The sequence below is a fragment of the Mytilus galloprovincialis genome, chromosome 8 (assembly GCF_965363235.1).
Source record: "Mytilus galloprovincialis chromosome 8, xbMytGall1.hap1.1, whole genome shotgun sequence".
In the NCBI taxonomy this organism is placed as follows: domain Eukaryota; kingdom Metazoa; phylum Mollusca; class Bivalvia; order Mytilida; family Mytilidae; genus Mytilus; species Mytilus galloprovincialis.
The window spans coordinates 54,193,154-54,265,242 of NC_134845.1; the positions used below are offsets into that span (position 1 = coordinate 54,193,154).

A 72,089-nucleotide genomic window follows, 5' to 3' on the forward strand; every position below is an offset into this window, starting at 1 on the left:
AGGGTTCCTGTTTGACTATGCAGTATGTATAAATACACAGTCTTATCACATTATTTCCTTCCTCATTTTTAAACAAACATGAATCAATCAATACAGGCATGTTTGGGTCTATGCTATATTTTTCTAAATCCCAACCAGTAGATGAATACAAATGATATAATTAAATGAACAATAGAAAACTTAAAATAATTGTAAATTTTAGTATAAAGCAACCATTTAATATTATATAGATAATAAGATCCAGACAAGGATATAGTGTATTGTTATGTACATGTAAGGGTGTGGGGACATTTTGTCAGGTAATTCGATGTTTTCTATTCCACTCTTCATTGCAAGGTACTTTATTTAAATATCACTGTACCAATCAGAACGAATTATTTTGTAGATGTGTTAACATGTTTAAGAAATGATTTTACTTTCTTGTCACGTGTATTTTTGAAACTTTAAAAAGAGACTTTTTCTGCATAAAATCAATACTTATGTAGACTTTGAAGCGGATACTTTCTTTTAGATGTAAGAAGATGTGGTATGGGGCCCAATGCGACAACACTCCTTTCAAGTCACACTATTATAAAAGTAAACCATTATAGGTCAAAGCCCGGTCTGCAACACGGAACATTGGCTCACACCGTACAATATAAAAGTAAACCATTATAGGTCAAAGCACGGTCTGCAACACGGCACCTTGGCACACACCGTACAACAAGCCTTAAAGATGCAAACAAAATATTCAAAAACTATACTAGTACAGACCGACATGCTTATGCATATTAAGCAAAAATACACGAGCGAATCGAACAAGTTGAGATATAGAAACACAATGAGATGTTGATAAGGGATCATTATCTTCTAAAAATGGATAATTAACAATAGAAAATGAAAAAAACATCTCTTTTATCATACATTTTTGTATTAAGGTTCCTTCTAAAGATATCTAAATCAAGATCGAGGAAAGGACATTTTTCATTGTTAGTACAAATGTACACAGATAAGCTTTATTTCAAGTTAGTTCAACAATATAAATCTCTTTATTTGGAGTTGATATATCATCCAAATATTTAATAGTAATATTCCATTTTTGTATCAGATAGTTTTTCGATGGTTTTCACTGATCTTAGTCATACATTGTAAAAATGGTGCACTGTTAGACCTAACTGTAACAGATAACTTGATGATGGCTGGATGCATAATGTAAAGTATTACTAACTTAATTATCTTCAAAATGGACACTGGACGAGTAAATGTTATGTTTTTTCAAATGAAACTAAAGGTAAGAATGTCTCTTCTTTTGTCTTCACAAAATATTATGTATACACAGTAGATACATTATTTTTAAAAGTCTATTGCAAAGAATAAAGTTAATGTCACAAATAAGACGTTAATATCATTTAACAAGTAATTTTGCGAAGATAATTACCGAAATACATTTTACGTACGGTTAAACAAGGTAAATATATTGTTTATCTCAACAACAACAAATTAATGTTCAAGTCTCATTAGAATATAATTGAGGAAATCTAAAAAGAGTTTTGAAAAGATGTAAAAAAAAGCCAAAATGTAAAACATTGCCATGACCTTTATTTGTTTTGTTTTTAACTTATTATCTCTCTATCACTAATGGTTTACCAAATACAAATGCATTTCTATTATAACAAATACAGCAGAGGCAATTATGCTCATATTGAGTCCCAAGAGCGCCTTCGTCAAAACATCTCGACATAATGAGCAATTTGAAAAAAATCAATGTTATTTTACGGTTGCGAAAGTGTAAAACATTGCCATGACCTTTATTTGTTTTGTTTTTAACTTATTATCTCTCTATCACTAATGGTTTACCAAATACAAATGCATTTCTATTATAACAAATACAGCAGAGGCAATTATGCTCATATTGAGTCCCAAGAGCGCCTTCGTCAAAACATCTCGACATAATGAGCAATTTGAAAAAAATCAATGTTATTTTACGGTTGCGAAAGTGTAGTGGCCGCAAAAAAAAAGTGGGAAGATAACTATGTAAAGAGCAAATGTTTGATTTCACAGAGTCAGCTTCTAAAGCAAATGAACTGTTCAATATTATATACACAATTTCAAGGCGACATATTAACATACAATAATACTAAGCAAAAACAAATTAATAATAATTAGAAATTTATACACCAAGCTTTACTGCGTGTTTTGATGATGTCTATTTGTTTATTCCACATTGGCTACAGGTATAGAGGAGGATTAAGATTGAACACAACATGTTTCTTGCTGACTTATATTTGTGCTTATTTATTAGTTATTGTTTGTGTAACATATTAGCTGTTTCACTTATCAACTTTATCAAAGATCTGCTATTTAACTGTAAACAACGGTTGTCGAGAATTTCATTCTAACTGCATCGGACTTTACACGTTTGACGTGTTTATCTTTAGACTCTGCACTGTTGAAACATTGTACCACTGCTTCAATCTAACATTAACAATGTTTCCTCAAATGAAGTAGATCATGTGAGGGCACATCTGTGCATTACAATACAATGGGGTCATAGTTTATGATAGGCTTGCAAAGTTCAATTATTATTTGTATTATGACATGTATGAAGGGACGGTAAAAGTCATTGCTTTTCAGATGAATAATATCAATAAAATAGTATTAATATCAATATTAATTCTCTTTTGTGGGATTTAATTAATTCAAACACTCGAGGAAATAGGAATATGAGGTCAAGTGAACATGCAAATTTGAAATTGAATGTGAACAGAGAAAAAAATCAAATGTGTATGTGTAGACGCGCGTCTGACGTATTAAATTATAATACTGGTACCTTTGATAACTATTTACACCACTGCGTTGAAGCCACAGCTGGTGGAGGTTTGTTCCCTAGTGTATCACCAGCCAAGTAGTCAGCACTTGGGTGGTGACATGCATATCAATTAAAATGTCATTTTTATCAATTTCCTGTTGACAAAACTTTGATTTTTTTCAAAAAACTAAGGATTTTCTTATCCCAGGAATAGATCACCGTAGCCGTATTTGCCTTAACTTTTTGGAATTTAGAGTCCTCAATGCTCTTCCTAAAATTGATGCAACAATTGTACATGTATGCTTAGTTATCAAAGGTACCAGCCATATAGTTTAATACGCTAGATGCGCGTTTTGTCTATATAAGACGCATCAGTGACGCTCATATCAATAGTTATAGAGCCAAACAAGTACAAATTGAAGAGCATAGTAGACCAAAATTCCATAAAGATGTTCCAAATACGCAAAGGTGATATATGAATTGGATACGAAAATCCTTAGTGTATCGAAAAATTCATACTTTAAGGTAGCTGGGGTGTCTAAATTATAATCCATAGATTTTTATAATAATTATCCAAAATGTCGTTTATATCATGCTTTTAACATGTTTTAAAAACAAATAATAAAAAGAATAAGTGACCGGGCTTATCTTCACGCTACACGGTGTTCAAAATTGACAGATTTTGTATAGATTATGCATGGAAAACCCAATTTTCTCCAATACAGCGTAAACTACACCATATCATTTTTAGATAACATATGAGAAGATAGCTGTAACAGAATGCTTACAGTTAAGAAAAAGAAAAAATAGGGTCACCGGACCCGTTTTCTTGCTGCATAATAAAATAGATAAAATACAACCATACATATGATAAGTCATGTCATTTTCTATAATGAAATGAAAGTTCTTACACATGAATTTCCTACTACTCTCAAAATTTGCACATTCTATTAAAGATCTAACCCTTGTTTACTGGTATTTCCAAATCCAAAAGATGAAGACACCCTATCTACCTAAATTTTTATACAGGAAATTTCTAAAAATGACCATATAATTTATCATCCTGTAAACCCGGCACGCTGATTGCTGGGCTGGTGATACCCTCGGGGACGAAAGTTCCACCAGCAGTGGCATCGACCCAGTGGTGTAAATAAGTATCAAAGGTACCAGGATCATAATTTAATACGCCAGACTCGAGATATTATTGAAAATGCAACTGTTATAATTGAAGCTTCATTCCTTTGGCATGTTGGGAACACCTTTATTGACGTAATTTCACACGAATAAAAGGTTTGATGCAACATACTGGCGATATTTTCCTGACAAGTGTAGTTTAAACAACAATTATCATTAAACGTTAGTTCGACCTATTTCAATTGATATAATCTAAAATTTTTATGTTTAAAAATATCTTACCTTTACAAGTTGTTTTTGTTAATAATACTTGATATAAAAACAAACTCGTATTGCACTATTAAGCTAATCACCCTTAGCGTTAAACTTATAGATTGCTTCTTTTCTCTTTTTATTTTATAAAATTAGGGCATTTACATATTTTTATCTGTAACTTATATGATCATGCATTGGTCTAATTGTGTGTATCGATGGTTTTGTCCGCCTTAATATCCACCAGAAGAAAATAAAAATGTTTATGCACTCTCATCTAAAAAAAAAATTTGTCTTCTAATTAATGTTAAAAACAAACAATTATCTTTGTGTGGAACATACATTTTCTGTACCAACCCAAACCAACACAAACACTTACTTTCCTATCCAATCAACATACACAATATAATACGGTTTGTTCCTAAGTTCAAAATTGAAGAAATATTATAAAGAACTAATTCTATATCAACGAAATGACATATTACATTTTATCCTAAATAGTAAAATATTTATAGAAATATATATTTAACGATCATAGCAGATCGATTATGTTATGACTGGCTGAAACCTAATATTTGTTTATCAAGGTCTACAATTAATTCAACATGTATTTCAAAACATATATTTCATTTGAATTTATGCACAATTTCGGTTTAAATGTCAAAGAAATATGATTATTGTATCGATCTGGTTGTACTTTCATGGTAGTCTATAAGTAGCAAATAACTAGTAGCTGCTGAATGATAACAAAATTATTTTTTAGATAATTTTATTGATATCATATTTTTTTTCGTCTAATTAGATGATAAAACTTAGAAACAACATTTAATATTTATCTATGAATATCTGAATAAGGTTGTATAAACCTATCATAACATGTTAGAAAATTGAGTCTTTACAAATATGAACCATTTCATCTTTTTATTGGGTTTGTGGCATACTAAAAATCACATACCTAGAGTATTTCAGACAAACTCCTGGAGTGGGAGTTGTTGCCCTGGTAGTAATGACGTCGGGAGTAGGGGTTATCGCGTGTGCAGTACCTAAAATAAAAACCACAGTCTTGACTAAAATCCATTCCATACTTTCATGAGAAAATTTTAAAAATGAAAACTCTTCTCAATGAAATAATACAAAGCAATTCTGATATTGTATGAGAATAAGGAAATATCTTTATAGAATATTTTTATTTTTAGGACCCAAATACTTCCTGTCATTAAACCTTTGTATTTTAGAGATATGACATTTTTAACAAATAAAAACTTAATGGAAATTCACTATTAATTCATGGATTATTTTTAGCAAAAAAACATATACAACTTTAGCGTGAATACTGGATGTAGTATACTGATATTTAACTGATAGTATCATATGCGTTTTGCATTAGGGTATTATCAAAGACCAATATGATTTCTGTTTAACAAAATGGTTATAATTTGTTCTTTTTAATATTCATTTGATTAATACAAGATTGTTCATTAGAGTTGTCCAATAACTACAACAAAATTGAAAAAAGGGCAAAAAGATACTAGAGGGACATTCAAACTTATAAATCGCAAACACAACATAAGCAAAGACTAAGCAACAAGCACCCCCCAAAAAACTACGGATGATTCAGAAGGGATATGCAGACCCTGCTTCAAATGTGGCATCCGTTGTGTGGCTCTTCTAGTACAAAGTATTAAGTCTAATAGTACTGCAACCAGAGTTCATTTTTTAAAACTTTAATGGTCCGGAAGAACACACACCTAAATTATATATCGATGGAAAGAGGAAAACGTGTATAATAAGAAAAGTTGGGTCGTAAAAATCCAGAGTGGTCACAATTTTGTGAAATTGAGGTCAAAGGTCAGACCTAAAAATATCAACATTTCAACCACAAGGACAAAAAGGAGGAATATTCTGATATTTATTCAATAGAATGCTACAAAAACGATTCAATCATAAGCATATGGTATAAACGATGTTAAAACGACAAATTTGACTACTTATATGAAAAGCTGCCATTAAAAAATGGCGTTGATTTGGAACCTTCTGATTTTTTTTCCATTTAAGACATAGCAAAAGAAGAAGTGGCCTTGACCTTTTCACATCCATAAACTTTCATATTGTGTATAGTATTTCACTAGAGTATATTACAGAATTATTTTCTAAAGTATAAAACACCAGTTTATCAAATTATTTCAATATTTTTTCTATCTTTGAAAAAAACAAAATTCAAGCGCTGAAACAGTGTTTTTAATTTTGTATCTTAAAGGTTGTGTATTTTGTGAAAATTAGTATCTAGTTATAGATAAATACATATTGTGTATTTGCAAAGTCTAGACAGAGCAGTTATAACACAAAATATACTATAGTCACACGAGGCGAATGCGAGGTTTAAAAAAAATGAGTGTAAAACAAAGTCAGTTTGGTGCATGAACATTTTTTTAGTGGGATAATCCTGGTAAAAAAGTTCACTCATTAATTTTTTAAGGGAAGGATGTAAAATTATACAATGCAATGCTAATTTTCTAATGTTGTAATTCAAAATCAGTCATGAATTTTTGTTATCTTTAGGGACAATATACGGTTCAGAAGCGCCTTTGTGTTATTTTTATCAATTAACTAACAAATGAACCTTTGAGCCTAGGCTCCGTGTTGAAGACCGGACCGTGACCTATAATAGTTTACTTTTATAAATTGTGACTTGGATGGAGTGTTGTATCGTTGGCACTCATACCACATCTTCCTATATCTATTAACAAGCTATGCATTTCCATAGAAATACTAAAACGAGGACATAGCTCATAAGAGCACTGGTGGCAGGATGAAGTAATTGTTCTTCTTTTAATGTATCCTTAATATTTTCAGACACACCTTGGTGTAATTCTGAAAGTCTTAACATAGACTTCAATTTTCCTGTAGCAGATATGGCATCCCCTAAATTGAGTTCAGAGCTAAACTCTTTAGTTCATATCCCTTGGCCCCACTGTGTCTGAATTGTAAGGTGTCACAATATCTAGTTTGTTCTGGAGTTTGGCAGTTTGGTAAGCATCAGAGACAATCTTGGGTAAAATTGATCTGTATATATGGAGGATGTGCTACATGAGAAAGGCTTTTTCTTATGGAAGAACAAATCACATAACTGTTTTACTTAATTGCACAGGTGTTGACTTCAATAAGTACTTGGTTATGCATGGATAAATGATTACTCACATTAATAAGCACAACTTAAAAGACTGTCAACACGTTTAGAGGACTCAGTTTTGCGTAGTTTTCTGGGTTTTTTTTTTTAAAGGTTTGTCTTTTACACAAAAACCCTGTTTTCATATCCAAACTACAAGGAAGAAACTGAGCGCGAGATCGTATAACAGTGTCAGGTTGTGAGGATACATGTATGTCGATCAGTTTGATCACATGTATGGATTTCTGTTGTTTCTAATTTAAAGGGTGACTGGGGAAACGAAATATGGTCACTTGGTCTTCTCCCGACCGGCAGTAAATCGAAGTGGGGCGTCCGTTTGGCTGTGCGGGATGTATCAAGTTCGCAGTCACGTCCGGTCAGAATGGGGACGTTAAGTCCAATGCCTCGTGTAAAGGGAGTGTCACGTTCTTTGCATGTTAAATCCCTTGCATCAACTATTTGAGGAGTCCGAAGGTGGCCTGTTGCAATGGAAAATTTCTGTCCCAATCCAATATACCATCATTTTCCAGTGGCAGTCTAAATTTTCCCGATCATCATCCCGAATGGCCTCTATTATGACAAAACCTACCTATTGTTTTTATTGTTAACTTGTTCTCGTCCTGAACATGCATGAAATATTTGTCACTGGACGTTAAGCAACCAACAATCAATCAATCAATCTAATTTAAAGACGCACCAATTTTGCCTTCTGGTGCAAGTCTCATAACATCACTGATGATTCGCCCACGGAAAGCAGAATATTAAGAGAAGTTGGTTTTAGCATCACCTTGTCACACACCAAATCTCTGCGAATCTTCAATAGTACTTTTCCCCCGACCACTTGCATGCATATTAATTGCTCTGAGGTTAAACATTGACATACAATGTATTTTCACACAATGTCAACTATAGTCATTATCCGGAAAAACCTCTTATCCGAAGGATTTGGTTAACTTTTATATAAAGTAAAAATTTTATTATCAAAAATATTACTTATTTACAGAAAATACACGAAAGAACTACTATATATATTCAAATCACTCAAAAATAAATTAACTTCTCCTAAAAAATCTTCATAATCACATCGAAACTATCAAATTGATGGTGAAGGAAAAAATAAATGGTGGAGCTGATTGACGGATAGGAAATTTCCGTAATTAAAAAAGGTACAAATGATGTTTTTATTTTTGAGTTTTTGACAAAATTGTTTGGAATTTGCCCAACAAAATTTGCATGCAGTATCGCGATAATATGTTTTGTCCTCTCAAATGTCAAATACTATTTTTGAATCATATGTTTTCTAGTTTTCAAAGAAAAACGCGTTAAATTTATACCTAAAAAAAAAGCTAACTTTAAGTTTGAAAGTTTTACTTGGAGATGGTATTATATTTATGTCTTCATCATTCCGATGATCCTTGATGATATGTGCATAGAAAATATTTACGAAAATAGCAGGAAATTTAACCAAAAATTTTTTTTGGGGATTTTAAGGTAACTACCCAAAACCGTAAATTGAGGGGTACCCCCATTTAAGGGATAAAATACAAAAATGTGACCATAGAAACTTTTTACGACCCGACGGAAATTAAAATATAGATATTATTCTGTCATTTAAAACAATTTGCAGCCGTGTGTTATTCCGGACCATTAAACTCGTTAACTAAGCGTCTTTTTCGATGTCAGTTGCAGTACTATAATGTGGTAGGTCACATTCGTGAAAAGGACACGGGATTGTAGTTACCACATAAGGAACATATCCACTATCAACTGTAAAACAGATATTCGATTATAGTCAACCAACTCGCGATGGCGTCCGTAAAATTTGCTAAGGGATGAGTTTTACTATACTATTTGGATCTCTTGGTTTACTAGCTTCTATGTGAGCAGAAATCTTTCAAGAAAATCATGGTACGAAAGACAAGCCCGAGAATATCGGATATATTTAGAGATATATACTCCGTATGCAGAGCTGCCGAAATGTTGCAACATATAAATTGAAACTTACAATTGGGAATTTAAAATCATCTTTTTTGTATATAAAATAAGTGTGGGATAAATCACACTTTTATAGTATAACAAAGACTCATCAGAACAATTGTATTTACAAGTCATACATGTTTCAGTGATCTCAATCCCTCAAAAAAATTACATTTGATTGGCACCATTAATATTGATTAAACTAATCATATACCTTTAAAGTTTTAGACATAGTAGATTGATTCCGTTCTGATGGTTGTAAGTAGACTGACCAGCCAAATAGTCGTGAACAAAAACATGAAAAATGTTACCAAATCAGTGGCTAATTTTGGAGCATGTATTTCTGCTTTATTCTTACATATGAATTTCTTATAATTGTTTAATGAATTTTTGAATTTAGACTTGATTAGGTATGATTATGATGTTTTTAGTTTCAATGATTGTTTTATGAACGTCTCTTGTCGATTAACAAAAACCTCTTTTTTTCTTAAACAAGTCAGCTTTGAATAAGTGAATTCAGCGATGTACAAACTGCATTACCGTAAAGAGGCGTTATTTGTCAATGTTTTTGATTGCGGCCTGTAACTTTGATTTCATTTTTTTTATTTTGTAAATCATGGTGTAGAAATGTAAAGTGATTGGCTGTGTGATTTTGTATAGACTGTTCATATTCAGTTATTTTTAAAATGAAAGTGATAAAACATAACTGATATGTCATACGAATGACTAAGTGAATGAGTTGAATCTTGTTATTAATGCTAAGGATAATTTTGTAATTTGAAAAAAAAATGTATGAGAAAAATACGTAAATAAATTTCACCAAACTTCATTATACTTTATTTCTATAAATTTGCATTAAACACACAAGACAAACACATAAAACAAAACAGTAAACATATATCAAAGTCAACAGACACACGGGAAGACAGGAATGAGGACGAACCCTAAACAGGAGGAGCAGACCCATATTTGTAGCCAGTTCAATATCGGCGTGCGCTTTTTGATTCTATTTTTTGCTCTCATTCAATTTCAGTTTATTTTATTATTGGATTTCTTGTGCGGTTTTCTTCCTGTTCGGTTTCACAGTTTCTTTAAAAGAATTGAATGTATAGTTTGCAATAAGCATGTCAGTGTAAGTAATTATTATACTTGATACGAACTGTATTGTCTGTATATGTCAAAGATAATCAGTTATTGCATATGTGAAAGTCTAAAGGAATTTCATATTTGATAGCTAAATGTTTTCCTCACAAGGTAATTAGTTTTCTTGATTGTTTATGGTGGTTTGCTTCCTCTAATTGAATGATTCTAGGAGACATCTTAACATTATTAATCTCAAAGGCAATCAAAATGTTCGTCCTTTCATAATAAAGATAATTATTGAACGTTGTAAGCCTTTAAAAACCTGCCAATTGATATTTTATTGTGTGTTTATCTATGTTGTGATGTTATGCTATTGTTTCAGAAAAAGGGAGAAGGTTTGGTACCATTAAAACGTTCAATCCCGCTGCAAATGTTTGCCCCTGTCCTTTGTCAGGAATCTGGTGTACAGTAGTTGTCGTTTATTTATGTAATTTATACGTGTTTCTCGTTTCTCGTTTTTTTTATATAGATTGGACCGTCGGTTTTCCCGTTTGAATGGTTTTACACTAGTAATTTTGGGCCCCTTTATAGCTTGTTGTTCGGTGTGAGCCAAGGCTCCGCGTTGAAGGCCGTAAATAGACCTATAAGGGTTTACTTTTTTAAATTGTTATTTGAATGGAGAGTTGTCTCATTGGCACTCACACCACATCTTTCTATATCTATTGAACCTATTTAAGTGCAATGTCTGTATGTTATTCCGTATGACTAATTTCGTTTAAAGAAACAAGTTTCATTTTATATTTAATCAATGGTACAATGTATCAACCGTGCAGTCGGCATATAAACACTTCAAGCGAGTAAAGTCCAATGCAGTTTAAATATGCAGTTTCTCGTAAATCGTATTTTACAGTCAAATAGCAGATCTTTGATAGAGTATTTAATGGAACGTCTAATGTGTCACAGAGAAAACAATCTACCACAAAGCAGAATACAATGTAAATCATTTATTGTCAAGGCACCGATACAAATCTGCATTTTTTATTCGAGTGTCAGTTGGCACCTAAATAAAAACGCTATACTAGTTAAATAAACGAAATTGGCGCCACAATAATTTCCAAAACAAAGACACATAGAAACTTAGTAAAATAGAAGAAAAAAATACACACACACACACAGAGGTCCTTTACTTTTGATATGCACACGTATTCGTCTGTGACTACGTATAGTGTTCGATATTAATCCTACTCTATTTCGTCAGTAGCATGCACACACAAGGTGTTATGATAAATCAGTTTAAATCCTATTAAAAAACCCTTAGAGTTAATCAAATTTGATGAAATAAACCCATGCAGCACCTGATTTGATACGATATATCCGTGCTTGCATTTCCTATCATGATTTTCTTGAAAGATGGTTGCTGCTCACAAGGAAGCTATTAAACCAAGAGTTCCAAATGGTGAAGTTAAAATCGCCCCTTCGTAAATTTTACGGACGTCGTCACGAGTTGGTTGCATATTGACCGTTATGAAATAGCCGTTTCACAAATAGTATCGGATATGTTCCTTACGTCGTAACTACAATCCCCTTCCCTTTCACGAATGTGACCTACCGAATTAGACTATTTATCGGATTTGTTATCACATAAGCAACACGACGGGTGCCACATGCGGAGCAAGATCTGCTTACCCTTCCGGAGCACCTGAGATCACCCCTAGATTTTGGTGGGGTTCGTGTTGTTTATTCTTTAGTTTTCTGTGTTGTGTCATGTGCACTATTGTTTGTCTGTTTGTCTTTTTCATTTTTAGCCATGGCGTTTTCAGTTTATTTTAGATTTATGAGTTTGGCTATTTCTTTGATATCTTTCGTTCCTTTTTTAAAGGAATAGACACAGTGTTGTGATTTAATCAATTTTCGAAAAATGATATCGGTAATTAACGTATATTTTAGCAGCCTCTTTACAAGTAGAACTGAAAATCATGAAAGTTCACACTACGTGTTGGCTTTCGATGCTGTACACAATATCTTGCAAACATAGATTATCATTTCATGTAAAATGTATTACTTGTATTTTTGTCCATGTGATGAGTTAAGCCTTTTTCAATTGATTTTTATAGTTCGTTCTTATGTTGTACTGCTAAACCCCTGTCTCAGGTTAGGGGGAGGGTTGGGATCCCGCTACATTATGTATGTATGTGTCTGTTCCAAGTCAGGAGCCTGTAATCCAGTGATTGTCGTTTGTTTGTACCTAAATAAGGCCGTCACGTTTCTCGTTTGAATTGAATTGAGTACTCTCTGATAAGCACTTAGTGTCCCTTTGTTGTCGGGCTATACAAGTACCCGGCCACGTTCACTCTGTGTAGTATTTGTATTTGTATCTATCTGATGAGTTAGGCCTTTTTCAAATGATTTTTATGGTTCGTTCTTATGTTGAACTGTTACACTATTGTCTCAGGTTAGGGAGAGGGTCATTAGTTTACTCGTTTGAATTGTTTTACATTGTCATGTTGGGGTTTTGTATAGCTGGCTATGCGGTATAAGCTTTGCTCATTGTTGAAGACCATGCGGTGACTTATAGTTGTTAAGTTCTGTGTCATTTGGTATCTTTTGAAGAGTTGTCTCATTCGCAATCATACAATGCACATCTTCATATCTTTATATTGGTACGTGGAATGCTTGTATTGTTAATTATGTCTTTGAAATTTTCCGTGGAAAGACCTTTTGTCTTTGTTCTAACTATTACTATACTAGTAATTGTCTTGTACTACTATTGTTTCAAAATAGGTCGTTCGCCTTCTCTAGCCAAATGTTACGAATATTTCCCTTTTTTGGAGGTCAGTATTTTTGTCATTTTACCTTTTCGTTAACCTTTGTTAGCAAAGTTGGATGTCTCTTGATATTGTGTATATGATATCAAACAGTTTATACAATTGTATAACTGACACTGCTTAACCAAACAAATTATCTTGTAAGTCTCCTCAAACACTGTTTTTCTTTTGGTCACTCACCTTTGCAATGGCTTAAAAAACTGACACATCTATTTTATCAAATTATGTATTATTTCCTCCGGATCTGGACTTAGATTTTGACCGAAGCGTTCCTGATACTCCCTATAAAAGTTATTTCTCCTGACGTATTTGTCACAAGTAATTTTCGTTTGCGTTTAATAAACCATAAGAGAAAAAGATCTAGCCCTAAGGATTTGCGGTCTGTTGTCCCAAAATGTTGGTCAAAAGGAGGGATAAAGGTCAAAGTGATGTTTTGATTGTCGATTCTGGTTTATTATAACTGCTATTTGAAAACCTATCAGATGAATACCAACAATTCAAATCAATTGAAAAATGCGGCATTAAAGCATGTAATAAAATGTACTTTTTGCAGCTCACATAAAATAAATTATATATACATTGTATATTGTTATGCAAGCAACATGTATATACCCTGCAATTAGTTTTGTAACTCATAACATGCAAATGTGAAAATGCAATGTACTTATTTCATGAAGATGAAACGTGGACAGCAAAACATTTGTAAGATATTTTTGCACTCTTCGACCATTACGAATTACCGTTTCTTTCTATTAGAATCGAAATCATCCTTTCAGGTCATGTTCTATGCTCCAATATATAGATAGGCATGACCTTTGACCATAGTTTGCACCTAACATATGGTTAGTGTAAAATATCGACAAATTAAATGCCTACTAATGTTGAAAAGAGCATAGGACATAACACAAACATTGTTTCTTAGTTATAATTCTGACTTATTAGATATATAATTAAATGAATTAGTAATTAAACCATTTTCAGTGTCGAAACATTCCGTCTCAAAGAAATTTTAAAACTAAAACAAAACCAGGTTCAACCCACCATTTTTTCCTTTAAAAATGCCCTGTACCAAGTCAGGAATATGGCCATTGCTATATTATAGTTCGTTTCTGTGTGTATTACATTATAACGTTGTGTCGTTTGTTTTCTCTTATATTTGAGTGTAAATTCACATTGCGATAAGACGTGTCACGGTACTTGTCTATCCCAAATTCATGTATTTGGTTTTGATGTTATATATATATATGTTATATTTTTTATTCTCGTGGGATTTTGTCTATGTGTGTTACATTTTAGTGTTATGTCGTTGTTCTCCTCTTATATTTAAGGCGTTTCCTCGGTTTTAGTTTGTTACCCCGATTTTGTTTTTTGTCCATGGATTTATGAGTTTTGAACAGCGGTATACTACTGTTGCCTTTATTTATTGACCTTTTCTATAGCACATTACAGTTTATATCCGAATTAGAATCCTGAAAGGAAGAAATTATAACACAATAGTCCATCTGTTAATGTTATTAACTGTGACACGTATAGTACAGCAAGCTCTTTAAAAAAGTTAATATTTATATGTTATGAATTATCAGTCGTTCAACACAGGTGAAATCATAATCAGACGATTGAACTTTAATCGATACACTCAGGTAAATACACCCCCAAAAGTAACCTTGTCAAAGATGCAACGTAGGTAAGGTTTTTTTTGTTATTATGTTTTTTGTATTATATGGTTTGCATTTAAGGTAATTCCTAAATTTGATGACAGTCAGAAACTAATTAAGTGCATGTTATAACCCGTTTCAATTTTGCCTATTATATATCGTATTTACCTGACGATATCTGGATATAGGTATTTAGTCGGATCTTTACATGTCCTTGTGATTTGTTAAAACTGGTATTGATAGAAATACACAAAACAATGTCGAAATGTTCAGGACTTTATTAAAACTAACTGTGTTTTGGTAGGTTGATGCAAGTATGCGATTTGTATTGCGTCTTACACTTTAAGAAGCAAATAATCTTTAACTACTTTAGTTATTAAAATATTGTGTTAAAACGTTAATTATGAGCTATGAAAGTCAAGTGGCTCGAAAAATTTCAAAGAAATATTGTTTACAGTGGTTATGCTTTCATTAGTCTTCACTATTCTATACATTAACAACTTTTGGTAATATTTATAATTTAGAATATTCATTGAAGTAGAAGCACGAATGCACAGTTAATTAATTAATTATATTGATGTGCCATTTGTATGCAAGAGTGACATTCCTTTGTATTTTGTGCGGATTCGAAAAAAGAGTTATGCGAGTATTGTCTCCCTTTAACAGATTCATTATTTTGTAATTGAGTTTAGGTTTCTGATTTATTTTTTGAATAATTGACATAATGTATCAATTCAATATGTTTTAGTTTTTATTATTAGTTTTATTAGTTTTTTGGTGTATCAAATACATTGATGTACGAATATAATTTCATAAATTTGAAACATTTAAAATGATTAAATACCAATATAAAGAACCGTCCATCATTTATGAAAAAAAAGACTTTAAATAAAAGACGAATTCTTTATCTCTCCTTCATGATAGATTGATTGGGTAATTAACCAGAGTTATATAATATTAATCACAGAGAGGGACTAGCAAACAATTATTTATTGTAGCTTATTTGAAGTTAAAACAATTGTCCACTATAAACGAATGTTACTTTATATAAATATAAGGACTTTGTTAGCTAAAGTTTAATTAAATATTATGAATTTTTATTACAATAGATCAACATGCATTATATCATAGATACGTAAAATATTCGATGGGTATAATGCAATAATAATCAAACTGCTTCTATTTTCCAAAAGTACAAATGATTTGATGAAAACTTATGAATTTTGATATTAAAATATTGTTTATACACAAATGATTGTTTTGTGTTAACGGAGAAGCTGAGAATGATTTTTTGAAATATATAGCTCGAGGAATGGAAAGTAAAATTAGTAACCGACATGATAATAAATAATGTAGTTGATGTGGTGTTGAGGTACAAGTAAAGAAAGTTTTCGAAACTACATGTCATATAAATAAGACACTGTCATGTACATATTGAAACAGGAAATTATTTATTATGTTTATCTGACATTTTTGAGAGGTTTCAAACGAATTGTTTTTCTCTTTTATCATGTTTATTTAGGTTATAGATTGTCTTAGATAACCTTTACATGCTAGAAATTATTACATGGGCAATATGTTTCAGTTTAACGACTCTTCAACTTTTCAGAACTGCATTTTTAATAAAAAGTACAGAAGTGAATTTATAAACCTTTGTAACGAATCTCAGTTGTAATTTAATTCAATATCAATTTTAAATCATCATCCCATATGCCTTGTATATTGTCGAATACTTACTTTAAAGACATACTACGCAGAAAAAATGCGATCTTTCATTGTGCTTTGTTGTTAAAGAGTTAATTAAGACAACACACATTACCATGATTACTATAAATCAGTATACGTTTCTAATAATATCATAGGTTAAAAGTAACCGCGTGGAGACCATGTATATTCCATATTAGGTAGGTAGACGGAGCTTATTCCAATGCATGGTTAGTAGTGGTGATGTGTTCCTTTATTCAAACAACACGGTGTTCAGGACATATCTTTAAGGTTTCAACCGACGATAAACCTAATAAGTTGTTATTATTGGCATTTATTTTAGTATACACCAATGCAAGAAAGTTCCTACTACTAACGGTATTGAAGACTTGTTAAGATAGTAGGTAAGACAAATTCGTTACAAAGTGTGCAAGTTACCTAGTACGGTATATATGGGGTTAATAAATTCAATAAAGGAATTCGAGCTTCGCTCTCACCCGTTATGGAATTTATTGACCCCACATATATCGTATTAGGTCACTAGCACTATGAAACTAGTTTTATCTTACCTCCTATACATTTCAAGGAATATGATTGTTGCAAAGCTTCCGCGTAGAAACCGTGCATATTCCAAATAAGATTAGTAGGGAGGCTTGACTTATTTCAATAATCGGTTAATAATGAAGTTTCTACTGTGGCAATATTTGATTATCTAAATGCATTGAAAGTTCTATTTACTATTGTTATATCAAGGTTGATAATATCAAATTGTTATTGTCGACATTAATATAAATTAAGAAGATGTGTGATGATTGCAAATAAGACAACTCATGTCTAAGTTCAACAAATGAAGATTGCCAGTAAGATAAATTCATTACATAGTAGGCTTATGATCCAATACGATATATACGGGGTCGGTAAATTCATTATGATGGTCAAGCTTCGCTCTCACTCCATATGGAATTTACTGACCCCATATATATCGCATTACATCTCTAACACACTATATAAGATGTATAACTTATGATGGTTTTTTTTTAGAACTGTGTCAAATGTATTCATTTGTATTTTTATATCCAAATAAATCATGATGGATAGAGGTAAACGAAAAAAGCAACGTTTACCAGAAGGGTATGTGTTTATGAGGTGCAACTTTTGTGTTAAATATCTATCTATTATTTTGTTCACATTTGATAAATATAAAAAAAAATATACGATTAGGTCAACAATTCACAAAGAACTTCGGCAAATTTTTAAAGTTCTCCAAATGGATCTTGTTTAAGTAAAACAGTGTCACTGTCATATTGGGTGTGCCGAAGATTATATATTGGTTGGAAGAACCAGACATATGGTAACCTCATCTATGCGATATATCAAAAATTAACTGTTTCAATTAATAAACCAATACGACTGTACAGTGAAATACGAACAAGGTCAGTTGTAAATCTTTTTAAAAAGCAAATTTTTGAAAACAATAAACATGTCTGGTGAAATGATTCAACATTAAGTTTGGGAATTTAGATATTCACCCTTTTACAAAAGTACACATTGGTAGATTGCACATCTTCCTATGAATGACAAATTAAATGAAATAAATCAAAAAGGTATTTATGTTTGTGACAAACAATGTGTTTTGTTGCAAAACGCAACTTAAGTGTTCAATAAATATTATATGTTTTGGATTGTAAGAGATCTTGTTCTGCATTTTAATAATCACGTGATTGACATAGGTATTGTCAATTTGTGATTACAAACTGTTTGAAGGTGTTCCAATCAATCTGTATTATACTTGGTTAATTGCATATTCAATGTGTTAAATGATCTTATAACTATTGGTTTTTGATATGTTTATTTCTTGAACAATTAATGAATGATTATTTTTCATAGCATTTATTTAACATTATTAACATCAAAAGCAACATATGTGTGTTGATGACTGAAGAGAAGTGATATTAAACAATGTTTAGTTGCTGCAAGATCCATAACAGTTCATAGCTTCACGCATTTTTTGCCGATTGGATTTTGTTACAACTAAGATCCAATGCATTACCACTATAAAATAAAAAGTAATGATGATAAACGCTTTGTATAATCACTGGGAACATAACATGAATTGCCACTCGTGTTTCAGTAGCTTTGTCAAATTATTCTTGTTTTATTTTTCCAGCATTCAGAATGATGTCGAAAAACTTTAATATGCATGTCAACAGGATTTTCCTTGTAAGTAGATATGAATATATGAATCTACAGCCTATACTATAAATTTCACTACTTACTATGTACATCAAAATTATTTTCTTTCTCCTTTTATATTGTATATACGCCACACTTCCGACACCTGTAAATGAAAAAACAAGTTTTATCTTGCACTTACCTTATATATTTATTGCTGATATTCTCCACACATGAACCAATATGTAGAGTAGTTTAATTGATATACGAGAAATATCTTGGTGTTTCTTATCGGAACTTTATACAGACAAAAGAAAAAGTATACTTAACCACAAAATTATTTTCATCTACATGTGTATACTTTTGATTTTTCAAATTGCGTGAAAAGATGTTCTTTTGAAATTGTTTATAATCCTGGTACCTTTGATAACTATTTACCATTTCACAGCGGTTTAATTCTTTCACTTTAATCATAAATCCCTTACTTTTATTAACTGTGTATTTACATTATAGCATAGATCAAATTATTAGTTAAGTATATGTTGATTATTGTTACTACGTCTTTTGATTGAGTTTAGCAATTCCAATTGATATTCTATAGCGTGTCTTTCTATTCTGTGATGTTACACTTTTGTTTCAGATTAGGGTGGATGTATGGTACCATTATAACGTTTAAATCAGCTGATATTGTTTTTATCTACTTAGTTACACATACTCACCTTTCACCTGATAATTGTTGTTAACCACGATAGAATTTGTGAATATAACATAATATATGCTTGATCCATCATTATTGAACGTTTAAACTGATAAAGTTATGTTATATCCTCATGACATTTAACAAATCCATCTATATATAAATATATTTATATACATGTGTATTATATTATGTATTGGAATACTGATAAAACATATTTTATTGTGAATTCGTTCACTGAAAATATCTTAACTGAAACGGAACTCAAATGCCCCGTTGCCAAGTATATATGCATGATTATTATGACTTATATAATCGAAAAACGTGTGAATATTGTTATGATCTATCCCCGGTTTTTTTTTAGGTTAATTGAATATAAAGCTTTAATAAAAAGGTCCTAACTGTTCCTACCTAAATAATCAGGAAGTTATATGTATGAAAGAATCGACGATTTTTTTTCTAAGAAGAACAACTCGATAGACTATGTTATTTCAAAGAGAAAATAAAGAAAAAAACTGAAATGGAATCAATTTATAAGGACCCTGGTAGATTAATTAAACACAATTCAAAAACATGTTTGAAAGCAATAATGTTCTATATTTCTTTATAACTACAATACTGTTTGAAATTCTGTAGAACTTATCAATTTGGCAATGTTCGATATGCTGATATTCACACTCAATTAATTAGAAATAATGCAAAACGCCGAACTATAGAAATTCTGATAAAATTGTAATAAACATTTTAATATTTAATAATACAATTCACGCTTTAATATTACGAAAGGGTACACTAGTTATATTGTCTATTATCTTAATAAATCAATGCAGGTTTGATTAAACCTTAAAGGTGCAAACAGTTCAGTTAATCCACATATTGTATGTTCTGGAAAACAAACACAACAAATACAGCTAGATCCAGAAACAAACCAGACGCAAACACTGATACATTGTTGATTTCATGCACATATTTATTAAGATTTATAATAACAATCACGAATTGGTTCACTGATACGATGATATGTTTTTGTTTCATCGCACTAGTGTTGCAATTTAGATCTTTATATAACAGAAAAGTCGAATAATCTAAAATGATACATGTCGTTTACAACTCTAGTTTTTTTTCCAGTTTTGAGTGGAAATATAAAATATGTATTGTATGACTTTTGTATTCTACTTAAAACGACAGAGAGTGATTTTCTGATAATGATAAAAACATACTCGTTTTGTAATTCAATCCATTAAATGTAAACGTCATATGCTGTTTTTTTTATTATTTTTAAACATGTGTATTACCTCCAAAATGAGATATCAAACTAATAATTTTAGTTAAGTCTTTTTTAGTTCCCACTCATGTTTCAAACATAGAATACGGGTGGTTTTTAACTACCTTAACTACCCTTAAGGGTCTTGCACGACCAGACAGAGCAATTTAAACATATGTCTGCTTTTAAAATGATACTTGGTCATGTTGGTCAAAAGTAACGTGTTTAAAGGACAACATGTGAAAAATTAACTTCGTCCAGGGATAACTTCAATATAAATTGTCATACACGCAATTTGAATAAGAATTTCATATATATTGTTTCCTTATAAAAGAGGAGCACCAGACACCTTAGGAATTCAAACTCATATATGAAAATAAACAGATAACGCCGTGGCTAAAACAGAAAAAGACAAATAACCAGACAAAATACACAAAACAAAACTTAGAAAACTAAAGACTGAGCAACACAAACCCCACAATGAGCTGGGAGTTATCGTAAGTGCTCCAAAAGGTAAAGCAGATCCAGCTTTAAATGTGAAACCTGTCGTATTGCTTATGCCATGACAAAAGTAATTAATCTAACTTGATGAGTCGTATTCGGGCAAAGGTTACGGGGTTCTAACCTTCATTGTCAATGTTAAGATGTAGGTTATGATATGATTTAGGCTCAACTCTGTGAACACTTTATTTCAGATTATTCTGTTATACCAGTTGTCCGAAGCTTTGTATAGCTTCAAATGTCCTGATACGGCACAATGGACATACAGATCAGAATCTCTTTGTCATTTTGGTGAAAAATATTTTTGTTTGTATGATCAGAATAAACATAACTATACCGAATTTTGTAGAAAGAATCCAGACTTCGAAGCACCAGGTAATGTGTTATTTGATATCATTAATTTGTAAATGTGTCTGCATCATATATGTTATATAACTAACCTATTCTTCATTTCATAAGGATTCATAAGATAAAAGTATACACGTGCGTGCTGTCGATCCCTTATGGTTAATTAATGATATGTTAAAATAAATAAAAAATATTTGAACAAAATAATATATGATCATGATGATTAAGGAAACACGATCACATCTCCTAGTATAAAAAATGAACATATCGTATGTACTGAAAATCCTTGAAAAAAGTTTTAATCAGAAATAAATTCAGCAAATCATGAACAATACTTGGAATGTATTACAGAAGCACATTTAACATGTTGACAGAATCAAATGAATAAACTGATAGTAATCTATAAATACAATTTCCTGAAAGCGGCTAAGGATTCCATGTTTCATGTGTTTATTGATTGAAATTTTCAAAGTAAACAAAATATTGTTCTTAAACAACTGTGCTTAAACCTCTTGTTCAAAACTGCTCTGATGTCTAGAGTTAAGATTGGATTAGAACCGCATTTGTACAAAATACCTTATTTTATTGAAATAAAAGTAATATAAGAAAGACACCTCACATGTTATCCTTACGTGTGAGCGTTTTATTTGCAACGTCAAGTTGCTACATATAAATGTATTAGTGTTATTAATATATTGTATTATAAATGTCATGCAGGACACAAACTTATAGTAGCTGGATATGTTCATGGAACGTTGCAAGGAGCTGACTGTGACGATGAATTTTATCAACCTTTTCAATTCATGTCTTCCGGGAATAGTCGTTGTATTTACAAAAAATCTTTCTGCAACGAGGAAGGACAAGTATATTCAAATAATGGCACATTGAAAAAGAATAGGATATGCCGCTGTGATTATACGAGAGGTTATGATTTTGTCGTAAGGCCAAATCGCCGATGTTATTGTGAACCGTCAGAAGAAGATTGTTCATGTTACCTTAAGCTATGTTCATCTGATGAAATGTTGTCACCAGGTATGCAAGTAGATATGTTTATGATTTTATCTCCTGAAAGTTATGTCGTTCAGATTTTGTTTGATAACACTAGTAGCACGATTTGAGTCTGAAACGGTCATTTTGGTCTGATCGTATCTTAAGGTCAAGGATCAGTAAATGAACTAGTCCATAGATTTTTTTAAAATTTAGAACTTAATTAGATATTGAAAATAAACATCAGAAAATGTAAAAAAAAGTATATGTCACCGACTTCGTTTTCAAGAAAAATCCATTTTTAAAATGGTCCGAGAGGGTACTAAATTACATTGAATATATAGGGGAAATCTATATTTTTCTTCTACAATTTTCAGTTTCCGGTATAAATCACGTGAACCGCTCCATAGAATTTTTTTTTTAAATTAATATTTTCTTCCTCTTTGTCTTACGAATTAGATGATATTTTAAAAAAATATGGTCACCGACTTCGTTTTCCCTGTAGAAGCGACGCAAACCCAACATTTTGGCAAAAAAACATCAAAATTCGTGACGTCGTAATTTTTTATTACATAACGTCAAGTTATCATGCTAATAATTTCCAACGTTCTTCGTGTTGATTATGCACGATGATTATGTGTTTCGTATTGAAAGATTCTTTTTATCATAAGAGTCTGGATAATTATCATTAATTTTTATTTAGTATTACCAATATTCTTTATTCTTAATATTTTAGCACCCCATTATACTCTTTTTCTTTTTTGCATTTTATTCTGTAATTTTTGCCCATTATTCTGTATTCCGTAAACCCCAATCAGACCCTCTTTTATGGAACATTTTACAAAGTAATTATAGTTGTAAAAAATATGATACATGTATGTTCATTATCAATATACATATTTTAAACAATTACTAATTCAGACAAAAATACATTGTAAGTACATGAACGCAATTTGGTAAAAACTTAAAAATAGAAATCATCAGGGTTACTGTCTACAGGTTGACGCAATAAAAGATGTAATTGAAGCTATATTTTTTATGCCCCCCTCAACTACCCCTGTACGTCTGGCCGCCCGTCATTCCGTCTGGCCGCCCGTCCTTCCGTCCGTCCGTCCGTCCTCCTTTATAGTTATTCCGCAAAACATCTACATTTTGAATCCTAGAACGTTTTCACTTTGCTGTCTGTTTGCATGTGGTCAGGGTTTTGATCTTTATTAATATTTGCTCTGATGAGAGATAGTTGAAATTTGTCATTTTTGGGTAACCAATTCATAAATCTCTTAGACTATCTTGTAAGTCATCTGTTTACACTTTTTCTCCGTTCAGAGATATGATTTGGCCACTTTTGAAAAAAACGGTTTCTTTAGCAGCGGAACATGTAATAGCTTGTGTTTGGTAATATATCACGACAGAACGTGTTCTGTCCATGGATGGATATACTGCTGCTTAACATCGCATATATAAACAAACATTATATCAATGATTCTATAAAATCTTGAAAGAGTGTCGTGTGGTTATTTATACATCTGCAAGTTAACAAGTAAAACACGCAGACAAACTGACATCTTTGTTAATATCTTTTTTGTTCTGTATAAAATTTATTGTATACAAGTCTACAAAAACGTTTTAAAAAGTTTACTAAATGGTTATTGTTCCATTGTTATATACATATGTATGCTCGAAGTATATATAGAATCAGTACATGATACACAGCATGCGACAAATAAAGGGGGGTAGTAATAACAGGAAACTAAATTAAACTAAGGCTTTGATGGATGTAAACTTCAATAAAACTGGAAGTTACATAAGGGGAACAGGAAAATAAGAATATATTGCATCACTTACAACAACCTTTAAATTGACCAGTGATTTTTTGTTCATTACTGACCAGCAACACCGAGATTATCCAACGATTTTTTAAGGGTCCATATTAAGTGTGTACCTAAATGTTCTTTATCTTTAAATATAACGCTTATTCTGTAAAAACGATTTTGTAAAATTCTTCTATCATTACATGATTTCTTAATTCTGTACATGGTCTACACTATTGTGTTAAATCATTATTTTATTTTCTGTTGTTATTCTTTATAATTTTGCAAACCTTTTTGTTCAATTTTGACATTCGCCAGTATCCGTTATTCTGCAACTCCCTTTGAGATTCAATTATATGTGACAATAAATTAATGTGCTTCTCTCTCTGAATTTCGCTTTCTCTCAAGACATTGTACGGTCTTTGTAGTACAGTGTATTTTCCAGAAAATACATCGTGTAAAAATATTTCCAAGGAAACCAAACATACGGAGGTTGAGATATGACGTAAATACAGATGTACATATTTATGTTTAATATGCCTACAAAAATACCTCCCCCCTCCCCAAACCGAAAAAAAAACAAGAAAAAAAAACTTGCACACAGGCTGAGACATGACTGGAAATATTGTGTTTTGTTATTTAGTCCCTCTACACAAATGAGGGGGAACCTTTAACGGGACTCCGGGATCGGGTGTTTTTAAGCACGGGATTTTGGGATTGATCCTTTCTGGATCCGGCTATTCTTTTTTCGAATTTCGGGATGGCGGGATTTAAATTTCTATAAATCGGGACCTCGGGATTTCATGTTTTAAAGTCCGGGATTTCGGGATCAGGGCCCCTTCCACACACCCCCATCTTTTGCAAATGCATATCATAAGATGTCTTTTCCTTTTTAATTTTCTTTTGGCCTTGTGTTGTTGTCTGGTTGCTGTCTTATTGGAGTACTGACTACTTATGGGATTTACATTTTACTTTAGGTACTGAAAGTCTGTGACAATAGGCATATTTTTCAGTAGTATGATATAGAGATGATCGATATAATCGTTCTCAACCTTCAAGTTTTATGGATGAAATAGAATTGAGAACAGTTCTATTTTATATTTGAGATGCTACATTCAGCTAGGGTACTTTTTTTTATTCGGTTAATTTTTACCCATATATATATATAATTACATTAGATGTATGTTTCATTATAATATTTTATTCTGATTGGCTAACTGCACACCACGTGTTATTCCGTAAGCAGTTCCATTGCTCAATACAACTTTTCACTCATGATAACACGTGCTCCAACAATAAAGTGCACAGGTGAATTAAATAATAAAATATATAAAATTCGTGTTTTCATGATCATAGCTAAAAAATGTAATTGTAAGTATTGAATGCTTCTTTTTGTAACTTTATAGGGTTGTGTGTTCTATTTTTAACATCGAAATTGCGGACGTGAAAGAAAACACCATTACAAAGAAACAACGTTAGAATACAAAATGTAGCGATGGATTAATGATCGTGAAACATCATTTTTGTTTATTTTTAATTTGTTATAGTCTAAAAACTGTGAATGAATATTAAACTGTTGTTCCAACCGTGAACAAGGTTAATTAATTTAAGTGTATTATAGTTTAGTGCCATCTATGACTTACTGACAGCAGCGGCAAATTTATGACCAGTATTAGTTTATGTGGTTCATTTCCTTTTTTCTAATTTGAAAATATTTTTACTTGTTCCGACTGGTGTGATAATTTTCAAAATATGGATATCTAGTCTTACCGTACAATACAAAGTTTTAACTTTTGTATTAATGTCCAAAACTTGCACCCCCTTCTGCTTATTTTCTGCTAGACGATGTCTTTTCCCAGTGAATATAGGGTTTTTGGAAGGACAGTTTTGACATACTACATATAGAATACTTCCGAGACCACACTGTTTTTCTCATCACAATTATGTAGAAATAGTAGTGAGCAACAGTTTTCACACTTGTTTTAACTGGTCGGCAGATATACAAACTCTACAACCCTACGTCCCTGACGCTAGTCAAACACCTGCTTTTCATTTTGAAGATCGTCTTCATGACTGTTTTCATATTCATTTTCAATTTTTAATTTTAGAAAAACAAGTTCTTTCTCCTAGAACTAACATACTTTCCGTCAAATTTACCGTTGACGTTGTTCCATCGAAAAGTCGCCGGGTGCAATTTTAACATTGCAAAATCTGGTCAAAGGGACGTAATTCGTACAAAACGTCGCAATATTTCGCGGAATCCGCTAGACGGCGTTCATTTACTGTTACTTGACCTTAATTGACTGGATTTACCGCTAGAGTAAAACGTCAAGATTTGTCAGATCGTTAAGTCTCCGTTCGGATCGATAGTCTCATTAGGTAAATTAGTCCGTTAAGGCATGTCAAGATATTTAAGACTGTATCTTCTAGCGAGCTGTTTAGATCCGTTAAGACCGTGTCAGACCGAAACAGATCAAAACTCAAAATCAACTTTCAAAAGTGTCAGACCATGTTTAGATCCGTTCAGTATGCCGGTATGATACCACGAGTTACGCCCCTTCTGCTTGATTAGTGCATTTTAGATTAATTATATATTTATTTGAAGTTAAAGTATTATATCATGTATATCTCTCGAATAAATAATAATAAAAAAAAAAGTAATTAAAGATTAAATCCTCTGTTGATTCTTTATTTCTGTTGTTGTTTGTTGGGTAACTAATAAATTATTCGTCTATATATGTTGCTTATTTTCTAATAAATATTAGTTTATGTATTTATATTAGCTATTAAGTGCAAGGACGTATGGTAATTATATACACATGAACCCTTTGTAAACATATTTTTCGTATTTGAAAATTAGAAACGGAAATATCTTAAACATAACCTAAAAAAGGCGATGTTGTATATTTGCCAACGAGACAATCAATTGAAATGAAGCCAAAACAAAAATTAACACATGCGTATTTTTGTTTTAATTCGTATTCTGTTGATATGTCCTACTTTACTATTACCGTTAGAGCTGGGTTTTTTTATTATTATTTTCGTCCTAGTTATTCTGTTAAAATCGGAAACGCTTCTATTACCATAGCTTTGTACTGTACAACCTCAGAGTGTACAACATATCATTAAACAATTATTTATTTTACACAAAAGTGCGTCTAAACACCACCAAGGTCGCCAACGTACATGAAGCTGATCATGATACTGCATTCAGTCTGTGTAGAGATAGTGTTAAAACTATAAATAAAGTACCAACGTATAAAGATTTTCATCCAAACAATTAATCACGTTATCCTTATTGTTTATTTTCTAACCCATGCATATGTATATAGCAGCAGTGGCAGATTAACTTACCCCCCCCCTCCAATGCAGGTTCCCAAAAAATGTTCTAACATAATTTGTTTGCCACTTCTTGTCTAGAGCGGAAATTCATCACAACAGAGCTTGATTTGACTTCTTAATTGGCCGTTATTTAATACAAACGTCCAGATGTATGTGTAGTTTATATATACGTGATAAATGACAACTTATCGGTGGGTGCGTAAATATTCACACCTGTGTGTAATGTCTCTGCAAAAGTTTTGATGTAAAATACAGTTACATGCATGTTGATTTGAATAGTACGAATTTATATTGGTTTATAATACAATACAGATTAAAATCGATTTACAGGTGAAACTTCTGGTCTGTGTTTTAAAGAATTGGTACAAATTTGTGGATGTTTTTTTCTTATTTATTTCGAAAACGTCTATTTGTGAATTTATTGAGCAACAAATTAAACTGGCTAATTTTTTTTAAATACCATACATGTACAATATTTGTTTTTTAAACAGAATGTCGTATTTCCTTCCCCTCTTATTCCCTCCGATCCAAGGAAAATTAATTCAATTTGACATTAATCAAATGCTATTTTTGTTCAAAAGATCTACTTTGGAGCAGAATCTCGGACTTTCTCTAAAAGCATACAGTTCTAAAATTTGTGTATTTTCTTGTCTCAATTACCATGTATATGTATATCTATATAGTACATGTATGAGGATAAGAATAGGTCACCATTTATAAAGATAGAAAGAATATAATGATGATGAAATATAAAGAACATTTTGATTGATTCTTTCGTTGTTTAACATCCAAAGGCACATATTAGATGCATTTAGGGCAGGCAAATATTCAGTATAAAGATAAATGGTAAAAAAAATAAAAGATTTAGATATAGAAATATAGAAATTATTATCTGAGCTCACCTCCGCTAAAAAAAATCTGGATCCGCCCCTGATATATATGGCGTAAATTAAAAATTTCTGTTTTAGTTAAAATGCTTGAGTTCAACGGCACGTGCTAGTAATCAACCAGGTCAACAGGTAACAAAATCAATGATCCATAACGCAAGAAGTAAATGACTATTTTACAATATACAACAAAAAGGTGCCGTAAGGCTAAAAGTAAAAGAATTGATGAATTTGTGTATACGTAAACTATTAGTATTGAAGCTGTTGATGTTTGACCGTCAGGTTTAATATATGCTATATAAATGTTTTATATTCAATAAAATAATGAATCTGAATCTATTATAGCTTAGTTTAGTTTAAAGATCTTTATACAATATCAAATATTTCTGAACTCGATACCAAAAGATAATGCTGAATATTTGAGCGCTGCATGGTAAACCATTGTTTAGTTAAGAGAGTCTTTAAATTTTTCAGTTATATTAACACAATGTGGGAACAGAACTGTACGGTTGTGAAATAATTTGGTCATTCGAGAGACTGTCAAGCATGGCTCCTACATTGGAAAGATAACAAGTTGCTTGATGGAAACTTTGATGAACTCTTATATTACTATATAACATTTCTGCTTCAATGATTGGTAGCTAAAATATTCTTTATGTAAATATGAACCAATACAATAATAAGAAAGATATATGCTTTCAAACGTTTTCCTTAGAATGGTGGAGCTCCGTGTAAAACGATCAAAATAGTCGCACAACAGCGATCAAAAATGTCAAATAAACATCCAAATCAATGCTTGCTACCTGAATTTTCACATGTACCTTTTCTGATATATAAATTCTGAAAGTTTCAAAGCCATTGTCCCAGTAGAAATCCAAATATATTCCTTCTCTATGTCGGATATTTGTATTACCTGTACAATCGCTTGCAAGTTAACTGTACAATTACTCGGGGTTTTCCTGTACAATCACTTGGAGCTTTCCTGTAGAATTGCTTGGTCAAATTTATTAAATACATTGCATATGCATTGCATTGGTTGTTCCTTGTCTGTCCTATTACATTCATCTATGGTATTTGAAATGAAAATAACCACAAAACCAGTCATTTTGGCAATTAAGATTCTATGAAGAAACCCTTTTAAGGTGACTATATCAGAGACAAAACAAAATGTGTACAATAGATATAAGAAAGAAGATTTTGTATGATTGCCAAAGAGACAACTCTCCACAAGAGACCAAAATGACACAGAAATTACCTAAAGGTCACCGAACGGCCGTCAACAATGAGCAAAAGCCCATACCGCCTAGTCAGCTATAAAAGGTCCCGAAATAACCATGTAAAACGAGAAAACTAACTGCTTATTTATGTACAAAAATGAACGAAAAACAAATATGTAACGCATAAACAAACAACTACTGAATAAGTTTTCAACACAAAAAGAAAACGAAAGTACAAATTATGTTAATAATCTAATCTAAAATAAAAATGAGAATAATGCGCGTACAAACTAAATATTTATATATTTCGAAAAGGTGACTTTATTCACCAGCAATTTAAAAAATAATAAATACATATTTGAACAATACAACAAAGAATTTTTCAACACAGGATCAGGATATTATAACTTGATAAAGGAATTCGAATATGGAATGGTGGTTGTTTACAACGGATCCAAGAAAAGACACGTATAGGTCTATAAACATGCTATTAAAATAAGAACATGTGGTATATAATTTCAAATGAGATGTCTGTTTATTACAAGTTAAAGCTACTGGTAGAAAAAGCTCTAGTAAAATTAAATTATATCAAGGATGGGAGAGAACTTAATATCTGAAAGACAGAGAAAAAACAAAATCCTTCAACATGATTTTTTATTATATCAATGTCATGATTCAGGAACTTTTGAATATTCCTATAGCATCCGACGAACGAACGAACCAGTTTGATTTTTTAAGTGAGAACAGCATTTTATCAAACCACATTTATATATCTTCAATATAAAATTAAGGAGATGTGATATGATTGTCAAAGTTCAAAAAATAAATGGATTAAAGGGAAAATTCGCAAAAAAATAAAATTTGATATTATGTTTATCCTAAATATGAAAATGTCTGCTTAAAATGGTCTCTTTTTTTTTCGTCTCGCTTCGCTCAGCGTTATTTTTGCATCCACATCGTTTCAACCCTGGCTACGCCATTGGGATGGTAGTACACGCTTGTCCTTTAAAGTTAGTCTGTCTGTTTGATAATTTACAGTTTAAGGAGAATTATTCGTCTTTTGCAAAGAATATTAAGAATAGTCTGAAAATGTGCTTACGATTTCATTCAGGCAGAGAGAAATATGTTTTTATTTTATTTCATAGGATTATTTACTACAAATATAAAAATTGTCTTAATCTTTTACAATTTACAAATATGATTTGGTAGTGTGTTTTTTCATGCACATGGTACATGAAACTTGTATGATCTTACTTTTGTCAGAGATCTATGAACTATTGAAAATAGGACGCTCTGGAAAACACAAGTCGCATTATAAAATGCTTGTTAAATTCCGTTACATGTGGTACGCTCATATTTAAATACCTTTCTGTTGAGAAAGTGTAAAAACAGTTATTGAAATTCGCCTGAAAAGATAAAACGAGTAGTGATTATGTAACTAACTTTTTTTCATAGAACATTTGCGCTTTTTTTTTTGGACACTTGCGCTTCAAAACATAGGACATTTGCGCTTGTTTTGAAAGGACATTTGCGCTTTTTACATATGACATTTAAGCTTTTGCAATATTTGGTTGTTATGAATTCCCTCCTCTTTTCCAGGGTTATGTCCGGCAGGATTGTAATTTCATCAGACTTCCCAGTCAACACAATAAATACAGAATATAGTTCCCATTTCTAAATCCATGACTCAGTCTGGTAAAAAGCTGGTATAAAATATTTGGGCAACAATTAAATGTTCCGTCCGTTTGTGAATGAATATGTTCATTTTTCTGATTAAAAATATTAGTATTCCCATTGTTCGTTTTAATTCTAGCATTACACTTTTTCACGGTACAATTCCATGAAAGGTCTTCACTTTTGAAAGTTTGATCAAAACGATACGAAAATCCATCATGACATGTACATTTTTTACCTTTAATAAATTAAAAGTCTCTATAACTTTAAACTTTATGTCTAAGACTTTGTTAATGCGAACTAACTAATACCAAATATAAGTTGATTTTATTTACGTAATGATTACTTCTCACTAAAAATTTACAGGTATACGACTATAGGTAAAAAGCGCAAATGTCCGGTCAATTTAATACAGGTTAATCAAAATTTAAAGTGCAAAATGTCCATAGTGTTTGAAGCGCAAATGTCCTACCGATTTACAGGTAAAAAAGCGCAAACGTCCTGTGCTTATAAAAATAGACAACGCTTATATTTAAAAATAAAAAAGTAAAGAAAAAAAATATTACTATACATTGTACGGACGTTTAGACTAATTCGCTAGCTGTGATATACAGCAAAAGAAATAATGTCGATCGTAGCAAGGATAAAAAGTCATACCAGATTAAAAAAAAAATGATAATTTCTGAGAAAAAAAATCCCGTATTTTAGAATCACGAAGTAATTGAAATTGGATTTAGATTATATTTGTGATCATTAATTGGAATTTATTAAGACTCTTTAAAATATCTATTGCTTTCTCTTTATAGTAACTTTTTTAAATCGAAATTAATGAGATACGTTTGCAATTCTCATTTTCCGTTCACTTAAAGTTTTTGACGGTCTTCTTTTTTTATTTATTACCTTCAAAAACTGCTCAAACTTTTATTCTCAGACTAGACAGCATGAAAGACATAAACACTTTTATAAGTCAGTGTACACACGGTGTTTTCCAAACTTGGTAATTTCTTCGCCCAGGGATATGAATTTGGCATTAAAAGTCCCTCAAAGCTTTACAATACCCGGTCGTGTCATTTCCGTATATTGTAGATGGAACGAGTGATATACATACACCAGACATACATGTGTCATTTCCGTATATTGTAGATGGAACGAGTGATATACATACACCAGACATACATGTTCCAAGACAGGTAAATTTTACCTTTTTGGAGGACTCCTAAGTGGGAGTGCGTTGCATGTGTGCTAATCTAAAAAAAAAATCAATCTTTTATTTTTCTAAACTGCGTTACATGCAAATGCGAAATAATTAGTGTTGTTTGTTCAGTCCAATTTATTTATAAATATTAATTTATTCTTTTGAATAAAAAAAACTACGCATGTAAACTTCAATGAATACAATAGTATTTAATACTAGTAGCCTAAATGTAAAACAATTGCAGCAAGATTTGAGGTTGAAGCGGCTCGATCAAAACGTGAATAGATGAGAAATTGTCATCATTCTTCTAATTAATTACAAAGTATTTTGTGAGAACAAATACTTATATTTTAGTGATGGTGATTCATTGTTGTTTGCCTCACCTCCAGTGGCAAATATTTCATTTGTGTTCATAACGAGAACACAAGTTTTAAATATAATAGGAAGAACTTCAAATAGTCGTTCGACAATAAGATTAAAAGTAAACTTGAAATACCACTGGATAATGAGAGAAGATTTAATAAGGATAGAAATTAAGCCTTGCAACACCTCGCTACAGTGGGACCACTAACATAATTGAGGAAAAGTTTTTAATTTGCAGAGAGCGATGATCCTCTCAATCTACTCTGATGTCGGCCATCTCTATGCATACGTGTAGATACCAAAATCACATAACGGCATCTTATTTAGATAAGATCATGACTTTAAAATCGCATTGGTAACGGTGATAATTCTGATAAATTGTATTGTTTATTATGCTCGAGTTTTTGGTATGACTATGCGACCTCTCTCCTCTGGTTGGTCTCGTGAGAATAAGTTCACCTCGACAGCGAGAGGACTTTAGTCCGAATCCCAAACGGGTCTAACAAAGAGTTTTTTTTTCTTTCTTTCGAACTGTTAGCTTGTGAACTTACACGTTAAAAATCCATCTCAGTGTGTCGGTCTAGTACAAAGCAGGCTTAATTTTCATATTATATTTCCATATCATAGTTTTGTCCTAAATCTACTGATTTATATTACACCTGCTATAATTTTCAACGATCGAAATAAAAAAAATGGTACGTGAAATATTTCTACGGAACACTTGCATTTTTGTCTAAAAAAAATCACTGCTCCCGTATTATTTAGTCTTGTTGCGGTTTAGGCTTTTTATTCTGTATAGGTTTCTTTCTATTACAAAAATATGTGTGTTGACTCTTAATGTTTTGATTTATATGTGTCGTTGGGTTGATGTCGTATTAATGTATACCTTTAAAATTGTTTTCAAAACCAAAGGATTGATTGGGTATAGAAATATTCACATCTCTTGACTTACCCCGTTCGACAGTATATCTATTCTTTGCTAAAATTGGGTGCGGACGTTTGGTTGTTCGGTTGTATAAATAAGCAGCCGCATTTGGTCGAGAAAAAAATAGTCTATGCATGGTGTAGTGAGAGTTTCGCGCTATCTATACGTTAAAAAAAATTGAATAAATCGTTGAAGGGATATACGCACTTCGATTGAAATTTCTAAAAACGAAAAAGGTCACCTGAATCTCCAAGTAAGCCAGTCGCATGGTTGAGTTTAACACTTTAGAAGAAACGAAACGGCCAAAATAAGTTTAGTCTTATTATAAATTGTTGCCAACTTTTTCGTCCGTTTTTGCTTTTATGACAACTTTACCAGATATATATATATAAAGATTTGACAGTAATTGTTTCACCAAAACGAGCTCAACTACATGTCGTTGTTTTACGCTTCAACATAAATGCATATGTATGTATACAATGGAGACTGTTTTCTGTTCTACTGCCCTTGTCCTAGATTGGCTGTATACAATCTAACCCCTGACATGGACTACTTTATTAAATGTTTACAAACAAATAAATGCAAAGAGAAAGATTCGGAAAGAAATTCTAAAATTTACGCTAAAAAATAAAATACACAAAAATGGAAACAGTTTTAGACAATTATCATTTGAGAACTATATATAATTAGCATGCATCACTAAATGAAACTGATCAATTGATTGCTCCCTTAATGACCAGTGGCAAATATATCACGCATTTTCATGACGAGATGCGAAATGGATCGAATGGATCGACCTGAAGCAAATGATTGATACATCACCAAGACAGAGAGTTCGCTGAGGTAAAAGGTATGCCGTACTAGAATAAAGTTGAATATGACCAACATCTTGAGGTAAGCTATTGACCACCTTTTTTTCTCCGAAGAAGACGCACGCCAAAAACATAACATGAGAATTAGAAGATATAGGTTGGAAAGTCACAAAAACTCTGAAAAGGACAAAACGTCAATACATGTATGGATTGTTTTTTTCGGGAAAAGTTTTTTTTTGGGGGAAAATTTAATTTTAGATCTTTATGCTTAAAAAAATAATTGGTTAATAAAAGTCAGACATATGTAATATTCATTCATATTTATATTGATATATGTATTGGAGAAAACGTTACTAAGTTAAAAACTTCTGTCTAACATGTCTAATCCATTTGTCATTTTTTAACAATAAAATATGTTCAAACTAAAGAATCTTGATATGATTTTAAAGAAAAGAAGAAAATCAAACAAATTTTTTTAAATCAAAATTGAAAATCCAACTGATTAAAAAAGTCGTTTTGCCCCCCAAATTTCTATCATAGAAAAAAATACTATTGTTTCTCAAAATGTCCAAATATAGCCCATTTTATAACCGTGCAGTGGACATAATCGTTATATTTATATTCAGACATTCCACATTTTATCAACCGTTTCAGAACGATTTTTTGAAGATTACGAATCCATTGCTTCATTGCACATTTAACGCAAAATACATTTTTCAACTTTTTATTTACACTCAAATTCAAATATTTGTTAAATGAGGACAAATTAAAAATCAAATGCAATAAATGACAGAATAGACAGGAAACTAATAACTAATAATAATTCATGACCCAATTCATGAGGTCGTGTCAAATCATGCAAATTGTAACGAATGTCCAATCAGATTTTTCTGTTGTTCAAAGTTTGACGTGCGGTTATGGTTGAAGTGTTGAGTGTATTTTACATTTGTCATTTCAGAGTCTTTTTAAAATATCTAACTATGCTGTATGGATTTTGCTCATTGTTAAAGGCCGTACAGTGACCTTTGAACGACTTTGACCCCCCCTTGCAGAGCTATAGAAAAACAGTACATTAACGGGTGTTACACGGACTCTTTTTCGATGATACACAGACTCTTCTTTGTTGTTACACGGACACTTTTTATGAATAGAATCACTCGTGCATGATCAGTGAGTTCATGGGCACTTTAATTTTCAATTAGATTTGAACTTTTTGGTTCACCGACTTATTTCCTGTCTTTTTATTGGATAAAATATTTACGTTAGCATCAATATCTATTTTCCGAAACATTTCCAGTAAAATACTATTCATATCAGTACACTAAGGGATTAGACATTTAACTTCAAGGGGGGATTTTATTAGGAAGTATAAACTGAGAAACAAACCTAACCATGTTAACATTGTATTAAACTGAAATAACCTCGATCACTTAAATTATCCATGAAATAAAGTCAAGGTCAGGTCAACCCAACCTGATAGACAAGTAGATCTTTCAAGATACTCATATACAATAAAATGTATCCAACTACATATATAAAGTATAAGAGAGCATTTCATTGATTAAGTAACAGTATATTTTACATGCAGTCATTGAACCATGAAAATGGGGTCAGGTGCAATGTACATATAATGGCAAACTGAAACATCATAACATATTAGCTACTAGCATCTGAATACAAGACAAGAAACATCCAGCTCTTTTAGCTTTTAAAATGTAAAGCTCTATAAAATAGCTTACATCATCACCCCAAGACTGTAATACAAATTTCTTGTATACAACCAACTTTCATGACTTTTGTGTAAGGCGAGACAAAATAAAATGATACTTTGAAGTACATGTATTGTTTAATATGTTTGACTACTATTATAAAATGCCAGTTTCAGAATGAACAGTAATTTAGAAGATTATTAAAATACATGTAGATACATTCAGACTATTATAACTATACAGCAAGCTGTCATTTGACTCTAACCAACAACCATGCCAGGGCTGTAAAGCTTGTCTAGGTTGGTAAAAACTTCCATCATCATGCATATACATGTATATGACACTAACCAATAGTGATGGACCGTGACAGACCCTCATGGAAAGTAAAGGAGGTTTAACACTCCCTGGTGGTACATGTAGCCAACAATAGCAATGGCAGCATAGAAACTCTTATTATATCCAAATTCTTATTTCAAATGAATAATTATCCAAGGTGAATCAGATGATGTATGATCATGATGATGCACTTTTAGTATTGACAATGATTGATATTCACTGAAACTAGAAATTTCCATTATTCCAATTTTCTATTCTTAATGATATTTATAACTATCCAAAATAATCATGGAATTAAGATATGATGCACTACTAATATTCCGAGAAAACTTTAAATTCTCTTTATTTCAAATTGTTAATATTACTTATATCAAATATATATATATATATATCAAAGGTATGCTCTGTCACCAAGTAATGTAGTACATTGTATTTCCTACATTTTTTTCTATGAATTGTAAGTTTGCTATTTGTTCAATTCACAATTTTCTTTTTGTCCAATCAGATCATCCCATCAACTGTACATCATGACATAATGCTGTTAGCTCTATCAACGTTATTTCCAAACCAATAAGTAACACAAAATTATGAATGAATCCACCATTTCACAATTTATAGCTACAGGTACAAATGAGGTAAATGTACCATATGAGAGTAACTTAGTGACACTATATATTTCCTATATATACATTGATATACATGATATATGCCGCTTCATAATCTGGCTGGGAATCATGCTCAAACCAATGTGATATCTTATCTACCAAAAAAATATACATTAAGAAGTATTTATTATATATAAACTTGTATTTATCTACAAGAAAAACTAGCAATCATAATTTGCTTGACAACAAAGTTTAATGATGTAAAGAAATGAATTTATGACTTATACAATTTAATTGATAAGTCCCTTATGAGAAGAAGAATAAAACCCTTTTTTGAGGTTCTATTTCTAAAACAAAATGTTCTCTCTTTCTACATCAATGTTTTCTTAGGTGTATACTTTATTGAAGGGTTACTGTCTAATAGAGGCTATAGCACTATACTTGTTGTGATCAATTTATAATTCTTTTTTATTTTAAAATAGAATTTGTTGAATATTACTATGAAGGTGACATGGTGACAAAGCAAATAGTATTTATAAGATTCTTCTTCTTCTTCTTCTTTATAATCCATCAACATACTGATGATAACGTGTCGGGCACTTATTTAACTATGCCGCGCATGCGTGGGATCTAATTTTTATTAAGTCATGACAGTCATGACAGTGAATAATATACAAAAGATAAAAATAAAAATTTCAACATAATTTCTTTTTCTTCTGTTATAACATATATTTAAGTTCTACAAAATTTAGAGCATAACAAATCATTTATAACAAAATAATGAATCATACCTGGTAAAATCTTAAATTTCTTATCACAAAAGATGAAAAGTGTTAAAAATTGTTGTTAAGGACACAATGCCGTCTCGTCATTTGGAATCAGGCATGTCAGGGCACAATATCAATATACAATGTATACTCTTTTTTTGACCCGGGCAATTTTGAGGTTTTTGCATAAATACAAACCCAAGCCTTGAACATGTTGAAGGTATTCATAACACATATGTGACAAATTATAATTATTGTACATCACCCACCAGTGGCTATATAAATAGGTATATGATCGTCGTAACTAGTCCGAGATTACTCTGACGTCAAAACGGCTGTTTTGCCAGACAAGCTTGTCTCTGACTACATCGTAACATGTGAAGATTGGTTGGTTATTGGTTAATAAAAAAAAGTGACAAATATTTCATGCAAATTTAGGACGTGACAGTTATCAATACATTAACATACAATATGTAGGATTACTCGATCAGGGGTTTAGGTCTTGTAACTGTTGTAATAGGCCATCCCGCACAACCAAACCATTGTGAATACAGGGGCGGATCCAGCCATTTTAAAAAAGGGGGGGTTCCCAACCCAGAGTAAAGGGGGGGGGGGGGGGGTTCCAGCTATATGCTCCCATTCAAATGCATTGATCGGCCAAAAAAAAGGGGTGGTTCCAACCCCGGGACCCCCCCCCTCTGGATCCGCGCCTGGAATACCCCACATGTTAGGCAATAAACAGGGGTGGATCCAGCCATTTTTAAAAGGGGATTTAAACCATACTAGTTTATATGTAACTTTTCAAATCATGCATTGATCTTCCAAAAACATGACTGAAAAGGGGGGGGGGTCCAATCACAGGAACAATTTTTTAACAAGCCCAAATTCTTACTTTGACTTTGAACAGGCTACTATATATATGCAAGAGTGTGGAGTATTGGAACGTCGATTCATACCTGTATGCACAAATGTAACAAATGTGAACATTTTTCCTTCATTATTCTGATAGACATGTATTAAAATATTATTCATTTCTACTCACCAATTGCAATTTCCAGCTCAGCTTATATTGTACTATAGTTTCCTTCTACCATGTCAACAATTTTGTGTAAAATAAGTTTGCTATTAGAAGCGCTGACACTGCCGACACACATGTGACATGAATGCAACAAAAATAAAGAGGGTACGGTAACGTTAAATCGTTTACGGGCGAAGAATTATTTTCCGTTTTTAATAAAACTTGTCAGATTTGATTAATTATCGTCGAAAAATGTTCCTAATGGATAGTCATTCCAATTAAACCAGCTTTATTATGCTGTATGCATGTAATATATATGTAACCTGGTCTTTAAATGTACTTTAAGTACAGTGTCTGACGTATAAACATTTTCTTGATTATTTATCCTATTTCAAATATAAATTTGAATGAATTGATAAGCCTTTTTCTGCTATAATATTCAAACTTTATTTTTTAACGAAGACTTCTGGTATGTAATTTTTTTTTTACAAAAGGCTCTCGAATTATAGACACATTAAAAAATAAAGATGGAAAGTCAAACGCATGAGATAGACAAAAATAAACGGACAATGTCATGACAATAAACGGAAAACGATAAAAGACAGAGTTATATATATATTTTTTTCCTTGCCTCAAATTACTCAAATGCAATTTATATAGGTAACATAAAAAGATAAATGATAATGCATTCATTTACAATATTTAAAAATAGTTACATCTTAAATTTAATTTAACATATTAAGATCACGTTTTCAAGTGTTCACGGCCGACATCCGTTATAATTAAATAAGGGTGTAAAAATGAATGACAAATTCTTCACCACGTACGGCAGTCTGTAATTGTATATAAAACGTATTGCAATCACTTGTAAACCATTAAATATAAAGGTTCAGGTGCTTATATTCAATAAATAAATATTATTTCGGCAATCTGTTGATTTTTTTTTTAGACAATTCGCGGCGATTTGTGCAGCAGTATGACTTTGAGCTACTTTTTTTATTTATATAATTATAAAACAATGTTAAATAATTAAATAGGAAGAAGTTAGAATTCAAATTGAATATTTGTTTTATTTAAATAACATGATTAAGGGGACGTGGTAGACTTTCAGTTAAAAAAATCGTCTTCTTTCACAGTTTTATTTTATTCTTGAAAGGGGAGCAACCCCTGATAAATAATGGGAAAGTTTCACTCGTTTTGTGTCCATATTATTAAAATCTGAACACGACTGGACACGGTCTGACAACATCTTGACGTCAGTTTGTATCCATGGTCTGTTTTGGTCTGACACGGTCTTAACGGATCTAAACAGCTCGCTAGAAGATACAGTCTTAAATATCTTGACATGCCTTAACGGACTAATTTACCTAATGAGACTATCGATCCGAACGGAGACTTAACGATCTGACAAATCTTGACGTTTTACTCTAGCGGTAAATCCAGTCAATTAAGATACGATCAGACCAAAATGACCGTTTCAGACTCAAATCGTGCTACTAGTGTAAATCAGGAACACTTAGAACGTACATGAATAAGTCGATAAAGTATTGAACCTTTTTTATTTCCAAATAATTAATAACATGAATAATTTACGAAAATTATTAAGAATCATCAGTAAATGCAGAACGTCACTTTGGAAAGATCAATCTCACCTTATTTGAATTTGAGTCATACAACCTTCTTATCAATGCAAGCTTCAGTTCTGTTATGTATTTTGAAAACTATCAAATTGCTCTGTACCACCCGTGTCATTAAAGTCGTATCAACCCAGATAAAGGTCATTTGTGTTCTTCTGTTACACATCATATTGTCTGTCCTTGGGTTCACTTTTAAAACAACTAATTAAAAGTTTTTATCCTGATAAATTTGAAACTGACTTTATCAATTTCAAAAATCAAAGTTTGCACTAAGTATAAAAGGCACATCTCTATAATCGAATGAAACTGAATTGTCGGGACAGTCCCTCTTTCACTTAAAACAAACTGTTTGCTAGAATACATTAAATGATATAGGAAATTTATGATCTGCTCTTTCAGAGTTTACATAGATGAATCAAAAACGTTAGCTACAAAAAATAATATAACGTATGTGAAGGGAGTCAATATCAGTATAACTTATGCTCTATACATATTTTACTACGTATTTCCATTTGTATGAAAATCATATGAAATAACTTTCTGTATTCCAATCCCAAAACATGAAACATGTGTTTTATATTACATATAGATTATAATTGTGAACAAATATGACACAAGTTGCACTTTTATGCAAACTGTACGCTGTTTTTGCTTTCGAATATCATCCAATCATTTTAACTCAAAATTGATTTAGTTCATACGTATTTTACAGATTATGAGTGTATTAAAAAGAATGAGTGGAAATCTTCATTTAACTGCAAACCATTTGCCCTTGACATGTAAGTGTTTTTGTCGTACTTGTGCTGCTGCACAATAATGATGAACAAGCTTCATAATCATTTTTCATCTCAGATCCACAAACTATCCTTATAAGATATACATAGGCTTACCTAGCACGGACTTAATATGGAAGTAAAGTATTAAATTACAACTGGCTATCAGGGGCTTCGTTTTTGTCATGCTGTATATACCAATTGTTGAAAATGTGATAGATATTGATGCTAATTTGTTTGCATCTTATATTGTTGTTTAACTATTCGTAAAAACAGTTAAGTAATCAATTACTTTAAGCAGATACCAAATTGTATCCGTGCTATTTAATAGTAAATTTTATGTGCACAGGTTTATATCGAGAAATGCTTTTTTACTGATGTGAAGCTCTATATCCATATTCAGTTTAAAATAAATGGTTCCTCTGGAAAGGTAACACATCATATATTTTCTTGACCTGTAAATAAAGTAGTTGTATTTATGTATGGTTACTTCCCGCTTTATTATTTTTATGAATTACAGATGCTTTAAAACTACCCTTTATATTGGCTTAAAGATACATTAATCATATATAGATTAAGGCAACATTAGTATATCAAACTTCCACAAATTATTAATCGATTAAGAGAGAAGAAATCGGGGATAAAAACTAAAACAATGAAAAAAAATGTCAACAATAAGCCTGATAAGAGAAAATAACTGAACACCAAAATCACTCAACTGTAACAAAATTAGAGAGTGCTTAATCACATAGAAAATAAAAAGCGTAAACATATTGAACGAATGGATAACAACTGCCATATTCCTAACTTGGTACAGCATTTTTTTATGAAGAAATAACTACCAGATTCATGTCTTGGTACATGGCATGTCAAGAAAAATGATAAGTTGAACTTTATGGCTTTTATGGTAATGTTGAAAAAATATCGCTTAAATGGCAACACTACGTGCCATGAATACAGTTCAAACCCTTACTAACGATAGCACAGGACATCACATTTAGTTTCAATAATAAAGGCTTATAAATAGACATGTTATCAACCGTCTATAACAAGTATATTGAATTCTAAAAATTGTACAGATGAGAAATATACCAAGAACTAAAACTAATAGTTTTTAATACATTGCGATACAAAAAGTTAAAAAAAATAGTTCAAAGTTTGACTTATGAAATTATTTCCTGTTATTTTTGTTAACTTTACCTTTGTGATTGCAAGAAGACAGACAAGACTTTCAAAAACAACTTCTTAAACAGTATTGAGAATGTCTCACTCTGAACTAATAATATTAAAAAAAAAGATATTTAGAAACTAGTATGTTTGCGCTAAAAGTATATGTATTATTTATACTAGGTTGCCTGGAGTTATCAAAATAACATCGACTCTTTATCAATCTGATTGGTCTAATATACCAGGTAGGTTAAAATTAAGATAAATGTGTGCTTGAAAAATGCATGTTAAATTTACTTCTTAGTGTTATTTGTATAATAAGGAGTCCATGTGGCAGTTGATTTAGTATGATTAAAATGTAAAAAGGCACATCCGGAAGAGATCAAAAGAAAATATAATATCAAACTTTAGTGTTTACTTTTATTATGTGAATTACTTGAAATGTGTGGTTCTTTGTTTTAATCTACGTTTATTATTGATATACACATCTGATAAAGTGGTTTGTGAACGTACATGTGTTGCTATTACAATCTTGTTCTGACATTACTCTATGTGGACTTTTAATTTGCGTTAATACTACCAGGTCACTATTGCAGTTATTTTGTTTCCTCAATACGGATATTGTTTTATTGAAATTTTAGGTTATCAATTAAACTTTGTCAGAAAAAAAGCAGCAATATATATCTCTATCAGAAATGGATTTAATTTCATTGTCTGTGTATGTTATTTTGTTTTACTAATTTTCGATAATACAAACTGTTCTAATTGTATTAAATTTTACATTTTCGAAGTTGTGTGTACTCTAGGGTTCTATAGATGATGCGTTGACGGGATATGAATCAGATTATAAGTGCAAATCGGTGAATAGGACACAATCGGTTTAGTCAATGATTAAACGACACATTTTGTAATGGTGACCTAAGTATTAAATGTAGTTTAAAGAGTACAAGACAAGTAATGACTGCAATGAGACAACTATCTACAAGATAGAAAATGACACACGTCACTGTACGTCTTTCGCCAATGAGCGAAGTGTTTATTTCAATTAACAACCTACATTTCTTGAGCACAAACAAAAAGAGAAGTTACTCTCATGCAGATGTACTTCGTTTTCGTTGATTTCGTTTTTTTTCTTGCTTACAGACTATTCCCCATTTTAATATATAAATATAAATTTTAGACACAAAGTTAGCAGAACATAATAATGCATATATAACTTAAACTTAACACATGATATTGGTCTTTTTGATTTATGATGTTGGTTTTAGCAGGAGGACCAATCATGTATATAAATGAGCTCATCCTTCAACAAAATAGCTTTTAGGGGAACGAAAAAGTGTTACAATGTTAACAAAAGATCTACCCGGAGGGTATCACCAGCCTAGTAGTAAGCACTTCGGTGTTGACATGAATATCAATTATATGATCAATTTAATTTTACTATTGACGAAACTAAATTTTTCAAAAAACTAAGGATTTTTTTATCCTAGAAATAAATGACCGTAGCCGCATTTGGCACAACTTTTTGGAATTTTTAATCCTTAATGGTCTTCAATTTTGTACTTGTATGGCTTTATATTTTTTTTTATCTGAGTTTCACTGATGGGTCTTTTGTAGACGAAACGCGCGTCTGACTATGTATGTGTACGATGAATTATAACTTGCACTGGATCTTAACTTGACTTCTTATCAACATATTTTGCACTCACTGACTGATTGAGTTTATCAAATGACTTTACACCTTCCATAGTCTTATTAAACAGTTAAAAGTTTTTTCTTCGTTTTAAATTGGATATTATTGTTTAGTTTTCAGGTTGTTATGTTCTTGCAAATTTTATTTTATTTATAAACTAAAACTTTCCAACAGGACAAAACAAAATATAGCGAGCTGTTTATTTATATATATATATATGTGTGTCTAGATTCGATTAAAATAAATCCATAAATAAATCGATTCTGTAATACATATGATACGAACTATAGATCTTAATATTATCAAAATAAAAAGAAATATAGGTTTGATACTCAACCTGTATGCAGAATGTATATAATCAAAAGTGTATGTATATCCCCTCAAGGAATTGGTGAAAATCTGATGAGAACACATAGTTTGTCAGATAATTTCAAATTGCATGATTTGTGAGTCATACAATTCCTAAAATTTCTAACCAAAATGACGTTCAACATGTATACCTCATTTAAAAGAATCAAAAGTGTTTGTATTATCCACTCATGGTGCATTCTGTAAAACGTGGTACAGACAACTTGTTATTCCAAAATCAACCATGATATCGGTTAGTTGCAACATTGTGTAGTTCAACATGAAGAGATCTAGTAAATATATCCAATAGAAACACGAGGAAGTGTAATTAAGTTTGAAGAAGTTTGAGTAGAATATATTAAGTTAGTGTCAATAACTTTACTAATCTCAAAACACCTGTTTAGGCAAACAAACGTCCAAGGTTTCACAAAACATAGTGTCCGATATTTACCCTTATTGAATCGACGTCGTTGTCGCAGTATTGAAATGCTAATTTACGGTTGCCCAAAGACCCTTTGTTTGTTGGTTGGTATCCGACAGAAGCCATTTTCTTACTTCGCCAATAAAATATATTTTGACCTTAATAACATCTTCTCTCTTATAATTCGATTTAAAGGCCTGACCGTTAAATCGCGTTATCAAAGGAAGGCAAGACTTGGACAGTTCATGCACAGGTCAATGTAACGCGCATGTCTTAATTCGATAACACGGCATATCAATTTTAACAGCTAAAGCACTCCTCACAATATTTTGGATGCACGGTCTTCTAGGAAGTAACTGAATATATCCAAGGTCAGATTGTTGAGTTTATTGTACGCATAATTAATGTAAACACTAATTTGAAATATTATTTTCTGCGTAACAAAAGTTATTGTAAGAATATCAATAACTTATGTGTTTGTTAATTACAAGTCTTGCACCCAAATACAATAATAATATTCAACAAAATCAACAGATGAAGTATTCGTGTATGCAGTTGTGCTATTTAATTTAGCGAGGTTCTGGTCAATAGACTAGAAGATACAAAAAAAACCTTGGATGCTTCAAGCGCTGGATCCATGCTACTAATGGTCGGAGTTTTTTGACCGACAAGTAATTATTACTCTACGATAGACATATGCATATACTATTGTTGACATGTATCTTTTTTGTACATGTACTCTAAATAAACAAGATAACATATTGAATAATTTGAAAATTAAGGGTTTCTATGCTCTCCAAATTATGATTTAAACTGTTTGAAAGGACAAAGGGTTATTGCTGACATTAGATTGGAAGTTGAAATGTCAAATTGCATAGTCATAAACAGTGTTACCAGAAAAAGTTACCAGAAAATATATATAAGTATAATACGTACTTGATTTACATGTATAAATGCTGTGTCAATAATTCGAATAATGTGTCATTCATATTAATCGATGATATCACTGTATCACCAATGATTATTTTGAAACTAAAAAGGAAGTACAAAACAAATAATTCCTTACAGAATTTCATAGAAAGAGTTTATAAAATATAATGCTCTAATAATAGTGAGTTTACAAAATAACAGGATAATTTGTTGATTTCATTTTCAGTGAAAAATGGTGAGGCATCAGTTGCAGCTGTGTTGCTAACTTTGTTTCTATCATTGATGATAATAAGTAAGTTAATGTTCTTGTGTTTTTCTGTTTAATGCGTCAGAAAGAGGGCATCGTAGAAACGTTATCTAATTTTCCATATATATAAGATTGATTATTGAATATGATTGAACAAAATCTGTATTTGAAGATATCAATTATACATGTTACATAAAGATCGCAGTTCTGTATTACTATATATCTTTTTTTGTCTGTATGTTGTTTTATTGAAATAACAAGTTGTTTTTTTTTAATTTGGAATTTTATCGGCACTTTGTATAGATTTTGCTAATTGTAAAAGTCTGTAAGACAACCTTAAGTTGCTAGTATTTACGTCATGTTGTTCTACAGTGTAAAGTTGTCTTACTTGCAATCATACTTCATCTATTTATGGTATATCACTAGAAGATGTTAAATGTCCTTTTTATATCGTACTTTATTTGGACTTTTTAACTCTTTTTTCGATTCGTTGGTCCTGGTGTGTCTTTGAGTCAAAAAGCAAATGCCAAATTGTAATCTTTTATCTTTGTTGAGTTTATTTAGCAGAATCAATAGTTTAAACTTTTCAAGGAAACTTACAATCGAAATGGTTTACAGTATCATTCTCGTGATGTCTGTATACATGAGAATTCTATAATTCTGATATCGTTATTTTACTGTTTATAACAAATTTTCGGGACGACTTAGTAAAAAAGTAGAAACACAAACATTAATATGTGAAACTTCAATCTATCAGTATTTGAACGATTCAAGTACATTAGAAAATAGGAGCAATATAGTGCCGCGATATACTAGGTTAAATGCAAAGCAAAAGTATCCACGAAATATTTCAATTTACATACCATGCATACTGTCAGTAGTTTAAGATTTGCTTACATTGTTACTCATGTTACTTTTCCTTCACAAACGATATGAATGAAAAATGACAACTGATTGTCCTTGGAACTATATTTGACTACATGTTAAGTTAATTGTAATTGACCTCCTTTTTATTATTATTTACAGCTGTAACAGTTGTACTTTTGCATCGATATCGAACGTATGGGGATTTTCCAATTAGATTAAAACAACACTCTTCAGGTAAAAACAGAAATATAGTTCAATACCCACTTGCAAATAGGTCCTTTTGCAGACATTTGACATACATTTTATAGCTGGTCATCACGAATGGTTTATTAACCGATTAAAAACACACATACTCATAGTAATAACGAAAAACAGCTCAGAACTTATACAGTTCCTTTTTTATGATGTGTGTGTCCTTCTACTTATTCAATCTTAATGATAAAATTATTGTTCTTGCTGTATCTTAACATACCTTTCAGTTTGATTGAAACGTCAATGAAATGTAGATATCATAACACTAAACTATAGTCTTTGCTTTACATCTGCTGTATGTGTCTGAGGCAAAGATGACCTTGATATTAAAACCTAACATTCCCCATTCGTCGCTTGATACTTTTTTTACTTTTTTACCGTACATATATGATACTCGTTATTTTTATGTTATATTAATATAAAATAAAGTAAAAGGGTCCGGTTCATTTTTTTTGAAAGGTACTAGGATTCTTATTAAATACGCCAGACGCGCGTTTCGTCTACATAAGACTCATCAGTGACGCTCGTGTCAAAATAGTTATAACGCAAAACAATTACAAAGTTGAAGAGCATTTTAGAATGTTAGGAACTTGAGGAAGGACAAATTACCTCAATTATTTACACTCAAAATTATAGAATGTCGAAAAACCTTTTGGGATACTTGATCTGTAATCTAGCTATTTCCAATCAGAATAAAGTCTGATGCATGTACGTATTCAAACTTCATGACATCAGCCATCGCGTTACAAGGAAACTCTTGACATTATATTTTATCCCAGACATATTTCTCATAAACTGTTCTTTTCATGGTCATCAATAATGTACAGAAAGTTTCTGCTGCACCCGTAGATAAATTACATTAAATCAAATCAAGGGTTTACAATTTCAGATATTAAACTGTTCTACGGGCCATTATTGTTTAAAATGTAATTGCATATTATAGATATCAAAAGTAATTTTTAAATGATTTGGTTTGGTGTGGTTGATGTTTTGTTTTTACAATTACCACCCTCTTTAATCAAAGAAATGAATGGTATACCGCACAATATGATTAATCGACCTCAGTAGAGGGAAATTGCCTGAATCGCTAAGCCCAAAAATGTTACAACCAAAAATAAAAGATGCATACATGACAAAGTTCCGGTTTAAGGAACAATGCAGTTAAAAAAGTCTCACATTTGCATACTTTTCCTGAATATGTATAAAATGTAAGTGCACTCAACGTAACTGTTATATTTTCAAACTCAGTGCAAAAACCACCGGAAGACATTGAGGACAGAGTTGGCAATACAAATTCCACAATTACAGCAGACGACAAAAATGGTGTTGGAATTAAAAGCAACGTTATCGATGAAGCAACCCCGATACAGAAAAACAAAAATAGCAAACATGAAAGTGATTTAGAGGAGGTTTTAACTTATGCTAAAGGTATGTATAACACAATCAAATGTAATAACACTACTTAATAACGCACACTGTATATCAATACATTTCTGAAACATGAGTCCTGCACAAAGAACACACTGATAATGATATAAAGACTTCAACAATAGCAATATGACAATTCAGACATTTTTATTATTAGATATCGTACTTTTCACCATTTCTTTCAAACGTTCAGTTATTCATGTTCATGTTCATGAGGTTACTGAGATTTGGGTTTAAAACTACGATGGGTTTTCTTGAATCCAAACACAAATTAACTTTGATTGAAACTCCATTATTTTTTTATATTTTTTCGACATCTTGAACTAATATGCATGTATTATACAATACTGTTTAATTTTATCAATTGATATCATTCTAACCATCGCATGGCTCTCTGAATGCAGTCTCTCTATATTCTTCTTATTTTCAACAAATCCTCCAACTGTCTGAAATGAAGTGTTATAAATAAAGGCAACAGTAGTATACCGCTGTCCGAAACTCGTAAATAAAAAAAAAAACAAATCAGGGTTACAAACTAAATCAAACTCAAATGCATAGGAAACATTAAATTGAAATATGACCGTATCGAAAGATAAATTAATCTACTTTTTAACTGTTGCGTTTTTTTTAATAACCTTAAAGTTAGCCATTTGTCCAAACAATGATATTGATTATACATATAATGATATTTTATATTTGTCAAGTACAATTTTTTAATTTGGCGGTTCATCGTTACTGTATGTAACGTTATACTATACTACAAAGTGCCTTTGTCGCTCATGTGATACTTTTATTTACAATGGATGTATAAAAATAATGCAACCGTTATCCTTTCGCTCTAGTGTTAGTTTCAGAAATTCAAGTCAAAAACTGATTTTTTCCCCTATATTCTATGTTTAGCCATGTCTGCCATGTTGGTTAGCAGGCAGGTTCATCGGACACATTTTGAAAAACTAAATACCCATATGATCTTGCAAATTCACCTTTTTTATCATATTGTTAAAATTTTTACAAAATTCATGTTCCCTTATATATTTTTTTTTTTACTTTTTTATTTCGCTTTGAATAGCCACATAATTAGCATGCAAGCCCATGAAAATCAATTTACTCCTGAAAACGACTTCGATTAGACAGAAATGTTAGTCAAAATTAATTCATTTGTAAAAGTAAGATTTGATTCATCTGACTGCAGATTATAATTATTACATAAGTAAGATATGGGTCGATGCCACTGCTGGTGGACGTTTCGACCGCGAGGGTATCACCAGCCCAGTAGTCAACGCTTTGGTGTTGACATGAATATCATAAATGTGATCATTTTATAAATTTCCTGTTAACAAAAATTAGAATTTTTCGAAAAACTGAGGGTTTTCTTATCGCAGGCATTGATTACCTTGGCCGTATTTGGCACAACGTTTTGGAATTTTGGATCTTCAATGCTCTTCAACTTTGCACTTGTTTGGCTTTATCAATATTTTGATATGAGCGTCACTAATGAGCTTTATGTAGACGAAACGCGCGTCTGGCGTACTAAATTATAATCCTGGTACCTTTGATAACTATATACATATAATAAATATTGGTATTACCGTATCGTTTAATATTGTAAGCATGCAGCCGTACACCAATTTACAATATTGGAATTTTTAAAGTACTTATTTAATCAACCTCAAAACGCAACAGATTGAAAAATTATTACTAAGTTTGAACATAAAAAATGAGAAAAAGATAAAACCCTTAAGCAATTTCAAGAACTTCCAAATGAGAAAACCCTATTGCTTAGACAAGATGAGGTTAACTTTATATGCATGCCTCAAAGGTCTTCCAGTGAGTCATCACTTACGCGAGATGTAACCATTAGGACCAAAAGACTTGTTTTCAAAACCGACAATTGATATATAAGACCCCTATTATAGTATATACAAACCTGCAAACATGTCGCTAGTGAGTTGAGACACAAATATTTGGTATAGGTCTATCTGTTTGCTATTAAACCTGACAAATCTTGATAAAAATCGAAAAAGGTTGATGGGGATACATAGAGATATAAGAAGTGATAAATTTTTATAAGAATGATCAAGTTTTGGTAAAATGTATTAAACTCTCCTAGATTCATCCTGACGACGAATTGACTAACTGGAAATTTTTATGCTTTACTTTGAAACTTTACCATTGCATGTCTCTATTTTCGTATCTTAATAAGGATATTCAAGTGTTTACTGCTCGTAAATCATAGTGAACTTGAGATTATTGACGATTTCAAACAACACTCAATTTCAACTCTCAATAACAACATACCTTCTATGCCATCGTATATGGGGTTAACACATATTAACTGATACGTGACGCTAGTGTATTTTCATGTTATACAAGTAGGAACTTTATTATCACAGGTCCTTACACATATTTATTGTCAGTAGTCTCGAAATACTATGTTGAAGGGAGCAAAGTTTTGTGTTCGCATCCCGACTGGGCTAAACCAAAGACTTAAACAATCAATGTTACAGCTTCTCCTCTAGGCAAGTGGCATTCAGATGCAAAATTAAAATGTTATGCATGTTATGGTAAACATCCACTTTGGGTTGACTGACACGATATATTTGTGTCTCAACTCATTAGTTACGTGTATTTGTAACCTTTTTTCTTTAGATAACTTGATACACTGTATTTTCCCCCGCGTGTGTCCTATTCCCGATTGTGACATTTTGGCTGAGTGTTGATTTGCATGGCTAAAACATAAAAGCGAATTAATGCGTATTAAATAAGCAGTCGTTTTGAAAAATATTTCACTGTGTTTCATTTATTCATACAGAAGAATAGAACCCTTTCCATTATTCTATGAAAATATCGATGGCAAATGAATGATGCATTGTGTGTTTATTTGTTTTTAATGTTTAAACAAGTGCTTTTATTTTCATACTTTCTTTACAGATTTTAAACAAGAAACACTCCAAGAATGGACCAACAAACTTCATAAATTTGTTATAACAAGAGCAACACAAGTAATATATAATGGTATTCTGAAGGAAAACATAATTATTATAGCAGGGCCAACTGGTGTTGGAAAATCAGCTAACGCTTATCATGTTGCATTCGGATTGAAAAGAAAAGGTGGTTATACGATTGTACCAGCAAGACAACCAGGTGACATTATAAAGTATCATATACCAGGATTAAAACAAGTGTTTATCATTGACAATTTTATCGGAGAGTATGGCGTGGCTGAGACTAATGTACTTTTGTGGGAAGAACATGGACCATTATTGAAGAAGATTTTTCAAAAAAGCAATGAAACGAAACTCATCCTTACAAGCAGAACTTACATTTGGCAACCAGAACAACAAAAATGCATGAGTATATTGTCACCCTACACATGCGACTTTTTGGCAAAAGACCTTACGCTAGCTTTGGAAGAGAGACGGGCTATTTGCAAATCTTATCTCAAACCAACCGAGGCAGCCAGATTACACGATGACATCATTATGATGTATAATTTCTTTCCGTATTTGTGTTCCTTCTACCTAACCACGAACGATTTTAATGTAAACTATTTATTTACAGCTCCTTTCCAGATTATAGAAGACGAAATAAATAGTTTCAAGGGAAAGTCGGAAGCTCTCTTTTTTGCATTGGCTGTTCTTGCCATCAAGCAGAAGATTCCACAAAACTTCCTTTCCATAGACAGTCATGACTCCAATGAATTGTTACAGGATATGTTTCATGAATCCGCTTTTTTGCAGTATCCTTCTAAAAAACGTCTGATGAGCTCTTTACGTAGTCTGTCAGGATCCTATGTAACAGAAGACATTGATAAAGTTGTATTTGTTCATGAAACTATGAAAAATATCGTTCTGTTTTGCATTGCGAAAACATTTATGAAAACAGTAATTAAGTATTGTAAAACTGAAGTGCTTCTGGATCATATTCGTTTAGATTGTATAGACGCAGAACTAGATGTCTTCGCTATAAAGGTTCCAACTGAACATCAAGAAACATATTTTAGACGTCTTCTATTGGAGTTAAATAACGGCTTAATGTCTGCAGTTTTTACTAACCAGCAAAACAAATGTGAAATTTTCAGATGCATGTTTCTTAAATACATACAAGAACATTTAGAAGATTTTCACATGAATAATACACAAAAGGGGATTGCAATGCATGTTGTTTCAACGAACGGATATCGTGAATATGTTTCATTTTTCCTTCAAGATAAAAGTATGGCAAATATAAAAGACTCTGCTGGTAATACTCCGCTCCACAAAGCATGTAAAAATGGACATTTAGAAGTTGTAACAGAATTAATTGAAAACAATTCAGAGATTAATATTGCAAATACGGAGGAAATAAAACCCATATTTTATGCATGTGAAAATAATCATCTAGAAATAGTAAAGTTATTACTGACGACACGATGCAAAAAAAAAGTAAACCTAGATGAAAAATATTCGACAATGGGAAATAAAGGAGTACTGCACGTGGTTGCTGAGCAAGGGTTCACAGATCTTGCTATATTTCTGTTGAAAATGAAGGCAGATGTTAATATTCAAGAGACAAGAGAGCGTACACCACTGCACTTAGCTTGTAAGACGGAACATTCTTCAATGGTTTCAGCTTTACTTAAGTATAAAGCAAAGATCAATGCAAAAGATGCGTCAGATAGAACTCCCTTATATGTTGCAAGCAGTGCAAATCAGAAAGAGATTGTTAAAATCTTGATCGACACGAAAGCTGATATTAATATTAAAACTAAGACTGAAAGGCAACCTTTGCATGCTGCATGTGAATACGGAAGTATCGAGATTGTAAAACTACTTATAGAAAAGGGTGCTAAATTATCAAAAAAAGAAAGTAAAAGATGCGTTGTACCCTTGCATCAAGCTTGTAAAAATGACAACGAAGATATTGTTAAATATTTGATTATATGCGGGTCATCAGTTAACCATAAAACCAGTGAAGACATAACTCCCTTGCATGTAGCTTGCAAAAACGGCCACGATAAAGTCGTCCAACTATTACTCGATAATGCAGCTCTTGTTAATGAAAAAGATAATAAGGGATGGACACCACTTTTTTATTGTTGTAAAAATGGCTTCAATACAATTGTTGAAATCCTACTTCATGGAAAAGCGAACCCGAATATGAGTGATAAAAATAAAGTCACGCCACTCATGCTTGCTTGTTCAAGGAGTGATACAGATGTTGTCAAATCGTTGTTGAATGGGAATGCAAATGTTAATCAGTGTGATACAAACAAATGCACACCACTTCAGTTAGCTTGCAAATCTGACAATGTAGAGGTTGTTAATTTGTTATCAGAATTTGGGGCTGATATTAATTTGTCAGATAAAAGTTCCACCACCCCTCTGCATATAGCATGCATGAATAACTGCACAAATGTGGTAATGAAACTAATAAATAATAAAGCGAATATACATGCGCGGGATAAAGACGGGCATACACCAATAGTCAAAGCAGTAATCAACAAATATATCAACATTGTAGACATTTTACTTCCTTATGAAGCACCTGCCGATATATGTGACACAGAAGGAATATCTCCTCTACCAATTGTTAATAATCAAGAGAACAAAAGTATTTGAACTAACTACGAAAATGCATACAAAACAGTATACTACTTAAGAATATGTTACGTCATTCTGAATTTTTATATAGAATTTATTATAGAACGTTAACAGTTGGCACAATGTCCAAATTTAGGAAAGGGTTTAAACAATTATCTAAGATTTGATGTCTATCAAGATTAATTGTTTCATGGTCAATTGTGTCATGTTTACCGACAAAAATACTACTGTTAATCATAATATTTTTTACAGAAAATGTTGCAATATTGCAAGACTTCTTATTTTTTTTTAATGTTCCGAAATATATGACGATATACTTTAACGGTTTCATAGTCCCAGTTGCAAAATGTAAAGGAATGCAGAGTTGTATTTATGGCTAACGTATATACAGTGACATGAAATTTAAAGTTATTAAAACAATATTAAAAACATTTTTATATAGTAAACAGTTTTCTATTTTGGTTCTTTTTTATAATGAGATTACACTTTTTTACTCATTGTATATTTATTTTTATTGTGTGTGTAGGTTCATATAGCTATTGTGTTTGATTTTACAGTGTCGCTCAGACGAAGGCTGTTCCAGGTTTTAAGTATAAACGAAAGAAATGGTTTCGAGCGTAAGTGTGTTCTGATGGATAAGGATGGAGTGTGTGCGCATGTTCTCTGACTATTTGATCAGTTGTTTAAATCTCTTTGTTTGTGAAATTGCAATTAGTTAATATTTGATTGATACTATCACCAACACTATAGATGTTTCTGTGTCGATTCGTTACAAATCTGGCAGCCTGTGTTTGTACTTTTTCTAGTTTGTGTTTTATTGTCAATGAAGTAAGGTCCCAGAATGAACAGACATATTCTAGTGATGATGTGACTTTTGTGTGATTGTTCTAATACTATATTGGAACTGATGTTAATACAGCTGTTGTTTATTTCAATGTGCCATTTTAGGTATTTTTGAATTGTGACATCTAGGTATTCTGCTTTGTACATGTTGTAACTATGCTTTATATTTTTTTATATATATATTTATAGTTCGTTCTCATGTTGTACTGTTATATAACTGTCCAATGTTAATGGATGGTTGCTATCCCGCTAACATGTTTAACCCCGCCACATTATGTATGTATGTGGCTGTCCTTTAAGTCAGGAGCCTGTAATTTAGTGGTTGTCGATTGTTTATATGTTTCCACCTTTCCGTGAAAAGACCTATTGGTTTTATTCTGAGTTTTTTTTTATCCGTCTAAATTTTTTTCATGCGGTGTAATTTTGTTTCGAAAGATGTCGCTTAGTTCTTTTGTCTATGATATCATACAGTCTATACGCTTTTGAAACTGACCCTGTTTAACTGAACACTTTGTTTTGTAAGAGTTATCTCCCCAAACACTGTTTTTCTTGTTATGAGATCTCTTCCGCAACCGTAAAAGAAAGCGACAAATTTATTTTTCAAAATTGCTCGTTATATCCTCAGGATGTTAGGTTTTATTTTGACCGAATTCGAAGCTTTACGAAGACTCCATATGTGAGTTATTTCCCCTTTTGTATTGAAATAAGTGAAATGTATTTGTAACTGGAAAAACAAATGTGATAGAGGCTTAGGGTCTTTTGAATTTAGGTCCTTTATCCAAAAAAAATTAAATGAGGTCATGGTCAAAGGTCACGGTCACGTTAATAATTTCGATTTTGGCTTGTTATCTCTTATTTTCAGAAATCATACAAGATGTCGACAAAATATTTTCACACAATTGTTAGTTGCGACATGTCATAACACGCAAATTTTACTTAAAAGGGTACGTTACATTTAATGGGAGTTTCCCTTCTTTTATATATACTATACAACAAACTTCTTATATATATGTTCCGGTCATGACCATATGCGTATACTCATATGGTCCGATCATACGCGTATGGTCCGACCGTACGCGTATGGACGGACCATATGAGTATAATACTCGTTTGGTTATTAACGGGCCGGACCATATGAGTATTTGGACCATATAGTATTTTCTTCATATTACATTATAAACGTTCAATAATACAAAAACTTTATCTAAAAACAAGTGATGATTACATGACAATTTATTAATTTTATAATCCAAAAACTACGTAAAAATTAAATATTGATGCCACAGTTAGTGTTCATCGCTAGTAACATTCTTGCATATAGGCTTAAGTGACATTCACTTCCACACGGCATCATAGCTTTTTTGATAAAGACATTGGACGTTTTGCAATAGGTTGCAAGCAATGTGACCTTGAAAAGGTCAACCGGAAGTGACCTTTTGTTAACCAGAAGTAGCTATTTTTATTAAACTTAATTAATGTTAAAGGATATAAAACCATCTATTTTTGGAATCAGTCTCAATTACACTATGAAAAAATACCGGAAGTAACATCTTTTAAACTGGAAGTAAAAAATATCTCCCTTATATAAGTTACAGTGAAATTGTAGAATCAGTGATTATGTAGAATCCCTGAAATTTTCAATATAAACATAAATTGTAATAATCCCTGAAATTTTCAGGGATTATGTAGAATCACTGGTCAGTTTTGGCATTATATATAATCACTAAAATGATCAGGGATTATGTATAATCACTAGAAGATATGTTAGGAATTATACATAATAACTGAATGATGATATCGTTTTATTTATATAGGAATTGAATTAAAGTTAAATAATTCATTTTATAAAATCATATCAACACATCAATATAAACATAAATTGTAAAAAATCATTAAACGAAATATATCAAAATGATGACCTCGATACATTAAAATGCGAGCACAACTTATTAAAATGTTAGGAACAATATAATTAAACATTAAGCACACTAAATACCAAAATGTTAAGAACAATATTGTATTTTACGAACTAATTTGAGATGACATTGACTATTGCACATTTACCCTGCCTTTCTACTGTCACTTTTTTTTTACCTTAACATCTACCTTTTACAAAACCTTGTCTTTCACATATCGACTCAGATTTTCCTACACGTCTTAGTGAAATAAAGTTTTCAGTACAAACATCTGAGGTACCAAAACAAGAGTCTCGCAAGAGCCTGTGTCACTCATATGATTTTACTTTGGGTTTGTACATCATGTAAAAACAAATAAAATCAGAACAGATACTGCCAATAATTCATACTGCCTGTTCAGTTGTATCAGTTCTCTGAATTTAAATTTTGTTCATTTGAACATAAAATTCTCAAAACAGATGTTCTATAACCTTTTTCACCATTTGTTTTACCATAAAGAACATGAATGCACTGCGAATTTACACTTAGAACAATTTTGGCACATGATCTTGGTAAACCTTGATGGACTTAAAATTTAAGTAGATTGCATATCAATTAAAGAGAATTGTCTACGTCAACTAAATTCTTTGCTAATAATAGGTTAGATAACACATTCCAGCCCTGAATTTTTTTTCGTTAGTATTTAAAGATTTGTTTTTTTTTTCTAGATCCTTGTTAACCAGCTCCATCCTATGTTAATGTATAACGATGCTAAGAGTGAAATATGCATGAAATACAAGAGACGGTATGAGCATTAAACAATTTAAATCATGACTTACTGTTCTCTTAACTTTCACAGATTAAGAAAAAAATAATTATAGTTTGTCTATATTTAATTTTTATCAAACAAGGATTTTTTAATTATTGATAATCCCTAAAAATCATTTCAGGGAATTTTTAGAATGATTATTAAAATGTTCAGTGATTATGTAAAATCACTGGTCATTTTCATGGATTATATAGAAACACTAATGATTTTTAAATTAGTGATTCTACATATTCCCTGAAAAATCAGAGATTCTACATAATCCCTGAATATACAAATTCACTGTAACATATATATATTTTTGTATAGAAACCATATATTTTTAGAATCAACGTTCAATAAACTGTCATTTGACGCTGAAATTGACATTTGAAACCAAATCTTATTATTTTCATATCAAAATAGATCCTTACTGGTGGAAAGACCTTGAATTGTTTTCCGAACAATTGGTTTTTAATTTTATTTGTTTATCGTTCATTTATTATATAAATAAGGCCGTTAGTTTTCTCGTTTAAATTGTTTTACATTGTCATTTCGGGGCCTTTTTTTTAGCTGACTATGCAGTATGGACTTAACTCATTGTTGAAGGGCGTACGATGACCTATACTTGCTCATTTCTGTGTCAATTTTGTCTCTTGTGGACAGTTGTCTCATTGGAAATCATAAAACATCTTCTTTTTTATAATCAAGAATGTGACCATGGTAAATGAAGTTATAGTCAAATGTATATTTACCGACTGATTAACAGAAAATTACAATTGTCAGGAAGATAGTTACTTTCCGTGATTCTAAACACCTAAACAAGGGTATCAAGTGTAATGATGTGTTAAAAGGGTTTCACAATAAGTATTATATTTTATTACCAAATAAGAAATGGCGTCGTCTGTAAATAAGCGTCTTGTTAAATTTAAATCAACTAGTATATCATGTGTGTAAACAAAACCAGAACCGGGAACAGAACAGATAATTCAAGTAATTCTTACTTTACAATTACTCAAATCTCGCTATTTAGGAGGACTACTTGAATTAAAAATAGCAATCTTTGTTTTTTCCTGTATCAAATAGTGATTTAGTTTTTGCGTATGTGAATTATGAATAACTTCATTTAATTTATCAAAACTTCATGAAAACCCATTAAAATGCATTTCATTTTTTCGAATTTTCAATATTATTGGTGACATTATCTATACATTCCAAAGGAGAAGGCTCGATACGTCTCCGTATACGTTTACGCTAAGCATTTGTTATGTTTTTCTAAAATAGATTTAGCAATTGGCTCTGTAAAGAGTTATTTAAAAAGGTACCGTGCTTTTAATTTAATACGCCAGACGCGCGTTTTGTCTACATAAGACTCATTAGTGACGCTTATATAAGAACAGTTTTAAAGCCTAATAATCTCAAATTTGAGGAGCATTCAGGACCCAAAATTGCAAAACGTTGTGCCAAATACGGCTTAGGTTTAATATGCCTGGGATATTATTATAGGTAATTGTTTAGATAACAGTAAACAAAATATTTGAAATAATTTTGGGAAGACTATTTACTTACTGGGATTTGAAATTTTTACCAAAAAAAAAATTATTTTATTTCGCAGGGTATTTCAAAATTCAAAAATAAATATCTGCTTAAAGTTTCTTTTTTTTATCAACAGTTTGAAAATTAAAAATAAATGCATTTGCTTGTTTTAGACATAAAAAAACAACTCATTACAATCTTATTCTGAAAAGGAAAAGTTTCAATAAGCGACGTTAGAACTTTTTTATTATTTTACTCTTCTTCTTAATATATTGAAAATTGAAAGACGCCGCACTGTGGTGTATTTTTCGATTTGACTTGAAATATTGAAAATTAAAAAATCATTCTACTTAAAGCCTTTTTAAATTGATATAGTCACTTGTGAAATAAAGAATGATCTAAGCTAGAGCACTTTCTTCTATTTTACTTTGCAATATTCAAATTTTCTTAATATGCAGATAGAAATGAAATTTGTTTTCATTTAAAAGATAGAAATGCTCAAATTGTTGACAGTATTATTTTAATGCTTCGCTGTTTCCTTTTTTCTGTTTCCTTATTTTAAGTTAAATTTTTTGAAGAACATTTCAATGATGTGTATGTTTGCACATCGTGTGGTAGCAATTACTATAGTAGTACACGCAAAAGACTGATATTAACCAAGATGATGTGAATTTTTATTAAGTAGTTCACACGTAAAACAAACAACTTAGTCTATACTTGCATGTCTATGGAACATGCTAAATGTTTTAATGATAAGAATTAGAACGGAAATGGAGAACGTGTAAACAATACAACAACCCGACCAAAGAGCAGAAAACAGCGAGGAAATCCAGCACCTTGAGTAGGGCCTCAGCTGGCTCCTTAACATAAACGTGTACTATTTCAGTAAAATGGACGTCTCACTATTCTCCGAAACATTTAAATGAACTATAAAAGTAAAACATAACAAAAAAATCAAGACAACTAAGAAAGGCCCGATGCTTCTGACTTGCTACATGCCAAATCATGCGGCGAATTTAAACATGTTTTCTGATATCTCTACCCTCCCTCTAAAGATATAGACAGCTTAGAAAAAAAATACACACGCACAGTAAAACTCAGTGTAAAAGAAGCCCGATTCCGATGTTATAAAATGTATCACATGAAACTAAACAAAATGGTAATGATACATAAATTAAGAAAGGACTACTACCAGTTACTGACATGCCAGCTCGATTCCTCAATTAAACTTAACATGCTAAATAAAAGATTATTTCCCCGATAGGGGTTTAGTATCCTACAATCATCGATACAACTAAAGGAAGAAAACGGTTTGTTTGAGCTACTACTCCTCTGAAATCATACGAAATCGAAATTATTTGTGATACATATATGACGTATAAATGTGGTGTTTTGTACTTTGTGTGACACAATCTTTTCGTTTCCACAAAAAACTCCAATGTCTGAGAAAATATCCAATTTCGGAGACCGTTATCAATCCGTGTCTTATACGCTTTCGCGCATGCTTAATCGACGAACTGCCCTATTAGGCGCACTTTGTTATTATAAGGATTGACACTACATAATTCAATCATCGTCACATGGTTTCTGGTTGTAGTGTTTAAGTCTATTTGTTTGTATAAGTAACACATTTACGAATAAAAAATTTCTAGACTTAAAATAAGGTAAAGTTTCCAATGTGTTATCCGGCACGCAGTAAAAACGACAAATAAAATAATCGAACTAATACAGGACGATGCTGTTGATTACAAATTACACCACTACAAATCCTCTTGCTTTTTAAAATATTAATATTACAAATAATTAATAAGATCCAGATTGACTGGTTCAAATAGAAAGATTTTGAAATCAGAGAAAACCGTGCTTTTATTATATGACAATATCAATACTAGAAATCAGACTAGAAATAAGGCGTAACAATTATTAGTTACTTTTATTCAGTTACGATCTGCAATATAGTTCTAGTATATACATAACCCGTATCATTTCAAAAACTGGTTCTAGAATAAATTTGTTTATTTCCTATGCAAAGACCGGATGAGTGAATCAATTTTAATACCAAACTATGCTATAAACTTATCATAGATACCAGGACTAAATTTTGTATATACACCAGACGCGCGTTTCATCTACAAAATACTCATCAGGGACGCTCGAATCAAAAAAAGTTAAATAAGCCAAATAAAGTACGAAGTTGAAGAGCATTGAGAACAAAAACTCCTAAAAGTTTTGCAAAATACAGCTAAGATAATCTATGCCTGAGGTAGAAAAGCCTTAGTATTTCAAAAATTGAAAATTTGCTAAACAGTTAATTTATAAAAATAACCATATCAATGATAATTCATGTCAGCACAAAAGTGCTGACTACTGGGCTATCTACCCTCGGGGAAATAAATCTCCACCAGCAATGGCGTCGACCCAGTGGTAGTAAATAAACTCATCATAGATACCAGGACTAAATGTTGTATATACGCCAGACGCGCGTTTCGTTTAGTTACCTGACAACATAATAGCTACTATATCTCTTCTGAATATGTCTGATTAAATGTTTTGTTAGCGTTTGAGGCGAAGACCAGGTGTCTGTACTTTATATATAATAGTATCATGCACATAAGGTTGAATATGAAAAAGCTAAACGTATATTATGTCCTGAAAGTGATTTACATTTTACGATTGATGTCCTTGTACCGATGATACAATTTAGTAAATATTATGAATAGTTTTTGATATCGAAACCCTGGTGTTATAGTTTGTTGGTTATACAGAGATGTTTTTCTTTGAATCAAATACTTCATTACCTTGTTGAAAAGTTTGGGACAAATATACCAAAAAATAAAACAAAATAAATAAATAAATCGAGGAAGATTCAAAACAGAAAGTCCCTAATCAAATGTTGAAAATAGTGAATTAAACCTGGTTTTATAGCGCTAAACCTCTCACTTGTATGACAATCGTAATCAATTCATTTATATAAACATCGATGCGTGAACAAATTGGACATGAAAGGTAAATAGATCAAAATAGGGGTACATCAGTCATCATCAAAATCTCCATTAGAACAGAATCAAACAAATACTTAACAAAGATGCACTAAAAAGCTTTATTCAAATTTAAAAACCACATTCATTGCTTATTGATATATGAATTTCCTATCAACTTATAAAGGATTGCAATATTTGAAGTCCTGTGACTGAATGTGAAGGTTTCACATTAACTATAATGTAGAGTCGCGTGTTTGACGCCAGAATAAAAACGTCACACAGGATTGATAATCAGCAAAAATGGACATTTTTTAAATAAAGCTACTTAGACCTGACTTTCTTCGCCAACAACTTGTTCAAATATGGATGTTTTCATGCTATTAAAAGTTATATGGTTTGCTTCTGACCCCCTACGGATCCATAGATGGTTAGCAAAATTCATAGGGGGTGAGGCCGGAACGTGTATTCTTTCGTGGTCTGTTTTAATTTCGAAATCAAATCCCTATTGATGTTTAAAAACCTGTCAATGTATTATTCAAATTAGTTTCGTTCTTCTCATGCGATTGCTTACATATGCATATTGCTGCTGTTTTTCTCTCACTTAATACTTCCTACCGAAAGATGCAGATTAGTTTTCATGTTTTCTCGTTGGCTAAAGGAGAAAAGGGAAGAAACGGCAAGTTGAGTAGTATGCTTACCTAAAAAAAACCTCATCTACCGCTGATCGTTTTTGTTTTTAATTTGATTTTTATAGTTCCTGGTCATTTGGTGGTTATGATTGTGGCTTTGTTCAGTGATCTTAGTGATTGTTTTGCTAACATTGTGACAGTTTAGCATCAAATCTGTTTCAGTTTATTTCTATGTTGCAAATTAATGAACAGAGCTCGACGTTCAGATAAGATGCATATCTTATTAGATGAATTAATTCACCACACTTTCTTTATGTTCTTATAATTACATACAGATGGGTGCAGTCCTAACCTGTATAGCAAGTTAACTTGATAACCAGTCATTTGGACTGGTCAAAGTTAACCTGTGACCGGATTTAGGACTGCTCTGACCAGTCTTAGGACCAAAACCTAGTTAACTTGAAAAGCGGACTTGGTCCTAGGACTGTTTTAATGTCTGCCAAAAAGTTAACTTGGAAACAGGTCCGCTATTGATATAAGTTAACTTCGAACCAGTCCTGTCATAAGTTTACAGAAGTTAACTTAGAAACCAGTTCTACCGTAAAGTTAACATAAATTAACTTCGAAACCAGTCCTGCCACAAAGTTAACATAAGTTAACTTCAACTTTGACAAATCCGATCAAAACCAGACCTGTTCCCAAGTTATCTTTTGACTGGTCTGCTCAACACTGAGTTAACTTGTACTCAGGACCGCTCTACATCAACTTTTTAAAAATATTTTTTAATATCTTTGTTTCGTAGTATAAACATCGAAAATAAAGTAAAATTAATACTTCCCTTATATAAACAGGATTTAATACAAATACTTGAAAATAAAGTACGCATTAAACGTTGATTGTTTATACACAAATTAAATTATTTATCTGTGATTTGCCAATCTATAAATTAAAAAAAAAAAAAAAGATCTTGGTTACAATGATAACGGGCACTGAATATATATTCCAATACCTATTATATTCAACCATATTTGCACTTAATATTATGTATATCTATGCATGATGTATATTAGATGTTTGTTATACGACCTTGATCTATGTACTAGCCACAATCAGCAATATTTTAATTTCAGGAGACAAATTATTATACAAAATGAAAGCATCATTAAAAAACATGGCTAAAAAATTTTGTCTGCACAAATTAAAAGTTCCAGCATGTCCTTCTTTTTTACAGTCTATATACCATGTATACCAGCATAGTAAATCAGCAATATTTTTTTTTATGCCAGGATTCAATGTATAATACAATGGACAGCTATATTGCAATAGAATAACTACATGAACAATAAATTTTTGTTCGCATAAATTTAGGGTGCCAGCATGTCCTCCTTTTATTCAAAATAATGATACGAATCAAAATTTCAGTAGTTTTGATACCTCATGCTACATGTAACGTGTACAACAAAATGATTTGACAGCATTGTCCAAAACTGACCAAATGTGCACTTTAATTTGTAAATCTATATACCATATATACCCGTATAGTAATCCAGCCATATTTTTCATGTCAGGATTCAATGTATAGTACAATGGACACCCAGTCAACAGACTAACAGTGGGCCAACGTTGGCAAATTGTCGGCCCGTTGGTCGACCGTTGGTTTTGGCTGCACAACATTAGCCCAACGTTGGCAAATTGTCGGTCCGTTGGTCGCAAGTTTATGTTGGCTGCACAACATTGGCCCAACGTTGGCAAATTGTCAGTATGTTGGTCGCACGTGATTGCTGCACAACATTGGCCCAACGTTGGTCTGTTGTTGTAAATTCATATTATTATCTCATTTTGGTTATAAATAATCGGGCAAATGTTAGCATTATGTTAGTAGCAACACAGAGCCGATATGAAATTTTGTTAATAAAAATTGATTATGAAATATTATACTCTTTATTTATTTCTTTTGGGAGGCGGATAATTTCGATTGCTGCAGGCTTTATGAAAAGTTGATGGTATACCGAAAGCTGAGACCGAAAGTGTTTATCAACTGAAATTACATTTACAACTCTATGTTGGGCCAATGCTGGGCCAACATTGATCATATATTATACTCTATATATATAAGCCCGGTAAAATTTATACTGGATATCATTACTGTAATAAAAAAAATGTATATCGTAAACATAAAGATTGTCTTGTTAAAAGTTTAAATTTATTGCAATCATTATTTATAATAACTTTATTCATTAAAATTTGTGAAACATGATAATTTAGCAATTACATGTACAGTGATATTTGATACAGTCAATCTGTTAATCAAGCACATTCTGATAAGGTTGACCATATGTTCGACTTTCAAAGATAGTTGCTATGGTAATTAAGTTTATAAGAAATCTAAATGTAATGGGATGGTCACTTTTATGGTTATTTCCTGTTGTGTATTTGTAAGAAAGCAGTAAAACGAAGAAAACAATAGAGAAAATCATATCATCTGAGGTTCAAAGAGAAAGAAAGTAACATGTAAGGTGTAACTTTAAAAAATCTGATGTATATATATATACGATTAAGAATGACAAATACAATTTGATTTTTTTAATCTGAGGGATGTTGTTAAAAATTAAAACATATATTACTCTATCATTTTATAATGTTGATCTTGAAGTTTATACGTTTCGGGCGAAATATTTGTTAGACTTTAAATCATTTCAATCCTATTAAAATTCAAAATTCAAAAATTCAAATTCAAATTCAAATATTTTATTGGACAAAGCACATATGATACAATGCGTATTCCAAGATACAAACACATTAAACATGACAATTTATGCAAATACAACGTAAAGAAAACATTTCAAGTACTAATTATATATATAATATAACAGTATTACCCAGTATTATACTTATGGTAGACCAACTGACATTAGATTTTTATTACGAAGTTCAAAAGCTTGACTTAAATAATTACATATTTGCCTGGTGTCAACCAGATTTACTGGGTTAAGTAAATAAATCGTTGATTTAATATCATCATCATTATTAAGGTTTTTGAAAATATCAAACTTCTCCCGAAGGTCTTTATGTAGAGGACAATATAAAAGAAAATGAACTTCATCTTCCACTTTATCTTTACAAAGTTTGCAGTATCTTTCACTTGCTAAAATTTTTGGTTTGCTATACCTCCCAGTTTCAATTGCAAGTGAATCTGCACTTATTCTAATTTTTGTAAGCAGTGATCTATCATATTTCTCAATATAAAATCTTCAGTAAGCTTTTAAGTCAAATGATGAGCACACTTTACTATAAAATCTTAGTTTACCTGTGTTATTAGATTTGATATACTCAAGTTGACCTAATATCTTGCATGTATAAAAGTTTTTTTAGTGAGTCCTCAAACACATTATGTCATATTTGAAGTGAATCAAAGTTGATTAACTTTTTTAGTTTATGTTATGATTGTACCCAGCAAGAGCTCTTCTGTGTATACAATATTTATCTTCAATGAATTCCTATTAATCATCAAGAAATCATCTCCTATTAATCATCATGAAATATTTGCCACTGAACATTAATATTTTCAAACAAATTGTAAATTACCAATATTTTAATCGGTTTTTTTTTCTAAAATCTATAACGATAACATTTATGACCATTACTGAAGATAATGGAAAAAATCTGTCTTAAGATGTACCTTATTCCGTAATGTTTCAGAAATGTGGTATATATAATAATTTCTACTTCATTGAAATATAAATGAATTTGTTAGTTTTATTGTATTTCTAAATCGCATGCAAACATATACGATATATTTGTGAAACCTGATCATCTACACACTTGCATGTGTAACAGTGTTTTAGATATCAAACAGAGTATTTATTTCTTAATCTTATTCAAAAATCTTATCTAAATTCATTGCAAAAATGTGTTGTAATTTGTATATAATTATACGAACTCGGCTGAATTTAGTTTTTTGTCCTTGGTAAAACTTTTGCAAAAAGAAAAAACCCGATATTTGAATAGTTTGTAGGAGTAAATATCAGTCACAAAAAGCTAACGCTTGAAATATAAAAAAAACAGGGGGGCGGAAGGGGCGTTAAAAAAAGACTTTACCACACAGACGGATATTTATAAAAGAAAAAGACTATAAATTATTGTCTGAATTACTTGAAGTAGCTTTTCTTTTTAATATACAATTTTACATTCAAATATAAATTTATAGGTCAGGTATTTCAGTACTACAGAGGACAAAATTAATCAGAGTGCAAAAGGAAAAAAAAAGAGAACTAGGAATGATAAGAATTATTGACAATATCCTGGCTAGAAAATGCATGGGAATGGAGATGGGAAAAAAAGCATTCTACAAAATGCATGGGAATGGAGATGGGAAAAAAGCATTCGACCAGTTGATAGCCTAGAATGAATAACTTTAAGAAAGTAAGTTAACATAATAGCCATCCTTTATGCTACATCGGATTCGAATTTCACAGATATATATGTTACAGTAAATAGGTGAAATTAGGAATAACATGTAATTACTAAAATTTAGGAATTACATGTAATCCCCAATGCACTTAGTAAATACAAGTAATTCCTGAAACGGCGCAGTTATTACCAGTAATTACTAATTTTAAAATGAATTTTTACACCTATTTACTAACTGTTAAGACAATGTTGTAACATGATCAGCTAATAATTTGTTTAGCAGTCAGTTTTGTACTGGTGCACTTGCAAGTGAATAATTGAACCCCAATGAATACGTATGCATGTGACCTTCAATTCAACCCCTAGCTGAAGATATGTTTCCTATGCAGTCAGGGGCGTTACTTAAACAAGTTATTTTTTTAATTACTTATATAAGTATTTTTTTATTTCAAAAATGATAAAATTACTTAATAGAGTTATTTTAATTTTCAATAGAAACATAGACTAAATGTAGTTTTCATGATTTTAAACAACATTTTATATCATAAAATAAAGAATATATCAGATTTGAGAGGAGTATAGAGATAAAGGGCTACTTTGAAAATAATGACAAAAATATTACTTGAATAAGTTATTTTAGACAATTTTGAGAAAAATAGCAATTACACTTATCTAAGGCACATATGTAATTGATTGAGGTTACAAATTATAAATAACTTCAGGTCTTAATTAATTCACAAGTATCTATCTATTTATATCAGTCTACCTTCAAGATTTTAGAGAAAAATGATAATTTAATAGTCCCAAGAGACCAATCTTTGACTCAGAAGCGTCGGTATGAAAGATAAGTGCGTCGGAAAGTTAATTAGTGTTTCTGAAGAATGAGTTTTTATATATCAAGGGAAAAATAACCAGATAACTGTGAAAATTATTTAAAGCTAGTAAAATCTGTATTCTTGGACACCTATAAAAATAATATTCAGAAAAATAACTTATATAAGTTATATTTAAATAAGCCTCGTTTTCAACATTACTTGTATGGGTAATTTTAATTGTTACTTGTATAAGTAATGCCCCTGACTGCTATGTACATGATGTAAATTCAAATTTGAAATTGTAAGGTTTCGTGGAACCATTATCTCGCTTACTTTTGCTGTTAGTCCCAGGCTAAAAAAAAATGGGAAAAAAATATTAAAATTTTCCTCCGGATACTATCTTTTGACTAGTACTGTAAGAAGCTTAGAACTGTTCAAATTTCGTTAAAATCCAGGGTGGTTTATCTAATAAATGTTTTAAAAAAATACTTTAACTGCAGAGTGTATGTAATATTTACCGAAAAAAAAAACGAAGTCTATCTATAAGGAATATACGAAAAAGGATTTTTTTACAAACTTTACTTCTGAGTATTATCTTAGGATCATAAACAAGCTTCTGTCCAAGTTTGGTAGACATCCAGGATATTTTGAGAAAGTTATTAAAATTCTAAAAACTTTAACCACAGTGTGAACTTCAATGTAATGTTAACTGACATAAAAAAAACTAAGTCCATTTTTAAATAAAATACGGAAAAATATATGTTATTGCAGAAGCAAACATGATGCTATAGCAAAATAACATAATATACAATTACAATAATGACAGTAAACAAACAGAGAACAACACAATAAGGTCATAATAAGCACATAATAACAACTGCTATGCAGTTAACCACATGGTGGCAAATTTTTCGAGTACAATATTTGGATACTTTTTTCTTGCACAGATGTAACATACTAAAAATTGGAAAAAAACTATTTCAGTTAAAAATTAAAAATAAGTTGAAAAAGCTGTGCAAATTTATCAGGGTTATAACTTTTCAAGTGAGTCTTCCTGGTTAATCACCACTCTTCACTACTATACTGTTTATTTTATTTTATTTCATATTTTCATCTCATCTTGTCATGTGTGTTATGTGTTATGTTATATAATTTTTGATGAACTTCTTTGTACCATTGTAACTTTGTGGTGTTTGAGAAATAAAGAATCTTGAAATCTTGAAAATCTTGTGGACGCTTCTGATGACAGAATGGTTTGCTATGTCTCGCTTTTGCGACAATAGTCGCAGTTTGGACAAAAAGAAACAGAATTACAACATTGAAAGTAAAACAATAGGGATGGACCATTTAGTTGACTTATACAAGTAAAAAGGATGATAAAATTTTATTGCAGGTTTATAAGCTTAAGTTTGGAGGTCTTAAAAACTCATAAAAAGAGAAACACAGAAATATGAAATGTGACTCTTAACATCATCAAAGTGTATGAATTTGTTTGTGAAGAATGTCAGCTTCATCGCAACAGTCTGACAAAAAAAGTCTTAAATAAACCTATTTTGTAAAAGGAATTTCACTTGTGTCATTGGGCAAGTATGCCTGATGGAGATTTTAATTTGAAGAAATTATAAGATTTTAAGAATTATCAAGATTATTCAACCAAATTTAACATTACCGAATTGTCAGCAAATGAAGTGACAAAGTTGCCTATAAACTTCTCACAAATGTATTTCTCAATAGTGGATAGATATTATTGTCTTGCATGCTGAAAATGATTTTTAGGAAGTTTCAAAACTTTTAAAATAACCATTTTCCAGTTTCAGTTCACACACACAAGAGAGTATACACTTTAGATGTGCCTTATACATGTTATATACCTTAATCCTTAATTGAGGAAGCCCTAAAATACCTACCCTTTTATTTTTTTATTTGGTATCTTGAATGATATCTTTAATTTGAAAACAAAAACATCATATTAGTAAATAGCTGTAAAAATGACAAAAAAAATCAGTGAATACCAGTAATCACTGAAACAACTAGTAAATACATGTAATTACTAAACTGACTAGTAATTACAGGTATTTACTGAAATGTTTAGTAATTACGTGTAATTCTTATTTCACCTATTTACTGTAACATATATATGCATAACATGTTTAATACTACCGTTAATGGTAGTGTATTTAGATTTGACTTTGTATTTTTTTCAACTAGTTTTATTTATTTATTTAGAACATTTTTGACAAAGTTTTCTGTAACCATTTCTACACTCAATTGTCTTGCTTAACCTGCCTAGCTTGGTGAAGTCTATAACCATTATGGTAAAGAATGCAATATGCTTTTTGCCTTGGCTTGTATGGGCTAAGGAAATATTAAAGAAAGAGTATTTTTCATAACTATTGTACAAAAATGTAATGTGCCAGGACACCAGATACATTTTTAAAAAATTTTATCATTTTTTTTTAGGAGGATTTAATATATTCTAATATACATACATTGAGTACTCATTTATTCATTACTTAATTACAGAGTCAGTGAAATAACTTTTATGAAGATATGCTAAACTGGATAAAGGATTTAACATAAGAGGGAGCCAAAATAGTGACAAAACAAAGTGTAGCAAAAAACAAAAGGAACACTTGCATCTTGTGGATAAAAACCATGTTGGAATACAGAATCAGAAAAATAGCTGTATGAAATGAATTATCAATGCCTTCATACAGAGCTTGGATATTTCTACATAAACTGTAATGATATTATGCATGTTATGCAAATGGGATAAATGAATTATCATGAATAGACTTAAACAAGTTTATAATTTTCATTCTAGATCTGATTTAGCAACCAATAGATACAAAATAGATTTTTTTTTAAACTTTGCTGGTTGTCTAGCTAAAAATAAATTATATTTTATGAATTAATCATACCTTTGTATTTACATTATTTAAGAAAATTGGGTAACATGGATATGTTGATTGCATTCATTAAATTTTGGGTACAATTCAGATGTACTATTCCTGGAGAGATTGATTGGTTGTTGGTCACTGAAACGTCCATTGGCAAATATTGCATGCATGTTCAGGAAGTTGGAGAGAAAGTGGCAAAATACAAAATTTTCGGGTAGTATGTAAGACACAACATGGTGTAGTGGATATGAAAAACGCAATTATTGCAATATTTAAAAAAGTAATAGTTCCGCCATTTCGAACTGATGTAAGAATCAGGACTTATTGCAGTTGTTGCCTGGAAAGGATTTTAGTATCCTTCATATGGATAAAAATGTTTACAGATTGAACCAACGGAGTTCCAACGTTTGCTAACAGTTAGTATTACTACGTTGGCCTAACGTTTGTTCAACATCAGCAAGTATTATTCCTTCATTGGACCAACGTTGGGCCAATGTATTGTATAAAACCTTACAACGTTGTGCCAACGTTTAGCCATCACGTTGGGCCAACATAGGGCCACTTTGCACTTATACATTGGGCCAACGTTTAAAAATAACGTTGGGCCAATGCATGTGCCAACGTACCAATGTTGTCTGGGCAGTAATATTGCAATACACTAACAACAAATTTTTGTTCGCATAAATTTAGGGTGCCAGCATGTCCTCCTTTTATTC

General features: G+C 31.3%; 2 protein-coding genes and 1 long non-coding RNA gene across 3 annotated transcripts; all 3 read left to right on the forward strand.

The window, feature by feature from the left end:
- Window positions 1-21,535: 21,535 nt before the first annotated feature.
- Window positions 21,536-47,781, forward strand: LOC143043715 (uncharacterized). The gene is made up of 6 exons (XM_076215895.1): window positions 21,536-21,593; window positions 22,284-22,598; window positions 41,564-41,630; window positions 42,975-43,036; window positions 46,410-46,475; window positions 47,777-47,781. Exons 2-6 carry the CDS (start codon window positions 22,370-22,372, stop codon window positions 47,779-47,781), a joined length of 429 nt encoding a protein of 142 aa, XP_076072010.1. The 5' UTR covers window positions 21,536-21,593; window positions 22,284-22,369.
- Window positions 47,782-51,908: 4,127 nt separating this feature from the next.
- Window positions 51,909-54,889, forward strand: LOC143043381 (uncharacterized). Its single transcript, XM_076215711.1, has one exon. The coding sequence runs from the start codon at window positions 52,328-52,330 to the stop codon at window positions 54,575-54,577; it is 2,250 nt and encodes a 749-aa protein (XP_076071826.1). The 5' UTR covers window positions 51,909-52,327; the 3' UTR covers window positions 54,578-54,889.
- Window positions 54,890-65,043: 10,154 nt separating this feature from the next.
- Window positions 65,044-71,224, forward strand: LOC143043383 (uncharacterized). The gene is made up of 3 exons (XR_012968353.1): window positions 65,044-65,759; window positions 67,456-67,670; window positions 70,997-71,224. It is a non-coding gene; the product is annotated as an uncharacterized LOC143043383 (long non-coding RNA).
- Window positions 71,225-72,089: the final 865 nt, after the last annotated feature.

What these genes read in the sequence shown, in the direction of transcription:
- LOC143043715 (XM_076215895.1), top strand. Translation starts at nt 22,370, where the DNA reads ATGTCTTCCGGGAATAGTCGTTGTATTTACAAAAAATCTTTCTGCAAC. An exon ending in TGATGAAATGTTGTCACCAG is followed by an intron (nt 22,599 to 41,563) that starts GTATGCAAGTAG and finishes CGTATTTTACAG; the next exon opens with ATTATGAGTGTATTAAAAAG. An exon ending in TGATTGGTCTAATATACCAG is followed by an intron (nt 43,037 to 46,409) that starts GTAGGTTAAAAT and finishes TTTCATTTTCAG; the next exon opens with TGAAAAATGGTGAGGCATCA.
- LOC143043381 (XM_076215711.1), top strand. Translation starts at nt 52,328, where the DNA reads ATGAGTATATTGTCACCCTACACATGCGACTTTTTGGCAAAAGACCTT.